The sequence below is a fragment of the Dasypus novemcinctus genome, chromosome 14 (assembly GCF_030445035.2).
Source record: "Dasypus novemcinctus isolate mDasNov1 chromosome 14, mDasNov1.1.hap2, whole genome shotgun sequence".
In the NCBI taxonomy this organism is placed as follows: Eukaryota; Metazoa; Chordata; class Mammalia; order Cingulata; family Dasypodidae; genus Dasypus; species Dasypus novemcinctus.
Window position 1 is genome coordinate 10,947,353 of NC_080686.1, and position 71,910 is coordinate 11,019,262.

A 71,910-nucleotide genomic window follows, 5' to 3' on the forward strand; every position below is an offset into this window, starting at 1 on the left:
TTGCTGCGTCTTGTTTCTTTGTCCGCTTCTGTTGTCGTCAGCGGCATGGGAAGTGTGGGTGGCGCCATTCCTCGGCAGGCTGCTCCCTACTTCGCGCTGGGCGGCTCTCCTTATGGGTGCACTCCTTGCGCGTGGGGCTCCCCTACGCGGGGGACACCCCTGCGTGGCAGGGCACTCCTTGCGTGCATCAGCACTGCGCATGGGCCAGCTCCACGCGGGTCAAGGAGGCCCGGGGCTTGAACCGCGCACCTCCCATGTGGTAGACGGACGTCCTAACCACTGGGCCAAAGTCCGTTTCCCTGGAACAGATCTTATGTGTTTTAAATTCATGGTGTAAAAACATTTTTATACCATGTGCTTTCAAACATAAAGTCTTCCAGCTGCTACACCTACCCTTGTGGAAGGCTCAGCATATCATTCGTTCATTCATTGATATTAATGTTGAACTCTGCTATGGGCCACACACTTTTCTAGGTGCAACTAAGGAAGCAACCCAAGAAATGTTAGGTTTTATTTTCATAGCTGGTCTTGAGATGCTTGCCCCCAGACTTTCTTTGCTCATTACTTCACTTCTGTTGTCTGCTCTGGCTTCTGGACCTTTCTTTAACTCGTATAAACTGTACCTTGCCTACTTGACATCATCGGTGTCCCATCTCCATCTGCTATGACCTCAGCTCACGGAAGCTTTGTCTCTTCATCTTGGGAACACGCTAGGGGTCTTTCATGGGTAAGGCTGCTCTGGACGGGCATTAGAAGTGAAGCAGAGGTGGAGCGCCTCCCCTTGCCCTGCTCGTTGGGCTGGTCCTTCATCTGGGCTCACGGGGAAAGAGTGGGTGTATCTCTTGGTCCAGCTCTTCCGAAAAAGTAAAGTTTATGTGGACATCTATATAATTTAAAAGTAACTAAAATTTTAGGAGGAAAACCCTACTTAAACAACAACTTAAGTCATGAAGACTATATTATCTTTAAATGTCCAGATGAGAATAACAATTTAATGGACAGTATTTTTTTGATGAACAGTGACCCTGAATTGGACTTTCCAAACCATTTTTGACTATTAGAATTTTGATAAATCATATTTTGGTAAATATCACCAAAAATTCTATTTTTTCAGAAGGAACTGGCGATTGAACCCAGGGCCTGTGAAGCAGGCGCTCAACCACTGAGCTATAGCCACTCCCAGAATTCTATTTTCTGAATTGGAGTCATTTATTTTCATAAATACAAAATATCCCTTACTGTCTCTTTAGGAAAAAGATAGAAGCAAATGGATCTTCTCATTGGCTGGACTTTTCATACACAGAGAGAACTAATAAAGGTCAGGGGTGTGTTGGAAAATGCTTATTGATCAGCTCTCTTGAAAAAGTGTGCATATCCCTTTTACACACACACAAACACACATAAGCTTTTTTTCAGACTTATGTAAAGATGTATTGCATGTAAGCATGTAATTTACAATTAATAAAATATATGCTACACTCTACTGTAAATTTCATTTTATTCTCTCAGGATGATTTCATTGATTTTTGCTAAATCTTGTATCCCTGGCCAACCTAATGTTGCAAGTGATGAACAAATGTGATTCTGACATAAATGTTGGTTAATATTTTCATATATGTTGACAAGTAAGATGAGAGCAAAACATCGAGGATGTACGTTGAAACTTCAACTGTTTTTCAGTGACATGAGAGACTTTTTTACTGAATTGAATAATAGGTTTTCAACACTGGAGGCATAGTTTCTCAGTGTGTTGTACTATTTCACAATACACTTTTAAGTTTACACAACATACTTTTAAGTTTAACCTGCAATATTAACATTTTGTTCCTTACTTTCTTAAGTCTAGGCAATCAATGAAACAATGAATCAAGCCCTAATTTATGTTGTTTACTGATTTTTGTGGTGTGCCTATTTCTACCACGGCTGATTTCAAGTACCCAACATGATGTCACTGAGCATGGTGGTAGGAAGAGACTCTCAGGAAATATTGTGTAATATTTCCATCTGAAGATATGAAAACCTCAAGGGCATAGATAATAATAAAGTATAGTAACCTAATTAGGAAGTGATGCATTTTGAGTATTTGTTACTTTTTCATTTAACATTATTCATCAATTTGTAAGTTTCTATAATTTAACATGTTATAATGGCTGAGCTTAACAACCAGCTACCAAAATTACTGAAAATTTAATGTATTTCTCATGAGCCATTATGAGCTTGTACAAGCACACACTGCTCTTGGGAAAACATAATCTCCACAGATTTTGTTAATTATCCAGTTGAGTCTGGTGAATGGCTCAACAATTATAATTAGTTATAAGTGCAGTTTTATAAAACTTTTCAAGAAGTTGGAATATTTTATTTGTAGAAAATATCTTCCAACAAGATCAGCTGTTGGAGTTCTTGGGAATTTGTTTCTAAAGTTCTTACAGATTTTCATTATGATAACGTATGATCCAAATTTAATCCACCCAATGTAGATAAAACCAATCACAATTCTTAAAGGAAAGCATGAGATGAGTAGGAAATGTAGAACTTCAATCAAATGCTTGACGTGTAATGATGACTAGATAAATACCAAAGCATCAATGAACAGTTGTAGACATGAGGAGAATATAGAAAATGTTATACCTAAGCATGACATTTTTGAGTTTATGGGCTACTTTCAAAAATTTCTAAGGGATTCTCTATTCAAGTGAAACTGACGCACAACATCTCTTTCAGTCCCCACCTCTTTTTGCTCTGCTCTCTTATAAACATATTTTGCTATTTATGAATTACAATGACCAAGTAGATCATGTTTGCAAAAGACCCCCATGCATGGCGCTGTGGGTTTGCACACGTGTACAAGACTCTCCTGGAAGATGGACTGATGCTTGTCTTATGAATAAGGAGGGTTTGAAACGGGTGACACCCCACAGCTGTATAAAAGCTGCCAGCTGAAGGAGAGACGAAGGGCACAGCCTTCCTCAGCCCTGGAAGGTCTCCCCACCTCCCAGATTCATCCTGGGGCTGGGGCAGTGTGGCGCATCATCAAGACTCACCAACGCTGCCTGGAAATGGCTCTTCCCAGCCCACGGATCGGAGCCAGGAGTGGGTGGCATCACTACCCACTTGTGCCATCTCTGAGGGTGCCACGTAGAGTAAAATCTGAAAAGAATATTGACTCACTTTCTAAAGAAAAGACAAATAATTTTATCTCCAACTGAAATAATTATTTTTTCCCTAGGTGATCTATTTGTATTTATACAATTTGATTTAACACTTGCCAGTGGGGCAGCTGGCCCATGGGCAGTAAGCTTTGAGCGTGTGTTTCCTCTCACCTGGATCCCAGTGGTCCTGCCCCTGACAGCTCCCTGTGAACATGAATTAAGCCGGAACAACCACTCTGTAATCGAAGTGCTGTCATTTGGACTTTATGATGCTCTGCCTCAAAGACAGATAGACAATACGTACAATAAACACAATTAATGAATGTACTGGGGAGACACGGCCCAACCCTCCTTGGCACAGTTAAACCTGCAGCTTCAGTCTCTGTGAAAAGCTCCACTGCTTAGTTCCCATGCTATAAGCAGAGTTTTCAGATTTACTCCACTGTAAGCGGATACTGTCATTTACTTTAATTGGTCTGTGTGTGTGTGTATTTGTGTACGTGTAATATATATACACACACACACATATATATTCCAGTTATTCCAATAGGGTTTGAAACTTGGAATCTTCCAGTTCTAGAACAAGTGGCTCTTTGAGAATAATCCTTACTGCGTACCTCTTCATATCCCACTCCTCCATCAGCCTGAAACTAAACAGCTCTACCAAAACAGCAAAATCACCACACAACACATATTGGCACCAGGGGACACACGGGGCCATTGCAACCTTGTGGTACCCCTGTCCCTGGGCAATTGCTACCTTCCAAAAGAAATTCCACTCAATGCAGATTTTAAGTGGGGCGGATAAAAGAAAGATTAATTATTCAAGCTTAGATCAAAGCCAAGAAAAAACAGAGCCTACCGACAATGCTGAATTCTACGAGAACCCTGTGATAGTGGAAACCACTGTGGGTTACGAACGACTTCACCCACTGTTGTTGGCAAGGTGGCCTTACTTTCCCCTTAGCTTGGCTAAACTGCACAGCCCTCTCCTTGTCCCAGTCCGCTGACCGTGTCCCTCACAGAATCCAGAATGAACCTGTGCGCTGGCTTCCAGCCACCTCAGGAGATGACTTCATGAGATCTGCACACCCTATTGCTTGACTTCCGCACTCCAGGGCTTTCCCACGAGTTCACCCCAGTCCTTAAAAACTCCCCTGCCCTCCACTCCAAAAGATTTGAGCCCCCTTTCTCTCCCTTATTGCATTAGCCTTCTGGTCTCTCTCTCTTTATCACAACAGCCTTCTGGTCTTTGTGCTCTATTGCATAGCACTTTGGATGAAATCATCCTTGCCTGTTTAACATTGTCTGATGCAATATTCTCTTTGCAACTTCCTATGGAAAACAGGGAACAGAAATTGGTATCAGAGAAAATAGTTTTGAGAAATGCTATACTGCTAATAATATTGATGAAAATAAAATAAAGTATCAGTAGGTACTGTCCTAAGTATTTCATATCCTACTGTAACTGCTCATTTAATCCTCAAGGCAGAGCTAGCAAATCAATACTACCGCTATCCCCATGTAAAAATACAAGTATGAGACCCACTGGTATTGTAAACCCCAAGGAGGAAGAGATGGTGTGGAGCACTCCAGTGTGACACGGTGGAGAGAGACAGGTCTCAGAGGCACTGGGTAAATAACATCATACCTGGGTCCTCTGTTTTCTTATGTTTATAATAGGGTTAATCAGATCCCATTCCGTCACACTAGTGCAGGGAGATGAGGAAGGAAGAAAAGGCATTTCAGACTGGCAGGGCGGCGTGAGTCTGCCAGGCAGCTGGGGAGAGCTCGTGCCCTTCCCTGTGTGTTTGGGAAGGGACAGTAGTCCTCCACGCCAATTGTCTCCAAAGAGCTCAGCCCTTAGTGCGGCCACAAATCCCTCGGAATGTACGGCCTAGCGAAGCATTAGGAGAGGGCGGACATGAAGGGATGTTTAAAAGCCAAGTAACCTTTGCAGAGGGTTTCAAACCCAGGTTTTAGTGAGAGTTTTTACCTGTCTCTAGGACCCCCTGGTCACTGGAGTTCTGAGGACGTAAGCTCTCCAGGGAACTGTCCAGAGCCTGAGGTGAGCACTGACTTCAGCTTTTAGCTAGTTCTGGTTTGACTCAAGGGAGTGTTTCTGATCTCTAAAATTTAGTGGTAGGAGAGGGAGAGCTCAAAATTCTCTGTAGACCTATTTTACCCTGAAGAGATAGATAGATATCATGATTGCGTTTCGCAGATAAATAAAGTGTATAATGCAAACTATCTCTCTGAGCTTATCTGGACTTAGATTTCTTTCATTCGTTGTTCTTTTTCTTTCCTTCGGAAACCTGATTTTCAGAGAGTTGAGAAATTTATTCTCTTGCCCTTGGACCTGTCAAATGGAAGATTATTTCCATATGACAGTTCCAAAAGAAAACAAGCAACATGTCTGATATGTAAACACTGCTATTACAGGCAGAGTTCTTTCTTCCAGCTCTTCTTCCTAAGTAGATGAGGGTCTTCAATCCCCAGTGCTTTGACAAGAACTGGAACAGACTGTACAAATGGGTTGCTTAGGTTTCAAGTCTTTGGGACTCATGGAGGAAGCAGTGAAACCTTCATATTATACTATGCCACGGAGGAGAAGCCACCATCTATGAGAAATCACAGTAAAAGAAAAATGCGGCTCATGCATGCTTTGAAAATCGTACATTAAAAATAGGAGTTTGGAAAGCGGACTTGGCCCAGTGGTTAGGGCATCCGTCTAGCACATGGGAGGTCCACGGTTCAAACCCCAGGCCTCCTTGACCTGTGTGCAGCTGGCCCATGCGCAGTGCTGATGCGCGCAAGGAGTGCCTTGCCACGTAGGGGAGACCCATGTGCAAGGAGTGCGCCCCGTAAGGAGAGTCGCCCAGGGCGAAAGAAAGTGCAGCCTGCCCAGGAATGGCGCCGCACACACGGAGAGCTGACACAACAAGATGACCCAACAAAAAGAAACACAGATTCCCGTGCCGCTGACAACAACAGAAGCGGACAAAGAAGAACATGCAGCAAAATAGACTCACAGAACAGACAACTGGGACAGGGGGTTGGGGGGAAGGGGAGAGAAATGAATAAATAAATCTTAAAAAAAAAAAAAATAGGAGTCTGAGCAGTCTGCAGTGTGTGGGGAACGGCCCAGGGCGGGGCGTAGGGAAGCGAGGTGGGCACGGCCCAGGGCGGGGCGTAGGGAAGCGAGGCGGGCGCCATCCCTGAACACAGGGCAAGCTCGGCATCCCTGCGAGTCTTTCCTGGTTGCCACTAGGCAGGGCTCATGAGGAAGCTGGTCAGGGCCTTGGTCTTCGTTGGAATCAACACTCCCCTATAACTGAGGGCACTGAATACCAAGTAAAAGGGATGTTACTGCTGACTGTATGCAGTAAGACCTCTGCAGGGAAAACACTGTCTGGGTCTCTACTCCCTCCTTGGCTGGGAGCCAATGTGGGCCTTTCCAGCGAGGTCCCCACTTCTCCACATGACCCCCTTCCCCTTATTCCCTTCTCCCTTCTGGGGGGACTTTGGCGGGGGGACGGTGGTAGACGGGGTCTGCCATCCATGGAGCGGCGCGAAGGTCGCGTGGGGTTCGGGGTGCGGGCGGTGGCTGTCTCCTTGGCTCCTGCACAGAGCCGTCTGTCTGGGTCTGTGATTACCGAGGCAACTCGCGGCAGGCCGGGACTCGCCTGCTTACAGAGGTCCCAGGCTATGACAACACACCAGCGCACAGGTGCCCTGAAAGACCTGCCGAGCCCAGGAAGAGCGCGCATGCCTCTCTTCAGCCCACGGCCTACCCCTGCTTTTTCCCCCAGAATTTCTTGGAAACGTCACCCCTGCTGAGCACTGGGGTCCTCTATGTACAAGGGTATGCTCAAGCTTCACTTAGAAGCATTTTAATTAACAGCAAGCATTTGCCATTAAATGACCAAATGAGGATGTGAAACAGTACTCAATGTGAAAGCAGTGTAAACTATAAGATAAGGTATTAATGCCCTATAAGAACAAATCTGCTCAATGCCATCTGTTAAAAAAGTATGGTTCTAAACAAATATCTTTGTACTTCAAAATTTAGCTAGGCTCTTAGCCTGTGCTTTGGCGTTCCAGCACAATGCAAAATCTAAGTCGCTCACGTTAGAGTTCAGGGCCTTGGGTGGCGTGTGAGCCCCAGACTATAAGCCAGAGTTCAAAATTCTGTATGCCAAAATGTAGACCACTTGAGCCCCACGGTGAGTTCTTAACCAAAGGCTCAGGGATAAAATTTCAATATGCTTGCTTTTTAAAAAATCACATTTATTGCATTTTATGTTTTTCTATTTATTGTGAGAAGAAATTTATAAGCTTCGCAGAAGCCAAAAGGGTCCACCCAGTATAAAGAAATACCAGGCCCCCGGTAAACCCTGAAGGCATCCTGACATCTCCAACAGCCCAGGATCCCATAGGGGGGTCCATGCTGCCCATCGCCCAGGACTCTGGGGGGACCACCCCCAGGCCTCGCTGTCCCTGGGAACCCCATCGCAGCACTGCATCAGCCTTGAGGGGGCAAGGGCGTAGGGTCTCTCCCGCCCTTTTTCACAGTGCCCCGTGACACAGCTGAGCCTTGCCATACCTATTCACATGATCTTACTGAAGGTCACGGACACTGACCTTGGCTTGGCTGCTTCATGCTTAGGCTCCACCTCCTGCCCACAGCCAGGCAGTCCTGCCGAGGAGGACATCCCTCCACAGCACCCTCAACCTAGGGCTCATATTCTCATGTCTTGCTCAAAGGTTGGTCACTACCCATGATGATAGAGGAACATGTTCCTTTCTTCAAGGGAAGGAGTTGCCATCCGCAGAAGTGTGGTGGCCATAGGTCCTGATAAGCAATGGGATGATGGACTGATGCGATGTGTGCCTCCTCCAAAAAGAACAAGGTGGGGTGGAAACGCCAAGCCTGGGTGTCAGCTGGTTCATTGTCTTCTCCGGTCTCTTGTCATCAGGATCTGAAAAGCCTGTAAGGAAACCACATTGGTTGTTGTGTTGTGACATGCAGAAGCTGAAGCTGCTGTGTTTTTGCTTCACTATTATCCATGTGGAAAGTAAAGACACAACTCTAGAAAATAAAAAAAAAATGATACACCATTTGTTCAGAAGAAACTCATCAGGAAAACAAAGTATTGATTGCCCTTGAGTGATGGTGTGTTAGATTGAATTGTGTCTCCCACAAAAGACATGCTCAAGTCCTAATCCTTGGTCCAGTGGGTGGGAAACCATTTGTAAGCAGGATCTTCAAATATGTTATTATTAGTAAAGGTAGACTCATGTGTGAAGATCTTTTAAGATCCTATTCAGAAGAGGCCAGATTGAATCAGGGTGGATCTTAAGCCATATGACTGGAGTTCTTGAGAGCAGAGGAAATTTGGACACATTAGGAGAAGCCAGAGGAGAAAGAGAGATGGTCTTGTGATGGGGGCAGAAATGCATCTACAAGCCGGGGAACCCCAAGGACTGCAGGAAGCCAGCACCAGAATGCGACAGACTCTGGGAGAGACGGAAGAGAGCATCGCCTGTTGAGACCTTGATGTTGGACTTCTAGTCTCCAAACTGTGAACCAATAAATCCCTGTTGTTTAAGCCAGCTCTTTATGTGGTATTTGTCCTAGCAGTCCTAGCAAACAAAGACAGAGGCATCAGGAATTTGAACTTGAATTCCACTAAGGAAGTGGGACCATCCCATTCTTAGGGCCCTGCCTTTTGCAGAAGTCCCCTTGGGCTATGTTTTGGGGGTAGCTGGTGACCTGAAAGAGCACCTGGTATGAGAAAGGGGGTAGCTTGCTAGGAGGTATTGACAAAGACAGACCATAGACTCCGATATTTCAATTCACCCATAACCACTTATTCATCTCTACCTGAGGTCCCCATTTTGTGGAACTCCTTTGTGCAGTCATTAAGAGCACTGGTTCTGGAGAAAGCAAGATGGGAGCTAGCATTCTGCCTATTTATGAGCTGATGACATTAGATGGTTTCCTCAACCTTAGTTTCCTCATCTGTTAAACAGGGAACCTCTCCTAGCAGGGTTTTGCAAGGATGACAAGAGGAGATGATTCATACAAAGCTTTGTGTGGGGTCTGGACCAAAGTAAGTGGTCAATAAATGTCAGTCATCCATGGTATGATTGCTGCCATTCTTTGGGTTATCATCCCTTGGAGGATCCCCTCCATTGTCATTTCAACCTTTTTTTTTTTTTAAAGATTTATTTATTTATTCATTTCTCTCCCCTTTCCCCCCACCCTGGTTGTCTGTTCTCTGCGTCTATTTGCTGCATCTGTCGTTGTCAGTGGCATGGGAATCTGTCTTTTTTAGTTGCATCATCTTGCTGCGTCAGTTCTTCACGGGTGCAGTGCCATTCTTAGGCAGGCTGCACTTTCTTTGGCGCTGGGCGGCTCTCCTTGTGGGGCGCACTCCTTGTGTGTGGGGCTCCCCTATGCGGGGGACACCCCTGCGTGGCACGGCACTCCTTGCGCGCCTCAGCACTGCGCGTGGGCCAGCTCCACACGGGTCAAGGAGGCCCGGGGTTTGAACCTCGGACCTCCCATGTGGTAGACGGACTCATTAACCGCTGGGCCAAGTCCGCTTCCCTCAACCTATTTTAACCGCCTAAAAGTCCGCTTCTGTGTGGTCTGGGTGGATGAGGTGAAATCACAGTTTGACTTGTCTGAATCCTCCCACGTACAAACAGTACAATCAGAAAGAGAAAACCAAGCTTTCTATAAACATTGCACTTAGCATGGTGCAAAATGGAATGTATGCTCCACCATTTCACTCATATACTGAAGCACGGGAAGACAAGAGAGAAACATTTCTGAAATTTAAGATTTGTTCTAGGAAAATACTATTATGTTTAGGATAAAGAAGTAGTAAGTACATGGCATGACATTCACCAGGAGTCATTAGCCTGGAATTTAAAGATTGACCACAATCAGAGTAACTGCACTCATTTTTCTGGCTTGTATTCTCATGATCCATTGCCAGTCCTGTGGCCCCCATAGAGTCTGATCATTCTAGACTGCTGCAGGCTCTTATTCACAAGTCCCCTTACTCTAGTTGCTGCTTTCTTTGCACTGGCCACCTAAGACTCAGACTTATCATCCCATGAGGCATATCTTTGCTGGATGCATACTGTCACTCACGACTCTCAGTCTCAAGCATGTCCATTTTCCTTTGGGTATGAGTATTTCCTAGGAGGCTCTTTGGTTTCTTATGCAAATAGACTCTTTTTACTTACCATCCCCTCCCTACCCCACCCCACCCCGCCATTGTTTGAGGTCGCTGTCTGCTCTCTGTATCCATTTGCTGTGTTCTCTGTGTCTGTGCATTTTCTCTTAAGGAGGCACCAGGAACTGAACCAGGGACCTCCCTTGTGGGAGAGAGGTGCTCAATCACCTGAGTCACCTCGGCTCCTTGGTTTGTTGTGCCTCTCATTGTCTTTCCTCTTTGTGGCTCTTCCATTGTGTCATCTTGTTGCACCAGCTCGCCTTCTTCAGGAGGCACCGGGAACTGAACCTGAGATGTCTCAAGTGGTAGGCAGAAGCCCAATCTCTTGAGCCACATCCACTTCCCCAAATATACTCTTGACAGCCTCCCAGCCCCACCAGAAGTGTCCCTTGCACATCTGAGTCTTGGTGGTGACTACTGAGTGTGGTCAACCTGGGGCTCTTCCTACATATTCGGTGTTGCTACAGAAATTGTTAGGTGCAGTGGTACAATCTTCTTGAAATAGTTATTCTTAGTTCTGATATCATAGCTAGATCCACCACCACCCCGCAACATTTGACCATTTTTGCAGACACAATCTCCTACTTCCCTTTCTATTGCTCTGTAACAAATCATCCCCAAGCCTGCTGAGTTATGCATGTTTATTTGTTCACAATCATTTCCGGGGTTCTTTGGGGACGGATCACATTTGTTGTAGGAGGTGTTGCTGAGGTCACCCATGGAAATGTGCTCAACCAGGAGGGAGGCTGGGGTTGGAACATGCCCAGGTGCAGCTGAGCCTCACACATGGCAGCTGGTCCCAAGCCTGCTGATGCCGTCTCTGGGTCATGGCAAGTCACAGCCCAGGTGCAGGGAGTGAGACAGACTTGCCCTCAGGACGGAGTGAGCTGTTGTGTGTGCACAGACAACAGCTCTGGAGCCTCACACCTATACACCAAACCCTGGCATCCACAATTTGCTGTGGAGTACAGACACTGGAGGGGCATGAATAGGACGTTGGCAGTCGCAAGGAGAGGTGAAGACCTGCATCTTCCTTTGAAAGAGCACTAAAATACAGAATTTGGAAGATCAGCCCAGGAAAGCACAATTTCCCCTTGAGTCATGAACTTTTTTTTTTTTAAACCCCCCACCCCCTTGTGGCTTTTTGCATGCTGCCTGCTCTCTGTGTCCACTTGCTGTGCACTCTTCCGTGTTTTTTTGCTTGTCTCCATTTGCGTGCTCTTCTGTGTTTTTGCTTGTCTCCCTTTCTTGTTGCATCACCTTGCTGAGTCGGCTCTCCGTGACACCTGTGGGCTGGGCAGTGCTCTGCTGCCTGCGGACAAGCCTGCCTTCCCAAGGAGGCCCCGGGACGCAAACCCAGGGCCTCCCACATGGCAGACAGGAGCCCAACTGATTGAGCCACAGCCGCTTCCCGATCATGTACCTTTTTTAGGCTCAAGGGCATGCCCAGCTGAAGGGAGTTAGGTTGCCAGGGCTGATACCCAGCCAGTCCATCTGAAAGAACCCCATGCCATGGTGTTGTGGATGCATATCCTGCCGGCTGTTTAGGGCCTTCCTCACCAAGTGCGAAAACTTAGATAACTTTCGGTAAAAATGAATATGCAGCTTAACCCCACAGTTTGACCAAAGGGAAAGAAAGGAGTCAACATTTGGGGAGGCAAAGGATAAAGTCTGAAAATTTCTGAGAGAGTGAGAGAGTCTCACCACTAAGGAGTTAGGGATAAAGTAAGGGAGATTAAGAACACAACCGAAAGCAGAAAGTGACTTGTTAGGTGGGCTTTGCATTAGTAAGCAGAAAAAGATGGACTATTGGAGGGACTTTCAAAGGCTCAAAGAGATAGGAAGTGTCACTCTCCTGCCTTCCATGTCATTTCAATCAAAGCATTTTTCCTAGGCAATTGCCTTTGCCTTTACATTTTATGTCTAATCACACAGTTTGCAATTACATTTGTCTTTTCCTTCTGATCACACCATTCCTTACAAATGCCAACATCCAAAACATTCAGCATATACATAATCCCAAGCTCCTTCACCCCTCATAAAATTTTTGATTTCATAAAGTAAGTCAACAAGAAGACGAGATTCATTTTACAGAAAATCTACTTCAATTCATATCTTCTGTAAAGAGGCAGGCAGGTTTCACTGATGGATGTTGAATGCCCAAGACGTACTACACTAAAACACAAACGAGATTTAAAAAAATAGCAAGCATTACTAAGCTGAAGTTAAAAGTTTAAAACATTTATATACTTCACATTTGAATCATTAAGGGATGGTGTATAAATCTGTGTAAGCATTTCCTTATTTCTATAAAGGCAATGTTTCTTTTTAATAGCTTTGTGAGGACTTAGATATGATATGCAAACAATTCTTAACAGTCCGAGTAGTTACACTTGGAAATGAACTGTGGAAGATGGCCAAAGGTCTCCCTGCAGATTTTTATAGATGGGGATTTGTCAGTTTTTCCAAAGCATGGGGCATGATTCTGAGGGTCTCAGCCTTGCTGTGCCTCAGAATCAGGTGATGGGATTGGGGTTCTTTAAACCCACCTACCAGTGTAGATTCTGAGTCTATTGGTCTGGGCTGAAGCTGGGCATTGATGCATTTCAGAAGTTTCCTGCAGCTGGTTCTTGCCTGCAAGGCTGTGAACCAGAGGTCAACACGCTGGACTAAGGAAAGGAGGGCTCATTGTCCCCTCAGTTCCAGAGCCAATCAGACATGCAGGGGTCTGGGTGCACTTTCCTCTTCCGGGCACTGATGCTGCACACCTGGTGGTCTCCACAGCCTCATCCCCTCCGGACCTAGGATGACACGTGATGATATCATGATGATCTCTTGCAATGGCCTTGGAGGATGGGTTGAACGGATATTTCAGCTTCTTCTTCAGACCTATAGCACTCTTTCTGCTCTGATGAAAACATTCTCAAAGGTTTTCTAGAGTGAAAGTCATCCATTAAAGCTTTTTGTCTGAAAGTTAAAAAATTGTAAACCCAGTAAAAAAAATATATATATATGCTAATTAAATGTTTGTAATACTCAAAACAGGTTGATGTTGGAAAACATAAACTGAATTTACCAAGAGAAGGAAAACTTGAAAATACCTAAGCATCTGTGGTGTGAATAACACTTTTTGATATGAGCAGCTCTTTCAAAACTACCTTTGTTCAGTATCCTGAAAGTCATTGCTACAGCCGATAGAAATGCACCTTTTGTTTTAGAGATTCTAATTAAATTACTACGCATTAACAGTTATATAAAAGTAATCTTACTTATTTTCTATTCTTGACTCATTCAATATGCTTTTCGTAGTTTCACTGTGTTGAAAATATATGTTTGCATCTATATCAGTGCCTTAAAGTATTTTAAAAGTAATCTTTTGCTAAAGGTTAAAGCACTCTTTTTTAAAAGGATGAAATAGGGAAGCGGCTGTGGCTCAATCAGTTGGGCTCCCGTCTACCATATGGGAGGCCCTGGGTTTGCATCCCGGGGCCTCCTTGTGAAGGCAGGCTAGCCCACATACTGTGGAGAGCTGCCTGGCCTGCAAGCATGCACTGCGGAGTGCCACCCAGCCCACAAGCGCCACGGACAGCTGCCTCAGCAAGGCGACCCAACATAAAGGGAGACAAGCAAAAACGCAGAAGACTGTACAGCGAATGGACACAGAGAGCAGACAGCAAGCAAGCTGCAAGGCAGGGGATTAAAAAAAAAAAGGATGAAATACTGTTCATTAAAAGGACTTGCAAAATAATTTACATGTTTGCTATAAAATAGTTATAGCTGGATGCATTTGTCATTTTTACTTGGCAAAATCATTCAGTTTGAGAATCAATTATTTATTAGGTGCCTTCTGTGTATATACATACAATGGTATTTTCATTGAATTCTCAGAAATGTACCAATTTGATATTTTTAATACAATGTCAGTGTTGTGTTTATTTTTGAAACCATCTTTGGTGTCCTGAGTTGAAGGAGTATGAAGACCCCTTTGTAAGGTTTACTGTTTTGTTCTCCCCTTAAGTACAAACCATTGAATTAAAAAATTGCTCATCACACACACACACACATAAAGTGCTGCCCTTGTGCCACTTTAGCCGGTGCAAAGCTAGCCATGCCTGAGTGCTTATGGCTACTTCTCACTTTCAATTTCACGATTGTTCCTTTTTGCATCTCTGTCTGTTTGTTAATTACTGTGTGTGCTTATTGTGTGAGTTTTAAACTGATGCACTTTTAGATCCTTCTTGAGTTAGGGAGTTATTTCTGAAGTTCATGTGCCTCTTCCTGAACTAAGAGGCAAGTTCTTAAAAAAATAAAAAACACAACTTACTGCTGTGGAGAGGGCATCCTGCAGGACCTTCATTTCCTCACCCCTCTTCCCTTTCACTCCTGTGGAAGCCTGGCGGGAGAGCATATCACAGCAGTGTTACAACAAAGCGCCTGTCAGGGGGAGAGTAGCTGGTTTCCCACGTTATTATGGCACAGGCTTTCCCCTCCCTCCATTTTTTTCTTCTTTAAACTGAGAGCTCTTCACACTGCAATTTTTATGGGAAATAATCCTTCTACAGTTGGGTGGAAGTGAGAGAGAGGCCAGAGGGAAATGACTCAAGAAAACGGAGGAAGAAATCTTTGTCAAGAAAAGCATTTCTCAGGAGTACCCTCCTTTCTTCCCAGTTCTCCCCTTTCCAGGCAGGTTGCATCTCAGAGAGACAGGTGTGTGTGTGTATGTGTACACGTGTGTGCCTAGGAAACAAAAAACTAAATCCTCGAGGGCTCCACTTCCAGGAAATCTCATTGCTGTGGTGCGGAGCAGAAAGTAACCCCCTGCTCTCCTCTCAGTATTTTCCAAAAAAGTTTACTTTACAGATGTCTAAATATTCAGCAATTTGGTGATGATAATGATTCAACCACTTTCTTTTTTTTTTTTTTTTTCAAATTCTTTGAACTTTTAAAAGACCTTTGTGTTTTCCTAACTGTTACTCATAGAAGGGCTGGGGAGGAAAAATGCAGACAGGCCAGTGCCTGCTGCTCTCTGCTCAAGTTTGAGCAATAGTTTACCGTACAAATTCGGCTAGTTACTTTTTTATTTTTTTTCTGACGGTGGCGGCGAGAAGTTGGACTGGTTTCTGGGTACATCCCGTTCTTGAGTCAAATGAATGATTTCCTTTCAGCATGTGTGCTTGAAATGAGTTCCCGACACAGTCCCTGCATCCCGATGGAAGCTGCTTCCCTGGGTAAAGTTAGCCTGCCAGACACGGAGGGCAGCAGCCAGCCAGGGGCATCTCTGCCCTAAAAAGGCCACATCTGCCCTCTCGTAACCGAAAGCCGGGCCAAGGGAGGACTGTTACTGCAACTTTCTTGCCTCCAGATGTTTCAGGTCAACTTTGGGCTCGGATGTGTTCTAGCAGATGGAGTGGGATGCTCCTGGCAGGAGCCGCCATTGCTTTTGAAGTGTCCTTGTGGCTGAGCCTGGTGGGAAAGTGGCCAAGAGATGTTATCTTTACAACATCAGCCATCCTCTCCGCTGTGTGGGAAATAATGGCTGCATTTGAATAATTAGGCCTTTGCACCAACACACAACAAAAGCATGCATTGCTCCATTAAACAAACATAATTATTATATCTTCCATGTTAAAAGCCCCTTTCATCCCTTCAGAACTGGCAGCATTTGAAAAGGCTGATAGCTAGAATCTCTTGTTTGGGCTGCACGTGCTCTGGCCCCCGGGGGGATGGAAGCCCTGTCTGGAGATGAGGCCGAGGGTGTAAGGTGGGAGGGCTGGTCCTTCATTTCCCCTGTGCTCCCGTAGCCAGGAGGCCAGACCTCCGCTGGTGGTGTGTGAATCTCGTTTACCCTACAAAACTGGGGGACCTCTGAAGGACAGCGCTCTGTCTTGTTCACATTCGTTTCTCTTAAATTGACTTTTTGAGCTAATGCTTCACCACCTCGGTGCCTCAGTTTATTCATCGATTAATAATAAAACCTGCTCCTGGACCTGACGGGATGGTTGTGAAGACCGAATGAAGCCATGGGTAAAAGTGACTGGCAGAGCATAAAACGCCGTGCAGATAATGAAAATTGTGCAGTTAGCCAGGCGTTGACGCTATTTGACCGCTTTATTCAGTGTGTGCCCTTCAACACATACCTTCTGGAAATGAGCTTTATTTTCATGATGGAGAACCCTAAAGAATAACAGCTCTATTTATTAGAAATTCCAGTTTTCAGTTTCCCAGTTTCCTGGGAGATGTTTCCTTTATTTTGATGTTCTTTTCATCAATTCATTGATGATATTTATGGGACACCTATAACATGAAAGATACAGCGTCAGGCAATGCTGAGATGAAGGTGCATGGGAGCAGGGGTGAACACGAGTCAGCAGTCCCTGTCCTCAAATCCCTTAAAATCTGACAAATAGTTCCTATCTGAAGATAAAAACAAAATGGCATCAGGGATTCAAAAGAGGGAGAAGAGAATCCCCACCCACCTCTCTATTGTTCAATTTTTGTTTTGTTATTGACGAAGTTAGGTTTAGGGCTATGTCACAGCAAAAGGGGAATTTGGTTGACAGAGGAAAGCAGGATAACTCATGTGATAATTCACTGGGAGGATTGATGCGAGTCCCAGTTTTGCCTCTAACTCACCCCAAAACACTCAAGTTCCCATTGCTTTCTTCTGTGACACCTGTGTTCTGCGAAATCTGAGCTGGCAGTCAGTTGTAGGGAAACCCAGGATAAGTCGGATAGAAGGGGGTGTCAATTTGCTGAGGTTTCCACTGCAGGTGGGTGAAAGGGGAAATGGGAGGTTAAAGTCTTACCACAAACAGCTCCTGACCTGAGAAAAATTTTGTTTCTTATTTTGTAGTGTTAAGAGAAGGACCCCAAATGGTTTTCTTGAGATCTTAGCACTATTCCTGGCATGCTCTGACTTTTCAAGAACCTACAACTGTCTCTCCTCCCCAGTCTTCTGTTTTTCCGATGTTGCCTAGGTTGCATTTTAGACTCTTTACCCAAGGTGAGCAGTTTAATAGCCACAGACATAAAACAAACAATAAATGCACTATGGTCTTTTCCTTTGAGAAGTTCATATCTTGTAGGATGGGAAGGCACATCAAAAGGCATCTGTACCATAAAGGGCTGAGTCCCACAACTGAGAAGGGCATGGTATTCAGGGGAACGAGGGAGGGCTTCCTGTGAGAGACCTACCAGAGTAAGTTTGGTGCATGAGCAGAAGTTACCCAGATAAAGAAAAGGAAAAGGAAGAGAGAGCAAGTAAGGTCACCAGAAGTTGATACTTTGGGAGAAAATGTAGAGATTAAGATAGTGCAGGTGTTTATGCCATGGGAGAAGAAGTGGCATAAGACTGGAGCTTGAGAATCAGGGATTTATAAGATTGTGTTCAAAATTTACAATAATCAAAGTCAAGATTTGGGAGGTGCATAAGTTCCAGTGAAGGCAAGGTCCTCAGTGTGTCATGCTTGTTGAGATGGCCAGTTCCCATGAAGCCAGCATATGACCGAGTCTATGGACATTTTCCATTCACAGAGGTAGAAAATCTGAATTCTGGGGATGTTAGGGGAAATTTCAGAGACCCCTAGAATCCATGCGTTTACTCTGATAGTCTGAGAATTCTCTTCATTTATTCATCACTTTAATAGGTAATTATTTTATGTTGGACATTGGGCTAAGCAAAGGGGACTGTGATGACTCAGCATCACTATCCTCGGGTGAAATCAAAGCTGATAAATGGTTGTGATGATGCTACATGAAGCTGTGGGAGAGAACTAGACAATGGGTGCGGGGTGAGGGGCAAAGAACAGGGAGTTGACAGACATCTTGGCAGAGCATGGAAAGATTTCAAGACAGAGGTGAACTTAGATCTGAAGGAAGAGTAGGAGTTTGTCAGACAGAAAAATAAAGAAGCTATTCCTCAAAGAGGACATGGATTGTCATAGAAAAAGTGACTTAGAGGAACTCTGGAAATCCAAGTTGCCTTATAAAATCAAAACTGTACATGCTAGTAACTGGGCAAAATTTGGAAACACCGAATGGCCATAACACTTTCTCCTAACTGGCATAGACACTCTCCATGTCTAAGACTGTAGCAGATACCTGCTAAGGAAAGGAAATATATTTCTCAGTCATTGTAACTTTTGTCATATATTTCCCTGTCCTGTTTATCTGCATGCTCACCTCATTTGAAAGTCATGATTTTATGGCTATTCATTGTGCTAAAATACCATGAGTTTTGAAACATCAGAAATTATCTGGGGGGCTGAAGATCGGTGTCTGAGTGGAAGCCTGAGGGTGCTGAGACCTGCACATAGCTGATGGTTTGATTTTTCAAAAAATTCCTAAATGATTTTAGGTTTTGTACCTTGTCTTAGACTAATCAATGGAACAATTCCTATCTAAATAGAATTAAACTTACCACGTACTTCAATTGCAACCTATATATTTTTATTCTGATTTTCATGCAATAAACTTGCATGTGCAGAGCACAAGTGAAGGCACTGAACCAACATTTACTTTTCTTTAGGCAAAGCGATACCCATCCCAGGGACTTCCCCAGGTACACAGTATCGGTGGTTAATTCCTTTTCGTCTCTGGCTTAGTCTGCCGGAGCTGTTATGGCAAATACCACGCAGTGGGGGGCTTAAGCAACAAGAACTTATTGGCTTATGGTTTTAGAGGCCGGAAGTCCCAAATCACGGTGTCAGCAATGGGAGTAGGTGTAGCTCGGTGGTTGAGCGCCTGCTTCACACGCACAAGGCTCTGGTTCAATTCCTGGAACCTCAAAAAAAAAGCGTCAGCAAGACCATGCTTTCTCCCTGAACTCTGTACATTCTGGTGCTGGCTTCCCACAATGCTTGGGCCTTTGGCTTGTGGTGTCCTTGATCTCCTCTTGTGTTTCTCTGACTTTTTTATAGGGTCCCTAGTCACACCGATTAAGGTTTACCCTGATCCAATAGCGCTGATTCAACTGGGCCACACCCAAGTAGGATCCTAGAAGACCCTACTCGCAAGTGAGTCTGCTCCTTAACTGACGACGCTCCTTCAAGGGCCTTATTTATGAGTGGGTTCAAGTAGGATCCTAGAAGACCCTACTCGCAAGTGAGTCTGCTCCTTAACTGACGACGCACCTTCAAAGGCCTTATTTATGAGTGGGTTTAAGTAGGATCCTAGAAGACCCTACTCGCAAGTGAGTCTGCTCCTTAACTGACGACGCACCTTCAAAGGCCTTATTTATGAGTGGGTTTAAGTAGGATCCTAGAAGACCCTACTCGCAAGTGAGTCTGCTCCTTAACTGACGACGCACCTTCAAAGGCCTTATTTATGAGTGGGTTTAAGTAGGATCCTAGAAGACCCTACTCGCAAGTGAGTCTGCTCCTTAACTGACGACGCACCTTCAAAGGCCTTATTTATGAGTGGGTTTAAGTAGGATCCTAGAAGACCCTACTCGCAAGTGAGTCTGCTCCTTAACTGACGACGCACCTTCAAAGGCCTTATTTATGAGTGGGTTTAAGTAGGATCCTAGAAGACCCTACTCGCAAGTGAGTCTGCTCCTTAACTGACGATGCACCTTCAAAGGCCTTATTTATGCACCCAAGTAGGATCCTAGAAGACCCTACTCGCAAGTGAGTCTGCTCCTTAACTGACGACGCACCTTCAAAGGCCTTATTTATGAGTGGGTTTAAGTAGGATCCTAGAAGACCCTACTCGGAAGTGAGTCTGCTCCTTAACTGACGACGCACCTTCAAAGGCCTTATTTATGAGTGGGTTTAAGTAGGATCCTAGAAGACCCTACTCGCAAGTGAGTCTGCTCCTTAACTGACGATGCACCTTCAAAGGCCTTATTTATGCACCCAAGTAGGATCCTAGAAGACCCTACTCGCAAGTGAGTCTGCTCCTTAACTGACGATGCACCTTCAAAGGCCTTATTTATGAGTGGGTTTAAGTAGGATCCTAGAAGACCCTACTCGCAAGTGAGTCTGCTCCTTAACTGACAACGCACCTTCAAAGGCCTTATTTATGAGTGGGTTTAAGTAGGATCCTAGAAGATCCTACTCGCAAGTGAGTCTGCTCCTTAACTGACGACGCACCTTCAAAGGCCTTATTTATGCACCCAAGTAGGATCCTAGAAGACCCTACTCGCAAGTGAGTCTGCTCCTTAACTGACGACGCTCCTTCAAGGGCCTTATTTATGAGTGGGTTCAAGTAGGATCCTAGAAGACCCTACTCGCAAGTGAGTCTGCTCCTTAACTGACGACGCACCTTCAAAGGCCTTATTTATGAGTGGGTTTAAGTAGGATCCTAGAAGACCCTACTCGCAAGTGAGTCTGCTCCTTAACTGACGATGCACCTTCAAAGGCCTTATTTATGCACCCAAGTAGGATCCTAGAAGACCCTACTCGCAAGTGAGTCTGCTCCTTAACTGACGATGCACCTTCAAAGGCCTTATTTATGAGTGGGTTTAAGTAGGATCCTAGAAGACCCTACTCGCAAGTGAGTCTGCTCCTTAACTGACGACGCACCTTCAAAGGCCTTATTTATGAGTGGGTTTAAGTAGGATCCTAGAAGATCCTACTCGCAAGTGAGTCTGCTCCTTAACTGACGACGCACCTTCAAAGGCCTTATTTATGAGTGGGTTTAAGTAGGATCCTAGAAGACCCTACTCGCAAGTGAGTCTGCTCCTTAACTGACGACGCACCTTCAAAGGCCTTATTTATGAGTGGGTTTAAGTAGGATCCTAGAAGACCCTACTCGGAAGTGAGTCTGCTCCTTAACTGACGACGCACCTTCAAAGGCCTTATTTATGAGTGGGTTTAAGTAGGATCCTAGAAGACCCTACTCGCAAGTGAGTCTGCTCCTTAACTGACGATGCACCTTCAAAGGCCTTATTTATGCACCCAAGTAGGATCCTAGAAGACCCTACTCGCAAGTGAGTCTGCTCCTTAACTGACGATGCACCTTCAAAGGCCTTATTTATGAGTGGGTTTAAGTAGGATCCTAGAAGACCCTACTCGCAAGTGAGTCTGCTCCTTAACTGACGACGCACCTTCAAAGGCCTTATTTATGAGTGGGTTTAAGTAGGATCCTAGAAGATCCTACTCGCAAGTGAGTCTGCTCCTTAACTGACGACGCACCTTCAAAGGCCTTATTTATGAGTGGGTTTAAGTAGGATCCTAGAAGACCCTACTCGCAAGTGAGTCTGCTCCTTAACTGACGACGCTCCTTCAAGGGCCTTATTTATGAGTGGGTTCAAGTAGGATCCTAGAAGACCCTACTCGCAAGTGAGTCTGCTCCTTAACTGACGACGCACCTTCAAAGGCCTTATTTATGAGTGGGTTTAAGTAGGATCCTAGAAGACCCTACTCGCAAGTGAGTCTGCTCCTTAACTGACGATGCACCTTCAAAGGCCTTATTTATGCACCCAAGTAGGATCCTAGAAGACCCTACTCGCAAGTGAGTCTGCTCCTTAACTGACGACGCACCTTCAAAGGCCTTATTTATGCACCTAAGTAGGATCCTAGAAGACCCTACTCGCAAGTGAGTCTGCTCCTTAACTGACGATGCACCTTCAAAGGCCTTATTTATGAGTGGGTTTAAGTAGGATCCTAGAAGACCCTACTCGCAAGTGAGTCTGCTCCTTAACTGACGATGCACCTTCAAAGGCCTTATTTATGAGTGGGTTTATACCCACAGCATGAGGATCAAGATTAAGGACATGTCTTTTATTGGGGTATACGATTCAACGTACCACCATTCCTTAGGGGGCGTTTTCAACGTCCTATGATGACCAAAATGAAGACAGGAAATGCCAGGTAGGATGAAAGTCTCGATTATGTATTAATTTCATGCAATAAGTCATGAACTATTCGGGTAGCATTGGACCTTGGAGTTCTCATTCAGCCCCTCAATTTACATTTGTTGAGGACACAATGGTATGACATCAACTGTCTCATCAAACTGGCCCCTGAGCCCACAGGCTCTCTGTCTTTCCAGTGGTGCCACGCCATGCGAGTCAGCCGCTCGTGTACTGAACAGGTATTTACGGAGTGCCGATTGAGTGGCAGGGCAGCGCATACAGCAGCTGGTAAGACGGACTAGGTGCATGCTTTCAGAGAACTCACATTGCTGGTGGAAGGAGACAGACACAAAACAAAGGCAGTGAAATAAAAAAAACAGAGAGCCACCAACTGTATGCAGAGAAGAGGAGCGAGGCGGTGGCTGGGAAGCCACGGACTGCCCCCCTTGGTGCGCTGGACTGCAAAGCGGACCCATGGTCCAGCCCTTCACTGCCATAGAAGGGGTTTAGTGCAGGAAGCTGCAGCCAGGGGGATGCTGAATTTACACTTCTCTTCTAACGCTCTGGCAGCTTAACGTAGTGCTGTCTTCCATTTACTCACAAAATCAACTGAGAGAAATCTGAACCGATTGGAGTCTTCTGGAGAAAGCCTTGGGCTGGACTGGAATCCACGGGGGGAGTCGGGGTGGTCCACCTGACTTGTCCACGTTGAGCGGACATCAGGACAGGTGAGAACCTCCCGAGGAAGAAGGGGAGGCGGCTGCGGGCGCGGGGGTGCTGGAGGTGCTGACAGGTGTGTCTGCTCCCCCCCTGCTCCTCTCCCGCAGCCTCAGCACCCGCCCAGGCTCAGCCTTCCCCGCCCCCCACCTCCTCCCCGAGCAGACCGCCCCAGCCCCGTCCCAGGGCACCTCCTCCCTGAAGCAGCCCCCGCGTGTGTCATCAAAGCCACGGCAACCCGAGGCTCCCCTAAACCGTCCCTCCCCTCCCACTGCAGACCATAATCTTGCAGCAGACAATAAAGATAGGACAAGCATTCAGAAAAAACGAGTGGCTCTGCGTCTTAGGACATGCCCCGACTCCACCTGCAGGTTTTCTCTTCCCGCGGCACCGGGGCCTGGCCGGGCTGCACCTGCCGCGGGCCAGCGCCCCTGCCTCTCAGTCACATAACTCAGAGCCCGAGCAGGCCCCGGCCTGTTCCACATCCTGCTCTGCCCCTGATTATATCTTCTTTACTCCACTGACTTTTCAACAGCGTCCCCGGAGCAAGCCTGCCACACTCATACCTGCCACTTGATTTTCTAGAGTCACGCGGCCACAAGAAGAGAGAAGCGTCACCCAGACTGTTAACTGCCAATTCCTTTCCCTATTATGGTTTCTTAGGAATCAGACTGATCTCAATCTATGGGAGACCTTGGAAGAGAGGTGGAGCCAATTGTGCCATGAAATAATAATTTGCTAAGATTAGAAGGCTCTTTGGAGGAGTGGCCAGTTGTTATTTTCTATGAGAACTAACATGTAAACTTTCTATAAAATCAAATGCTATTTGCTACCTTGAAAATTTGAATGATTTTTTTCTCAAACTCTAATAGATACCTACAGGGATGGTTTTTTCCAGAAAGACAGGAAGAGATGTATAAAGAAAGAAGCAGGTGTAAGAAACTCGCGAAGGAGCAGGCCACTTCCCTGCTAAACGGTGGGTGGCACACACCCCTTTGAGCTGTTAATTCTCTTTGACTCATTGACAAGGATGGACCCTATGGTTGTCATTAAAATTCCCCGGTGACTTGTTCATCAGTGCTCGAACAATGACATGATTTTGATTTGTATGATCAAGCACATGTTACTCACTTTTCTGACAAAACAGTGATTGAAATAGTCTAGATATTCTCCAAAGGAAGGAGTTTAAAATCCTATTTCCATCCTTCCTGGGATTTTTCATCTCAGCACCTGCATTTCTTTGAAGCTCCATTTTGCGCTGTCACATGCCTGGGAGTTAGCCGTTGGGTGTCTTCATCGATTTCAGTGAATGTTTTTGTGGTGTCAAGAGGTGCACTTCAGGCTAAGGAAGAAGCGCCTACATTTTACCCATTTATTCAAACGTCTTCAGCTTGACAGCCTCCTCCGGGAAGGAGCTCACTGGGAGCGTGACTGGGGCTCGGTAAGAGGGGCCGTGTCGAGCTAAACAGGCAAGAGGGAGGTAAAAATCAACAAGAGGATGTGTCTTAGGGGGAGGACTGCTTTCTTGACGGATTAAATAGAAGGCATGAGGGTACAAAGAAAGCCACAGATTCCTCAGGAGCAGGCATGTCGCTCCAGGCGCTAACGCTGAGACGCACATGGAGATGTGAGGACACACCAGTGGGGTTGCTGGCAAGTCCTTGCCCCTCTCCATGGTGCTCCTAAAGCTCCATGCACAGACCACAGCTATGCTGCACACAGGCAGGCAGCCAAGGGAGGCCGCCGTCCATCTGTTTTAGGAGGTCCCGGGGACTGAACCCAGGACCTCGCCCGTGGGAAGCAGGTGCTCAACCACTTACCTACATCCACTCCCCTAAAATTACTTTTAACTGTTGGATTGACTGAGAGGCCCTTTCCTCCCTGCCTACAAGCAGAGGAACTCCTCCACTATCTGGGTGGGATATTCAAGTATTCAGAGAGCAGAAAGTCACTTTGGATGTCTGTGTGAGTTCACAGAGCTACACACACACACACACACACACCATGGCCTAAATGAAGACCTCGGCGCATAACAAAATGCTCTAAACCAGCATCGCAGGTTATAGTCTGGACATCAGTAATAGGTACTCAGGGGAAAGAGGCCCTCCGCCCTGGTTGTCTGCATGCTTTGGGGACACCACTTCTCCAAGGAGAAAGCTCGGCTGCTCCACCAGGAGGGACGCGGCCTGGCCCAGGGGTCAGCATGCGGTGAGAGCTCCGGGCCATTTCTCTGTTAGCTGAGCACTTCTGCAGGGAAGGGTCTGGGATCCCAGCACGAGGGTTTCTTAATCACCTCCTATGGGCTGCTGGAATGCCTGCCTTGGCTGCCTCCGGGCATGCCCACATGGACACCCATCCCCGGGCGACCTTCCACCCATGCCAAGTTGGGCAAGTGGCCAAGTGCGGCCCTGGCGCTGCGTGAGCGCCGTGCCCGTGTCCAGGAGAGCAAACGACACCACCCCCATTCCGGAGGACTTGACGCTTGAATAGGAAGATGCGATGACCGTGCCCGAAAGGCAGCAAAGCAGGCCACCCTGGGTGTGAGACGCCACCTGCATGTGGCCAAGCTAAGAGCGGGCATTTGCCAAGGGCCGGGCTCCACACTCAGTGTGGGAATTCTGCCTGCTTATTCCACTCCTGGCAAATCCCACACGGCGGGTATTCCTACTGTCCTTTAATGGTGGTGGACACTGAAACCCAGAGGGGCCGGGGCATCTGTCCAGGGGCTCCGGACAGGCAGTGCCAGCCGGCCCCTCCTCTGTGGGCTGTGCAGGAAGGAGCCATGATCTTTGGCTTGGGGTGGACTTCCTGCTCAGCTCCGGCCAGGGTGCGTTTGCGCCGTTTTGGGGTTCCAGGCCCAGGGTGGAGTTCAGGTCTGGGCTGCTCTAGGCCAGGAAGGCAGCGCCAGCTTCTGCTGAGGACAGCTGGGGGATCAGGGCCTGTGTGGCACCTGTCCCCTGTGGGTGGGAAAGCGTTCCAGGAGGCCCCAACCCCATCACTTCATTCTCTCCCCGGAGCCCCTCACTCCTGGTCCTGGGGTCCAGTCTGTAAATTGTGCTGTCTTCCAGGTTGTGAAGGAACCGGACCCCCACCCCGAGGCCCAGCAGGACTGCGCTCCCCCTTTCAGCGTTTCCAGGCACCCTGTAATAATCTGGCATTCCTGGCGGCGGAGCAGGCCCGGGCAGCTCTGCGGTGGACTGGCTGCCGGCGTGCCTCGCGCCTCAGGTGGAAGGCCGTGCGCCAAGAATGAGTGCGAGCGGCCGCGGGCGGGGAGCCACGCTCCCCCGAGGAGGTGGAGCTGCAGGGGCTCGCCCGCACCCTCTCCACCCGGGTGCCGCTCCCCTCCCCTGCAGCCGCGGGCGCAGGGCGGCCCTGGGCGTGCGCGGGGTGTCTGGGACGCAGACCTTCTCCTTGCGTCATAGTGCGTAATGACCTTCTCTGGCAGCGCCCGCAGGGCCTCGCTGACCCCCGGCTCCCCGTGTCAGGCCGAGCCCGGGTGCCCGCCGCTGGGCTGGGGCCTGCCCTGCGCCCAGAGCGCCGCCCTGAGCGGGAGGCGTGCTGTCCCCTTGCCGGCTGCCAGCTCTGATTTTTGCTTCGGAGCATTTTTCATGCTTCAGCACTCGCTTCCCTGGCTCACCTGGTCCTTTTTCCCATTGGGCACCCTATCCTGTCGCCATTGCTCGCCTCTATGCTGCATTTCTCCTTTAGTTTGATCCACCAGCATAGCTTGTAGCAGCTCCAGTAACCAAGGGTTAAACTGTGAAAACCGTGAAATTCCCTCCTACTTCCCACTTCCTGCTCCTCCAGATCTATAACAGGCATTTCTGGATGCACTGGGAGTTCCCCATGACCAAACATAGTTTGCAAAATCTACATGCTTTCCATCTCTTTCTCCCGTTTCTAGCTGACTAGACTAGTTGTTTATCTGCAAACTGCCTCTGAGGGCTGGTCAGGAGAGGCGCTGCGAGGTGATGTAAGCAGGGCGGACCGAGCACTGGCAGTGCGTGCTGGACCTTAAGGTCCCTGGGAAATTTCAGGCAACAGTCGCACGTCCTCGGGGTCTCTGTCTGCGGGATTCTTAGGCAGTCGCCTGGCACCGAGATGGCTACCAGGGAGAGGAAAGAGATGGGCCGGGGGGATGTGCTTTCTTTGGAGGGAGATGAGGGCACTTTTCTATACCTAGTAATCTGCCAAGTGGACACCACATGGGCAGCAAGACAGAGGGGAACTTTCCGATAAGGAATGGACTGCTGCTGCCGCTCAGACAACCCCGGGGGGCAGGGGCTGACAGGTGTGTCCTTATTCCCCCCGCCCCCCGCCTCCTCCCCGAGCAGACCGCCCCAGCCCCGTCCCAGGGCACCTCCTCCCTGAAGCAGCCCCCGCGTGTGTCATCAAAGCCACGGCAACCCGAGGCTCCCCTAAACCGTCCCTCCCCTCCCACTGCAGACCATAATCTTGCAGCAGACAATAAAGATAGGACAAGCATTCAGAAAAAACGAGTGGCTCTGCGTCTTAGGACATGCCCCGACTCCACCTGCAGGTTTTCTCTTCCCGCGGCACCGGGGCCTGGCCGGGCTGCACCTGCCGCGGGCCAGCGCCCCTGCCTCTCAGTCACATAACTCAGAGCCCGAGCAGGCCCCGGCCTGTTCCACATCCTGCTCTGCCCCTGATTATATCTTCTTTACTCCACTGACTTTTCAACAGCGTCCCCGGAGCAAGCCTGCCACACTCATACCTGCCACTTGATTTTCTAGAGTCACGCGGCCACAAGAAGAGAGAAGAACAACGCTTTACTCCCCTGCCCCCCTGTCTCCTGTTTTCTTTAAAAAGAAAATCTATGGTATGAAAACTGCTTCTCTCCTCATTCAGTTAATCTTTCTCAGTTTCCTTCTTCCAGTGATTCCCTCCTCTTCTCTCTTCCTCTTCCTCCTCTCTTTCATTTCCTTCTTCTTTGCTTCCTTTTTCTTCTTTTTCTTTTCTCTCTCCTCCTCCTCCTTGCTCTCCTGCTCTCTCCTCTTCCATATTCAGGCAATTTACCCCAGCCAGTTTAAGACAGCAAGTAGACCGTGGTGTGAAATAGGCTAGATGAATCTCACATAACTTGGATACAAGTTAATGGATGCTCAGTGGGATTTCAAACTTTCAAGATTCTTCTTAAAGAAAAAGTAAACTATATTTCAAATTCAAAAAATAAAATAACAAACAAAAAGCAGCTTAACAAGTTATGGAAGCATCACTCCAAAAAAATTGTCCAGACACATTTATCTCATCTAGTCCCCAAAACAAGCTCAGTTGTTCCTCCAGTGTTCAAAAAGACAAGCAGATGAGCACAGATTGGTTAGATGACATGAAATGATCGTGGTCTTCTTGTTAATGAAGAATGTGAAGAAGAAAAAAATGCTTAATCATATTCATATCTCATAAAACTAAACCCCATATTCCTGTTTACCTTTAACCATTGATATAGTGCCTTCTTTGCTTTTGTTACAAAATATTACATTATTAACTATAGCCTCTAAGTTACATTAGTTGTATTTTCCCATGTATTGCCATATTCTTAACACCTTGTAGTAGAAAAACATTCTTTTATTTATATTATTAACCACAGTCCCCATCTAGCAGCAAAATCACCATGTTATACAGTTCCTGGATTGTCCTCTGTCTTTTGATTGACACTAATCTCCTTAGACTACCCCTTCCAGCCACATTCAGCAGTTTGTTACACTCGTTATGTGTTACCTTCCACTCCAGCCACTACCATATATTTACAACTGACCTTATTAAACATTCTACGTACATTCAGCGTCCTTCTCAACGCATGTTCTGTCTCCTACTAACCTATACGCTATGGTCCAACTTTCTAAGTCTCCTTATCATATTTAGTTCGTATCAGTGAGACCATACAATGTTTGTCCTTTTGTGTCCGGTTTATTTCAAGATTTCATAGAAACCATGCATCCAATTAAGTTCTTTCGGATATTTTAGCACTTTAGGATCTGTTTCCCCCGAACACATTCTCCTATGGAGAAGACAAGCACGCTCCAAGACAGGGCCTCTCTCTCAATCTACAGGTTTATATCTTATTTTACAGTCTACAAACAGTATCATGAACATCGTCTCATTCAATCGTTTCAAAATCCTGTGTGGTTGAGGTAGAGGTAGCAGATGAGTCCTATTTTAAAAGAAAGATAAAAATCTCACATGTGTGGAATGAGTGTGGCGTACATAGGGCGTCTATGCATCCTGGTTTGCACAGGACAAACCCAGATCATGTAGTCCTGATGTAATCAATAGCACCTCCTTATGTTCTCACTGTTATCCCAGTTTGGATAATAAATATGTCCCCATCTGCCAAAACCAGATCCCTTATATCAGACTTTTAGAATTCATGGGATTTGCTCAATGTCATGCGGGATCTTGTGACAGTAAAAGGCAATTGGGGCTAGATTATGGCTAATAGCTTGGGCTGCAGATGAATCCAGTTCAAATCCAAGCTGTGCCAAGTCCAGGTGTGTCCTTGGGCCATTTGCTGGCACATAGTAAATGCCACGTCATAATATCTTGTGTTTGCCATTTGTCCACATGGCCTCTTCTCATTGGAATCCTCTTTCTTCAACACCTCCTAAGAGGACCCAAAGAAATGATCCTTGCCCTTTTACATTTGGAGAGCCCAGCCCTTTTCCTCCCACCCACGTGATTTCTGGCATCCTCTCCTTCTTCTCACAAAACCAGAGATGGTCTTAGTCTCTCTTCCTTCCTTTAATGGGCTGTTGACCTGCATTTCATTTTCCCTACCTCTCTTCACTGATCGTACAGCCTCAGAACTTAACTGCCTTCTACATAACTATGTCTGGACACTTGATAAGGCCAGGTCCCAGTCTAATGTCCTGATTTACATGGGTAGCCACACCTGAAAGGCCAGCCGTTAAACCCAAATTGGAAACTTTGAATAAAGAAAGAGAAGTCCAAGGGGTAGTCAGATTAGAAGAATGCACAAGAACAGAGGTGTCACTGCAGGCACCTACGATACATGTAAATTACGTATTGGCTGTCACTGTGTTAAAGATGTACGGTCTTGAAAATTCACTCGGAAGACTGATCAGGAAGCTGTGGGCACTCAATCGCTCCAAGCCTCAAGGATATGCACAGCAAGGAATACAGATACTCCTTTAGAGAAAGGTCTTTTGAGTTACAACTAAGTTAAAGTTTGCATCTTGGCTTTGCTATTTACCAGTTTGGAACATTGAGGAAGTTTCTTGATTTTCCTAACTCCCACTTTCCTCAATCTTCAGGATGAGTACAGTCAGTAGTATTTGCCCCTCAGAATAGTTGTGAGAAATTGATGAGGTAAGGAATGTCAAGTGCTTGGTGTGACAGTGGGCATGGAAGTGCTCGGCAGATTCCAGCTAAGGCTATTGAGAACATGGGACGGTTCACTCTGCTGCACCTGAGGACTCATTACCAAAGGCGTGGACGGATGGTTCTCTTGAACTTCTTGCTGTGCGATTGGAGATCATGGCACCTGCCTGGAGGTTCAGCGTGCCTGGAACGTTTTCAGCCACAGCAGAGCGCTCCCAGGGAGAGGACTTCTACATTCCTCTGCTTCCTTTAATGTCATTCTCCTTCTTTCTTTCTTTTAAGCATTGACATCTATATATATATACACACACACATTATGATAACATATGTATGACACAAAATTTCCTGTTATAACCACTGCCATGTGTGCAATTCACTGAATGTGTACAAGTCATTGGTATTGAATATATCTCCATCATCCATTACCAAAACTTTTCCATAACCCAAAACAAACTCCGTGAGTCATTAACCACCTGCATCCCCTCCCTCCTTGCCTCCCCTGGTCATCTGTCACCTACTTTCTGACTGAGAGATGTCCTTTACTCAGGTGACTGCGGTTCTGCATTCTCAGTCCACATGACCGCCTTGGAGACGAGGACAGCAGATGGCGAGTGGCATCTCAGGTGAAGGGGGAGATGGCCTGTATTCTCCTTAGTTTATTCAACTATCCTTTACTTGACAAGCCTTTCACTCAGGGAAGTGCTCTGTGCTTCTGGCCGCAGGCCCATAATAAGGGCTAAACAGCGTGAAGGAGGTAAAAATAAACAAGAGAATGTGTGTCTTACGGGGAGGGATATTTTCTTGATGGGTTAGGCAGGCGGCATGGCACAGAGAAAGCCACAAGCTGAGGATGGAACTATAGCAGCTCACTACTGCTTAGGGTAATGCCGTCCTGATAATTTCCGATGCAGAAGCATGCCTAGTTTTACCCAGGACATTTCGCCGCTGTGTTTGCTCTCTCTGCTCCTCCATGGAACTGAGTTATCTGAGATAGGCTTCATGAAGATGGGGACTTCGCTTTGCTGGACAGGTAATTGTTGGCTCCCCCTCAAGGGAATCGAGACTGGAAAACACTTCCAGCTGTGGTCTGCTTCTCGCTCTAGCAGAGAGGGCACTTACTAAATCAGAAAGCACAAGTATGCCAATACCAGCCCCTCCTTACTACTTGCTAAACTGCCATTGATCTATGCATGGGTTAAATTTATGTTTATTATGTGTCCTTTGTAGTCTTTCTATGCATCTAATGCATTCCCAGCCAGCTCTCTGTAACACGTGGTGAGAAGTACCCACTAGCTATTGATGACTGTTCAGAGAGGAAACCAGAGATTTAGACAAAATGTGGGATCAGAAACGGTTGAAAGTATAAAGAGTAGCTCAGAGGAAACTTTTCCAGACACGGTCATCTCTGTAGTTGCAAAGCGTATTTGATTTTAATACTTGTGAACAACCTCCTTTACTTAAAGATGCTGTAATTTGGGGTGTGCAGGGGTTGGGCAGGAATGCTCCCTGAGATGGCCATGGCGCAGCTCTGCGGGGACTAGAGTCAGCTATTTCACACGGGCCAGGGGAGGACAGGGTCCTCCTCGCGAGGTCACGTTAACCCTTCTGACTCTGCAGAAAGTGGGAATGAAGCAAATGTTTTGGATGATTTTAAGATGCAAGCAATTGCAGGCCTGGGTTCTTACAAGTGCAGTCTTGTACCCAGAGATCTTGGCAGGTGAAGAATGCGGGGCTACCAGTTTTCAGGGGCAGTTTTAAAATCCTATAGTTTTGTCTTTTTTTTTTCTTTTTCCTTAAAAGATACTCCTTCACTTACCAGGTGAATCTCCGTGTTCCGTCTGCAGGCTGATGTGAGCCCTCGTTGTGGCCTCGCAGGTGTTGTGCAGGGCAGCCCAGAGCGCAGGCGGGGATTGGGCGGTGATGCCCGCAGAGGCAGGAGCCGATGCTGTCCTCTAGCCCTCAAAAGTGCGGCCGCTTTCCCTAGTCCCAACCAGGCTGCTGAAAGGCAGGCCAAGGCAGGGCTCAGCAGGGGAGAGGGGGCAGCCTCGCCTGAGACCAAGAGCGGCGAGGCCGAAGTGGGCCAAGAGCGCCACTCCGTTTCAAACCCTTTCCAACGACCCCACGGGACAGAGTTGAACTCCGAGTCTGTTTAGCTGGTCCTGCTGAGCTGGGTGGATTTTCAGTGTTAAAATCATTTATGACTCTCTATGTTCATGCAATCAAGCTAATCTAGGAACTGCAGCAGGAGGAAATAATTTGGGCAGATTATGTGAGGAACAGCAAAGGGGGTTTTGTATAGGGGAGCGAAGCTCTTGAGCAGATTTGGTGAGTTCCATTTCAAGTTTCACTAAAATTATTCTGACCAGGTTTTTTTTTTTTCCCACATTTTTATTTTAGGCTTGTATAATGTCATCATAAAACACAGAGGTGAATCACACTACAATAAAAGATTTAGATGCAGATGCATAAGATGAGTTTTTAAAATAAGTTAACTCATGCTGAATGATGGTCCATGACTTTGGGAAAGGTCAAAGATGGGCACTGCAGGAAGAGGAATGGGAGGTCAGATCTACCCATGGGATGGGTACAGAAGTTTAACTGGCAGGGCCTTCCTGGGGAGTGAGGGGGCAAGAGGTACCCACAATCTCAAAAATTTGCATAGACTCTGACCCAACAAGTGTACTTTCACAAACTTCATTTTGTGAAATATTTATAATAGCAAAAACGTGGCGATGTCATAAATTTCACTGGCAGGGAAATCATTTAATGGAGTCTGGATAATTGGAACACTAGTTGACCATCACAATTTAAGTTATATAAAAATATTTAATGGCCTGAGAAGATTTAAAAAGCAGTTCACAAAAGCCTATTTTCAGTGTGGTCTCATCTTTGCAAAAATAGACATACAAAGGTCTTTTTAAAAAGCCTGAAAGAGTCTGCACAAGGATATTAATCAATACTAACCAATATTTTAGCATGTATTTTCAAAATTTCCTAAATTTCTAAAATGTTTAGGGCACATCAATTATTTTTAATCAGAAGAAATAGATTTAAAAATATAAAAGCATTGTGTGATGCATTATTTACACCTATTGCAGATAGACAAATTATGTCAAACCCATCAATATAAGAATCTCAAATTTTAAGAAAATTTGGACTTTAGTTGGACAGTAGTTTTTATTTCATGAAATTATTCCATTTAACAGTCCATTATTTTACATAATTCACACTTTTGCTTAAATTTAATATCGAATATGCAGTAACAAAAGGAAGTTCATATCCCAAGTAGCTGCTAAGTGTTTACACATGGACAAAACAGATGCCTCCTTAATGATTCTCATTCCTGCTTAAGTATGTGCTTACTAAAGAAGCAGTTACTAACTCAAGAACTTAACTGGATCCTGTCTACGGTAGACTGACTTACATACCCCGATTTAGATATATTCTTAATCTTAATTTGCATCCCTGGGGGTATAAATCTACTGTAAATAGGGTCTCTTGAAGATGTTATTTTTAGTTAAGCTGTGCTCCAACCGAATGTGTCTTAATCAGGATTACAGGAGATGTTATAAAGAGAAGAAACTGGAAGCCAGGGTAAGAGAAAATCAGAGAGAAGCTAGGAGTCAGCGGGACCTGGGAGGGAGAGGAGAGGACATCGCCAAGTGACTGTGGGGAGCCAAGGAACCCAGCCATCACCCGCAGCCAGCACCAGAATGTTAGACCGTGGTGGGAAAGCGTATCCTTGCTGACGCCTCGGTTTTGGACTTCTCCTGGCCAGGACACTGAGAGCCAATAAATTCCTGTTGTTTAAGCCAACCCGTTGTATGGTATTTGTCACAGCAGCCTAGCAAACGAGGGCACTGATCTACCACTGCTTTGTCCTATGCACTGCAGCACCTGTTAGAAGGATGTAGGGAAGCAGATGTGGCTCAAGTGACTGGGCTTCCCTCTACCCCATGGGCAGACCCAGTTTCAATCCCCGGGACCTCCTAGTGAAGGCGCGAGCCTGCGTGGCGAGCCAAGGGCCCGCGGGGGGAGCCACACAGCCAAATGATGACGCAACAAAAGAGACCAAGCGGAGAGTCAAGGCGAGAGGCAACAGAAACCAGGAACTGAGGTGGCGCAGGTGACAGGGAACCTCTCTCCACATTGGAGGTCCCTGGGGTCGAATGCCGGTGAATCCTAGAGGAGAAAATGAAAAGACAAAAAGAGAAATAGATACAGAAGATCACACAGTGAATGGACACAGACAGCAAAAAACAGCAGGCGGGAGTGGGGAGGAAAAAGAAAATAAAAAAAAAGAGCTACGGGGAATTCCTGGCAGAGGGAGGAGAACGCAGTCACTCAGACGAACACAAGCAGGGGCACGGGACAGCGGGGGTCAGGCTGGAGACAGCGGGGGGCAGGCCACATGAGAAGCTGCTGGATGGGAGTGGGGTCCCAAGGGGGGTGTCTGGGGTGACCCCAGTATGTCTCTGAATTAGCCATCAATTGCAAGAACCAGAAGGCACATGCTCCTTTTTCTGGACTCACCTGTAGTTTGTGATTCTATTGTGGTACTTGTTACTTTTGAGCTAATCCACAGCATTTCTTGAGGACCGTTATGTACAGAGGTCTGAAGTCACTGCAATTTTCAGTATCATTGTATATGAGGATAAAATCCCTGCCCTCAGAAGCTTACAATCAAGAAAGGCTGTTATGGAAAAATCCCCAAGTAATGATAATATAAGTCAAATTAAAATAACTTCCACCTATCTTTCATCTCTGTCTGCTCCAATGTCTGGTACAAAGGTGTTTAATATATGTTTGCCAAACGTCAGTACACATTGGGTGCCATCTACATTATTTATTGTTCCAAAGGGAATTCAGCTGTTTCACTGATTTTCAAAGGTAACACCCAGCATTGTTCAGACATGAACTGTACTTGTATTAGTAATTCATGATTATACAGTCTCCAACCATTTCATTAGCCCAAATGTTTTACAACAGTTATGTGCTTCCACAGATAGTCTATGTGATAAAATAACTTTAGAAATGTTAACTCATCTTGGCAAACCAAGCAACATCTAATAAGGCATTTCTTATCTTCCATCTTATACCAAAAATTCAATGGTATGTGTAAGTGATCTCTGCCCTCAGCCGGACACACAATTCAATGACACCATGCTCAGTTACCTTGAAAATGTAAACAGTATATGTGTGCCTCTCTCTCTCTCTCTTTTTAATTCTCATGAGACAACACAAGCATTTCGGTATTCAGATATCATAATTGAATTCATGTGGATCTTTGAATACTTGGGCTTCAAATTCCATCTGGCTCTGTAAAATAAAAGCACTCAAGTTAATAGAGACTTCCACGCAAGGGAGAACAAACAAAATGTTGTACTTGTCTCCTCTATGTAAAGAGACAGGTTAGCTGAAGAAGTGTGGGATTCTGATTTCCACACATTTTTCACTCACAGAGCTGGATTCTGGGGACACCAAAAGATGAACAAGACTGCAGAGATCCAGCTCCCCAGGAGTGTCTGGCGTGGTGACAGAGACCAGTCCAAAAGCCGGCCAGAAAGGGCAGTGTGCTGAGCACGCACGGGGCCTCGGGCGTCCCGGGGCACGAGCTGGTCCCAGGCGGCCGGGGCAGTGGGCCAGGGGCTTCCCTGTGTAGGGGAGGCCGGGCTGACAGCCGGGGTGAGGAGGGCTCGTGGCCCCACACCAGGAGAAGCCGAGAGTCTTCATGGGCCTGCTAGTCATGGACAAGAGTGGGCTCAGGATGAGAAGCTGGATGGCAGGGCAGTTCATAAATCTCCACAATTCCTTCAAGAAACTTGGCTGTGAAACAGACAGACTTTGGGCAGGAAGAAGCAGCAGATGTGGAATCAGGGTCTCTCTCCTTCCTTTCCTTTTCCTCCCTCCCTCCCTTGGCTTTCTCGCTTCATTTCTAATATAGGACAGGTTTAGATCTGTTTACATTTTGGAGAGAAGGTGTAAGTCAGAGGGCAAAGGCAGAAGACGTAAGTAAAGGGTGAAGCGGTTGCTGAGGAAACGGAAGGAGATAGATCCAGAACTCTCCATCAGTGTTTGGGATTCATTCACTCACCCATTTGTTCATTCAGTCAACATGTATTAGGCACCTATCTGTACTAGGCATGGAGTTTGGAGGTAACAGGGGGAGAAAGACAAGAGTCTGCCCTCAGGGAGATTACATGCCAGTTGTGGAATCAACAGTGAGTAAGTGAGTAAATATGTCCCTTTGGGTGATAAGTACTATGAAGAAAAATAATGCAGGGCTAGGAGGCAGAAAGGGAAGACAGGGTGATTAGGATGGCCAAGTTGAGACTCTGGGATCAGAGACAGGAATGAAGGCTGGGGAAGAATGTTCTGGAAGGTGGGCGGTGAGCTGGGTGGTTTCAGAACACAGCCATAAGGCCAGCAGAGCTCCAGGGGTACGAGAGCGGGAGGCAGTAGGGGATGAGGCTGGAGAGAGAAAGGGGCCACCGGGAGGACTCTGGAGCCACAGTGGCGGGCTCCAGGCAAGTCAGGGGCATGACAAGGTTTGTGTCTTTAAAATATCCTGGATGTTGTGGAGAAGAGTCAGGAGGGGCAACACCGGCAGCAGAAAGCTAACGGTGGCAGCCAGGCGACAGGCGAAGATGGTTTAATTTAGATGGTGGCCGGTCAGCGTGTGGAGAAGAGGTTCTACTCAGGCTGTGTGTGAAGGAGAAGCTAATACTTCTCCAAGAGTGGAGTCAGGATGGCTTTTGACTGAGCCACTGATGCACAGAGGTGCCGTTTACTAATGCACGGGATTGAGGAAGGACATGTTTTAGGGGGAAAACAAGAGATTGTTGAGGACATTTTGAGTCGGCAGCAGGAGAGACAGTCTAGAGGGTAATATGTACCACATGGCTCCAGCTCCTTAGTATCCCTCAGTGAATCCTTATCCCCTTCAAGCCAAAAGGCAAGCTCTAAGCACCACAGGACGTGGCTTTTCTATGCAGCTCCAATCTCATCCCAAGCCAAACGCTCTTCCACTATAGATTCCTCTGCAGTACCTCCTCTCTTCCACCTTGCTCCCTCCCTCTCTGTCTTTGCGTACATCACTCTGTTCTCTTGACTGTCCTTCCCATTTAAACTAGCTGACCACTGTGTCCTCCAATTACTCAGTTCTCCAGGCGAGTTTTCCTTGTCCCACCAGCCACGTCACAGGTCATCCCACACCACTGGTTTCGAGGTCCCTCTTTTCTGCTTCCACACCACCCTGTGCATATGTCTAGGGACCCTGGAACCAGGGTGTCTGGGCTCGAGTTCTGGCTCCTTCACAATGAGTGAGTGAACTTGGGCAAGTTACCTAAACTCTCTGAGACTCAGTTTCCTCATCTGAAAGAGGAGGACGATAATACTGTCCACTTTGTAGAATTGTTGGGGGGACTAAATGAGGCGATTTGGGGCATAGCACCTATGACAGCACATGGCACATGAGTCACCATGCAAGTCACTATTATTATAACAATAGTTACCACACTGTTGTGTAATTATTTTCACGCTGATTTTTCCTAAGAAATAAAAACCCTAGGGTGCAGCCACTGAGCTTTTCTCATCTTTGTTTCTGGCATGTATTAAACCTCATTAATTGTTTTATATGCGAATACATGGGAAAAAAGTAGGAATGGGCATAATAATATCATGAAAAGAATCAGCAGGTATTTTTCTCAGTGGTCCTCCTCTCTTTAGAAGCCATTCTCTGTGCCTGAACAAATACAAGAAATCCTGGCTTGTTGGGCCTGGATTATATTTCAGTTGTGGTTCTGGGAAAGAACTACTGTTACCTTAGGGTCAGGTAGACAGGGTCCAAAAGCTTCTAACAGAAGGGTCTCCTCTCTGACGGCCTGTTCATAGTCTGCAAAGGACAGCTTCCCATCATGGTCGCAGTCCTGGAGGAGGACAAGGAGCCTGGGAGGCCACAGCCCACAGCACACGTGTCTGCACAGATGTGCTATCTTTCCATTGTAAAGCAAGGAAGGAGAATGCTAAGAGGCTCAGTAGGAAACCTGAAAAGAACTTCCAGCATTGTAATAAAAGAACGCAATTCAAGTGTTTAATTTCACCCAGCAGGAATATGATGACTACCATGATTTTAAATCTCATATCCGGCCAGTGCATTTCAATATAAAACCTTAAATCATCCATATTTACCATTTTCTTAAGTGTTATTTCCACCAAATCTTTGATTCCTTCATCAGGATCTTCTTCAGATGGCTGTTTGAGAAGGCTGTTCTTCAACATGTGAAACATTTCCTCCTTTGAAATGAATCCATCACCATTCAAATCAAACACGTCAAAGCAATCTTTTCAAAAGATAACAAATTATAATTTTGATACAATCACTAAGGTAACACTTGCTCTGATAAAGTTTTCAGAGCCAACCTCCATGCTGCCGGTGCTTTCATCAGCCTCACAGTTAGAGTGCAATCTGACATTCACAGTAAATGCTTAATATATGCAGTTGTTTATATTCACTAATCTTTGGAGGACTGTGCCTTATACTGAGCTATGGAAAAGCATGCTGATGAACAGTAACTTGGATCTTTTCATCTTGAAACTCTAGGGAAACTGATTAAATTAGGACCCTTAAATCAGAGATAACCAGAATCAATAAAGAACTAATTAAGGGTTACTCAATCAGTTGATTAATAATCAGGACAGTTGAATCAAGATTCTCTAGTTTTACTGTGACAGTATAGGTAATGAAATGTGTAAAACACTTAATATTTAAACCCGTGTGCATAATTAGCATGGAATCTTGCTAGGCATGAATTAATCCTCAGAATCTCTTAATTTTTCTTTTCAATATATATTTTGTATTCATTTCATATCATTAACTTGAATAAAGAGGCTAATGGAGATTAAAATGAACAAATAAACCCACTTCACTGGGTTGAAGAACATTGGTTTAAATACTTTAAATGTTAATCATAATGTACAATCAAAATAATTTAAAATGGGAAAATCTGAAATCTTACATTTCATTTTTTCTTCCAAAGTTCCTCGAAGAAACAATGACAGTCCATTAATCCACTCTGATATATTTACACAGCCGTCATTATCTTTATCAAACCCTCGGAATACTAATGGGAGAGAAGAGCAATGTCACACTTGTGGCGCCTTGTCATTCTCAGGAATATACTTTTTTCTAGAGAAAATTTTAGGATCAGATAGTCTAATATTCTCATTTGAAAAAGGAGGAAATCAAGGCATTATAAACATTGGAAAACTTTCACATTTTCTCTTTCTATTTTGTGGAAACAAAAAAAAATAACAACTCCTTAATGTCTAATAAATAAACAAAGAAGAAAATTTAATATAGTAATATTAAATATGTAAGTTTCCATTGTGATACCCAGGAAAAATAATGCTACTATGTAACTGGCTATATTTTAATGTTTATTGGAATACTTTCTATGGTGAAAATACATTTAAATATCTTTTAAAAACAATTTAGTTTCTATTACATTACTAAGTAGAAATATAATTGTTTTGTGCTTTCTGACATAAAGGGAATCCTAGATATTTAACCTGTCTTTGCCCTCTTGTTAAATGCACAAAAATGAGCTGATTTTATTTCCTTTCCTATGATCTATGCAAAACTAAATTTTTATTTTCAAGTGAAATTGGAAATGTAGAACATTACATTTCCTAACAAGAATATGTCCAAATTCCAAAAATTTTAATCAGGTAAGGCTGGATTTGGCTTTCTTGAATCTCATGTGTTTACTTACCTCTGTCCATAATCATGTCATCTGTCATTCCAAAAGTCATGTGCAAGATGTTTCGAAATGCATTACGATCCAGTCCAATGACTGTACTTTGCCGTTCTGTTATCTCTCCCACCAAGTTATAAAAGAGATTTACAAGACAGCTCACTTCATGTTTATTAACTGTAAAAGAATAAAATTAAGATAACAAAAATGTATTCTTATTGCTAAATATTAACTTAAATTCTGCATTAAGGATTATCGACATTAAATACATTAAATACATACTAGTCACCAGAAAATATTCCTGTTTTGAGATTCATGACCCGAAGCTAACAGAGCATGGTCAGTGCTCCACTATCCACTGAAATACAAGTAGCATCACCTCTAGATAAGAGCTGAATATTAGACAGATGCAGTTTTGTTAGCCAAGCCGGTAGAGGTCTGGTTAAGAATAATAAATGCCCTTTTAAGAGTAGGAATGTTCCTTTCAGCATTATGATCATAGGTATTCATGAGGTTGGTAACTTCACTTTCCATGCTCAAATTCTTCTCCCTGGAAACAGACCCCAGGTTCCTAAAAAACAGGCCATAATTTTCATTTCCACTTAGTTTTAGTAAATTCATAAGAAAAAATTTGTAAATCAGAATCACCTATTTTCTAATAAAGAGCTTTTAAAGATGTGTGTATGTATAAATGTATGATATGTCTTTAGCTATGTTACTACAGTGATATGTTGAAAATAAACATACCTGGTGGAAAGGGTCAAAGAGAAGAAACCAAGCAGTCTTTGTAGTGCTTTAAGGCAAAACGTGTGGAAATAAACAAAAAGGAACCCAATTTGGTACCCACTGTGGACCATGTGAAATTAACATGTAACTATTCAGTATTCCTTTGGAGGAAGGAACATTTTACATAAAACATAGATACTTGCCAATACACATAATTGCTTAAAGGGTGGTGTTTATAAAGACCTAGCTAATTATTTGTGTTCCAATACCCATTTGAAGTTTGTAGATGGAAGGGTTATTACCTGGCAGTAAGAACATAAAAGTGAGTCTAAGTATGAAGTAAGGGTGGAAGATTTTATTTTAAAACAAGATAAAATTACAGTTGAACAAGAAAAACAACTAGGATGAAACTTGTGTACACAAAAAAGCAACAGCACACAGGAATCGGGAATCACACTTCATCACCAGGCACTAAGGGCCCCAGGCTTGCATGTTATTTCTGGTTTGGGGCACTGCAATTTAAGAAGAAAATTGAAAACTTCAGAAAATAATTTGAAATTTAGTGAGTAAATTGATTAAATAACAGGAAAAATACATGAAAGATTATGATTTTAAAAAAGAGCTGTTAGTGGTTGAGGAAGAAAAGCCTGCATGAATATTGATCTACTAACTGTCTTAATGTGTGTGAAATGCTAGTAGAGGGGATGTTGGTTAGCTATTTTTCCATCTTGGCTGAAATATAAATGAAATAAAATCTGTTTAACTATGACTATGAAGATTAACCTTAAGAAAATATTATTTCTTGCTGAAATGTTTCTCAACTTTTAGAATATAATATTAAATGAAATTAGGGAAATTCAAGAGTAGATTTTCATATTTTGGGAATAGTCTAAAGGTATCCTGAAGATCATATCAGGCATAGTGGATTTAGTAGTCATTCACTTAAGAGCCATTCTCTGATTCTACAAATTTTATTCATTTCATCCTTGTGGTTTTATCATCTGGCAATGATAATAAAATGTGATCTTAGGGGAAAGGTCTGCTATTTAAAACAATTTAAAATTATTTTAATGTTTATGATATGCAATTATATATATAGAATTTAACTAGGAATCATCAAAGATTCTGTTTCACTTTAAACATTTTATGCAAGGACAGAAATCAGAAGTTGACAGTTTTTTCACCAATCTTTTCACTTAACTTTTAAGATGTACACCCACCTTTCGACTGTTCACAGGATATCTGTTTGCAATATATTGCACTTACTGAATGGGCTAAATAAGATCCGGTGTTTTGTACAGCAGTTATTACATTATTTATGAGTACTTATTCACAATATTTGCTATCAAGATCTGTACTTTTCCAAGAAATGAAAGCATCCAAACCACATTCATGGCTTCTAAGTCCATGGACTATTCTGTTTTTCCAGCCTCAGCACAACCTTAAAGTTTCCTATGAAATTCGAATACTACATTTCAAAACGTGTGGATAGGGGAGATATCTCATTTTGTCACTACAAGTCTCCTTTGCCTTTAAACCCTATCAGCAACTGGAAAGTGGAAGATGAGTTGGGAAGAGATTCATTATCATCTGTTTAGTTTTGTCCAGTACTTTGGTATGCAAATAAATCTTCTTGCTAAAAGATCGTTTTCCATGTCACTTCAACTCACCTTTCCTAGCAATGTTCAGACACTGATAACCATGGTCCCCTATGGATCTCTTGCTAAGATTCCACCTTTTGGATCTCGCCAGGTTATTTGCTCTAAAAAGAGGTAGAAGGCAGGGTAAAGTTCATGGCGTAGGTTGGTTATGCCACTTTTCTTGAGTCTAGTGGTTTTAGTACTTATTTTACTCCTCGGTCTGAGGTTAAAATCACGTGTCTTGAAGGCATATAAATCATTTGTCTATAATGTAAAAATAAGTTAGGAAGAGGGTTTGAGAAGCAAGAAAGTGCATGCGTGGGAGTGAAGTGATAAACGCCTGGAGGCCGGTCCTTAAAGATCCTGGGCGTGGGTGCCTTCCCGGAGCTCTCTAGCTTCCAAAGAGAAGCCAGACTTCTCTTGGGAAGGTGGGGGTGGAGAGAGACGCATCAGCCGGGATGGGGTTGCGCAGTTAAACGGGCTCCGGAGTGGGCATCAGCCCTGGTTTGCATGTCCAACACTTAACTCTTACTTACAGTGTTTGCAATTTTTAGCTAAGTTGTCCGTCAACTTCTGCAGTTTCTTGCGATTCATGCTGGGCGCCCAGTGAATGGGGTGGGGTCTGCGGCGGGTGTCTCCGGGTGCTCCGTTACCGGGGTCCTCTCGAGCTCTGGGGCTGGGCAACCGGGCCCCGGCGCGTGGTGGGCGTGAGCGCTGTCCTAACACACAACGTGGCCATGGCAACGGCGCGGCCTGCAGCCCATTGGCTCCCCGGCTGTGCGCTCAGGGCGCGTGCTCTGCCCAAGGCACACCAAGGCCATGGCAACGGGGAGACCGGCCGCCGATTGGCTCCCAGGCCAGTGGGCGCCGGGCGCGTGCGCTGTCTTAACTCGCCCCGTGGCCATGACAACGGCTCAGCCAGGCGCCGATTGGCTCCCGGGCCGGTGCGCTCGGTGCGCGTGCGCTCTCCTAACACACAACGTGGCCATGGCAACGGCAGAGCCGGTTGCGGATTGGCCCCGCGCGTGGTCCCACTTGGAGTTTCAACCCCGCACGCTGCGGAGAGTATTCTGATAGCTGACATTGGATTGCTCATGTTCGGGGGTTACTCTCTTTTGAGTTCACGGCATTTTTGTTCGACTCTAAATTATCAAGGTCTAAAAAATGCTATGCGCGCCGTGCGAGGAATGTCCTGCATAGTGAGAGTTACACCCAAGCTGAGCTTGGGTCTCCAGGGAGCTCCGGGGGAACTGGAGGAGCTTCAAGAAATAGCAGGTGTTTCTCTAGATGGCCGTTCCACGGAGCCGTGCAGGAAGCTGAGGAGTTGGTTTGTGGCCTGAACCGCCCTTGGGATGTCAGAATGTGCTGTGACGCCAGGACGGAGCCTGAACAGGACATCTTTAGGTTTACGGTGGTGTTCCTGGGAGCAAGAGGACTTTGGAGTGTATTTTCCCCAACTTCTCCTTGAGGGGCGGAGGTTGTCAGTGGAATCTGGGGGAAATCACTGGCAATTTTCAAGCTAGTGAAAGAGGCAGCCTCTCACAGAGAGCCAGGCTGACAACTGCAGCTCGGCTCCGGGGTGCAGCCCAACCTTGCTTTTCTGGAATATATCCCAGGGGAATTTATTCTTCAGTTGCTTAAAAAGCAGATTCTTTAACTGAAAACAAAACACAGTCCTTACATCTTTAGTGTGGGAAGGCTTTCTGCTCTTCTTAACTATGGATGGAACACCCTCTTTGAATTAAGATAGCAATATACAGCCTAGCTCAGCCAGAAGCACAGAAACTACGGTGCTCTCCAGAGTGTTCATTTGTTTGCCTTCATATGGGCCATGGCCTTTGGGATACAAAGTATTTTACGTATACATATGCCGTCTTGAGACTGAAAACAGAAGAGTTCTGCCGACCACGTGCAGCAATCCAAAACGAAATGGTTCCAGTTATGAGGTCCCTGGTTTTCCTTCCCTGTTTCCTTTGTTTGTCGGGGTAAAAAAAGGATTGGGATGCTGTTTGAAACCTGAGCAGATGATGCTTGTTGAAGGCACGGAGTGTGTTATCCTAAAACATGTTCCCCAAGAACAATTAATCATATGAAATGGTTAGCAATTATGAGTATGAGCTTGCAACAGTACTCTGATAAACAGCTCTCCTGTATGCCACCTTGTCTAACAGCTGTGAAATTTCTAATGAGTTTGTGGAGAAGAGATGGAAAGGACTAGACATATTCTAATTACATTCACCTGTGAAACCCTGGTACCTTTTAAAAGATTATATGGAGTGATAGCAAATATTTAAGTCATGGACATTTTTGCAGAGTCATTTCTAAAGGGAGGAAGGTGAAAGAGTTAGTGCTGAGCTTTGTACTCGCTGGCACGTAGGGAGCCGGGCTCCACTGGAGGCCAGCACACTGGTGGATGCGCCCTGTTGTCTGAATGGACTCAGGGAGGTAGCTGGGGAGTACCTGTGGGTTTGCTCGTCAGTTCTTATTTCATAAGGTTCAGGCCTGGGACCAATCAACCACGTTCCTTTAAAGTGGAAAAAATGATGTAAGGGGAATTTCAAAGACTTTTTAGATTAAAATTTTCAAATCTGTTTATCAGGAAAAAATGCCTTCACATGTTGAAAGACCTTTGTGAGGCATCCCCATATTATTCCTATACATGTAAAAAAGATTTTTCTTCCATGGTATTTTATCAAAAAAATTCCAACTGCACTATTGTGTGAAACATCCTTTAAGAGAGTGGACTGTAGAGCTGATTGTACTATAGGGCCTTGCAAATCTTTCCAGAGAAAGCCTGGTGTTCTCCGGTGGCATGTTTTGGCAATATCTCTTTAAAGTTCAGAACTTTATTATATTCTTGTGAAGTTTTTTAATTCGATATTTTTAAACTTTAGAAATAAGTGTGTTCCTGAGAAAAACAGCCAGATGGTGACATTACAAGGAAAATTGGAATTTCTATTTGTAGCATTTAGTTGATAATACTGAGTCAAACAATTGTTTTTTACAATTGTTTTCCCCTTAAGTGATTTCTCAGAAAAGGCAATTAAACTTGAAGCTTATATCAAATTAATCAATAATGGAATAATAAAACATTGTGTTTAATTTGTGTTGTTACACAACTTATATAGTGCAGTAAATGATTACAGAGTTTTCCAAATTTCAGGCAACTTCGAGATAATACTTTTGAATATAAAATATTTGTAAGACACATTAAAGTGACTATTAATGCTATGAATGTTTTCTTCAATTTTGTTTGCCAAACAGTTTTCCCTTTGACTTACAATTATTTGGAATTTTGCCATGATAAATGTATTGGGCCAAGATTTGCTGAAAGTGTTTTGTTTAATGTGGACCTTTTATGAGGAAGGCTTTTGGAAGCTGTTTAGGAAATGACATCATGGAACTGATGTCCAAGTATATTACAAATCTATTATAAAATTGTTTTAATAAAAGGAAAATAGAAGGGTTAATTATCTGTATAATTTAAATTCAATTTTACTAATTTCATTTTGTGGAGATAGTGATGAAAATTTTTGAGATGATTTTAACCAATAGTTTGGTGGTTGAATCTCCATTCCTATCTTTTGCCCCTTTCCTCTTTTCTATTTACTGTAGTCACCTGGACTTATTTTCAGTACCTCAAACCTACCAGATGCTCTCTCACCTCGGAACTTTTACATATTCTGCACACACACACATACACACACAGTAGACAAGTCTTAAAGAGCATGGTTTTGACTACCCTATGTAGAGCAAATTCCTCCCTGTCCCATCAAGATTGTTTCCTTCCTAGCACTCACCCCAATTAGCAAGAACTTTCTTTATTTTTCAATGTGCCCACTATCTTGTAAATTATATGTCTCTCTCTTTCTATATTCATGTCTAATTTTATGTCTGTATTTATCTATGTATCTGAAGTTTAAAAATACAATCTGTGTTCTGTTATTGTCATTAATGAATGGAGGTGAGGAAATTTGCTAGAGGACTAAACCGCTGAGATCCCCCTCAGCCTCCCCACTGTCCAGAACCAGTCCAGGAGGCCCTTCCGCGGTCCTGGGGGTTGGCCTCGACCAAGGATGTGGGACCCACAGCCGGGGCTTGAGAAGCACGTGAAGTGGATGTGGAGGGGACCCTGGCCCTCCTAGTGTACCCTCTCCTGGATCTGGGGCCAGAGGTCAGAGGTAAGGGCGTGCAATTGAGGGAGTAAGTGTGAGTATGTGTGTGAGTGGTAGGAGTATATGTGCAAGAGGGTGAGAATGTTTATGAGTGTGTGTGGGCGAATGTGTGTGAATGTGGAAGTGTGCAAGTGTATGTGCTGTGTATGTGTGTTCTGACATGTAGGAGACGCTCAGGAGATAGTGATGAATGCTAAAGCTTATTTACCTTGCAGACAGATATAAAGATATGTCTTTCTAAATTCAACATTTTTCTGTTGAAGATGCAATGTCCTGTTATATGCATTAAAGGGGTCTGGTCAGTAAAGAAAAGTTTTCTTAAGCCTTTCCCTAAAATACATACTCAATATTCACTATGTTAACACATTTTACATCCTTTTTTTCCCATAATTAAGTGACCAGTGGGGAATACTGGGTAAGGGAAATGCCTAAAGTATATCAAGTGTAGGGATCCTAGGTCTTACATGTAATTTACAAAATTGTAGATTAGGATATGGCATGTAATGAGTGATTATTGTAACGGCAAAAATGTCATTAATTTTAGGTAAGGAAGCTGCCCTCTGGCCTCATGGCACCATCGGGATGAGCTGGGCTGCTTCTCAGCTGAATGTGAGACCCTATTTAGGGTCCTCTGGGCCTCATTCTCTTCCATTTAATTATCTGTTTGGCTAAGCAGACTCTTCTGCTGAATCCTCAGGGTTCCTGGAGGAGGCACATGGGCTTCACATGGCTTCACGTACCTTCTGCTCAGTAGTGGTCAAGAGATGCCACACCTGCTCCGAGTCAATGGGGAGGTTAGCAGGGTGTCCTTAGCCCGGATGGCACACAAGGACTGACAAATATAGTGCCTTGGACTGCTTTATTCTAGCACACAGATGTTTTCAAGGCTGGAAAGGCCCTCTCTCAGCTGTACAGCTCTGATTTAAGACAGCTGGGAGGAGAGATGACCAAGAGCCTGCTGTGTGCCGCGCACCAAGGAAGGGCCTGGATGCCTGAAGCTGAGAGGGTTTTGAGACCCTCTGAAATGGACTGTGCTTTGAGCCTAAAGCCACAACTACGACACAGTTAAGGGGTGTGATGTGCACACTTTCAATTGTGAGTTCTTTGAACCCATGTTTCATTTGGGCTGTGAGGACTATTGGCTGGCATTTGTCTTGCTTTTCATAAATCTGAAACCAAACCGGATACCAAAGCAAGAGACGCACAGTAAAAACTGTCTACACTTTGGGAAATGTTCAGAAGAAAGGAAGACATCGTTCTTGCCTCATATGCGAAAGGAAACAATTAGGCATCAAGTACGTTGAGCCAACTGTTTCAGAGGTAAAGAGGAGACCTTGGCTTTTTGCCTCCTACCGCAGGTAATTTGCTGATACTGTGTTGGATTGCATTTTATTTAAAACGTAAGAAAATGGCTGCTTTGAGATTTGTATTAGTTTTCTAGAAAATAATATTTTTGTCAAGTTGTTTTTAACTATAAGACATCTCTACCTTCATCACTATAACCTCCTTACTTAGGCTTAAATATTTGGAAACTAATTTTAAGAGCCATAAACCATATTTTCCACCTCAAATGTCCATTCTTTATCTTTGCTCCTTCTACAACAAAATGAGTTCCAGAGCTTTGTATCTACATCTCTGTGTGAGCACAGGACACCAGTGCCCAAATTCAAGGTCCAGGCAGGTGCTTTCTCTGCACAAACACCCTCTGTGCAGAGTGGTCCCACACAGGAATCCACACAGCATGCTGGTCCAGACAGTGCTCTCCTCATATCTCTTCTAGAGTGTTGTGGTTAGAAAAGGATAGGCTCTCCGGAGAAGTGAGAAGAAAAGCAGAGAGTGCCATGTCCTAGCGATCATTTCCAGAGGATGACCTGGATTCGGCAATCAGCCCAATGAGGAGCGAGTTCGTATGTGCTTGCCTCTGATAGCCTTATCCTCTTGTTCTCTCTCAGCCTTCTCAAGGCAGGGGGCGATGGTTTGCCTTTGAAGAGGATAACAGAAGAGGGGTATACCTATATGCTATTCGTTCATTCATTCAGACAGCAACCATCTATGGAGCGATACCATGACGTGGAAGTACAATAAGAGCAAAACAAATGTGGTTCCTGCACCCTCAGGGCACGTGCCAGCCAGTGACAACCAGATGCAAGTTAAATAATCGAAAGATAGAGATAAGCACAAACTGCGCACAGTACTGTGAAGGAAAACTGCAGCCAGCTCTGAACAAGGGACTGGTCAGAGGCCATAGCTACCTTTTATTAACACATGCTATGGACTAACAAGAATAGCGTAGGCCCCAAATGTAACCAGCTCCAGTTTAGCACTTCGCCATTGGAGCAATCTGGAGCTGGAAGTCTGCCTGCCACTTGCTAGCTGGGCTACCCTGGCCACGTGCACAACCTCTTGGGTCCTTGTCGTCTACGTTGGACAAACCACCAGAGAAACAATACCCAGCTCCTGCGGTGGCCGGAAGATTAAATGGGCTCCAGAGCACCAGCTGCTGCGTCGGACGCACAGCACCGCGGACCCAGCGCCTGCCAGCTGGTCTCATCGGTGGTAACGGGTGTACAGTAATGTCTGTGGTGTGGACGCGGCACCACGGTCCCCAAGAACTTTCTTGCCCAGTTCCTTGGGACTGTGAATATGTTCCCTTATGTGGCAAATGGAGAGACTTCACGCATGTCGTTAAGGCTCCTAAGCAGCTGACCCTAAAAAAGGAGAGAATCCTGGGATGCCCAGCCTGGCCGAGTAGCAGCCCTTCGGCCGGAGCCCTTGGAAGCAGACGACGAAGGCGGAAAGGAAGTCAGAGAGATCCGAGGCCGAGGAGGATGCCTTGTGCTTTGCTGGCTTGGGAAGGGGTGTGGGGGGGGCGGCGGGGAGTGAGGCGGGATAGGTTTTTGTGTCAGAGAAACGGGAAGTTCCTCCTGCCAACAACGTGAACCGGCCTGGACGTGTTTCTTCCCCAGGGCCTCCAGACAGGAGTCCAGCTGGCTGACACCTTGGTTTTGGCCTGGTGAGACCTTGAGCGCAATCCCCAGTAGAGCTTGGACTTCTGATGCACACAACTGTGAGAAAATAAATGGGTCTTGTTTTAAGCTGCTCCATTTGTAATGCAACAAATACACCACCTACTTAGAACTTTTAACTTCAGTGTGCATTGTAATAATAATTTTTTTAAAAAAAGCATCCAAATCCCAAAGAACCATTAAAAAACAGTTTAACTGGGAAGTGGACGTGGCTCAAGCAGATGGGTGCCCTCCTACCACGTAGGAGGTCCCGGGTTCAGTTCCTGGTGCTTCCTAAAAAAAAAAAGACAAGCAGACACAGGGAGCACACGAGGAGCAGACAGTGAGTGCAAACAATGGTGGTGGTGGGGGAATAAATAAAAAAAAATAAATCTTTAAATAAAAACAGTTTTATTGAGATAATTTACGTAAAATAAATCACCAATTTTAAGGGTAGAGTTCTGTGAGTTTTGAAAATGGATACATTTGTGTAACCATCTGCAACAGTAATGATAGAGAATATTTCCATTATTCTCTAAAGTTCTCTCCCTACCACCGGCCTGACAGACTTGTATGTTTTGTCCCTTTGGTTTCTCCTCATACAATGCGCGGTCTTTTGTAGCTGGATTCTTTTGCTTAGCATAACCCTTTTGACATTCATCCATGTTGTCGCATGTATTAGTTAATTTGTTGCTGCGCAGTATTCCATCGTATGGATGAGGCTGTACTGCCATTCGTTTTACATTCGTTAGTTGGATGTTTGCACTGTTCAGCTTTTGACTATTACTGATAAAGCTGCTATGAAAATTCAAGCACCAGTTTTTATGAGACAATATAAACTGGGAAAATACTTAGGGAGTGATAATGTTGGATCGTATCGTAAGTAGAGGTTTGCCTATATAAGGAACTGCTGAAAAGTTTTCCAAAGTGGCCATACCCTTTTGGATGGAAATCAGCAACTACTGATAATTTTATCTACTCCCCATCCTCACTAGTGCTTAGCATTGGTAGTCATTTTAATTTTCGTCTTTCTAGTGGGTGTACTGTGTTACCTCACTGTGGTTTTAATTTACATTTCCCTAATGACTAATGGGTAGTATATCTTCTTAATATTGGATTTTAAGTATTTTTATATATATTATAGCTAGAATTATTTTATCATGTACCAGCCCGTAACTTACTTTTTCTTCTCTTGTGTTTTTTGAATTTGGATGAAGTCTAATGCATCAGATTTTAATTCTATGGCTCACGGTTTTTGGTTCTATCTAAACTATGTTTGCCCAATTCAAGCAACGGAAAATTTTTTCGTACATGGTGTTTAATTTTATCTCTATTTAGATCTCTCGTCCATTCAGGTAATTTTTGAACATGTGTGAAGTAGGCATTGATGCTCATTTTTTCACATGGATATCCAATTTATATAAAAGTCTGACTTTTCTCTATTGAAATACTTCGGCATTTTTGTTAACTATATAAATGTGAGTTAAATTCTGGCCACTCTATTCTGTTCCTTTGGTCACTATGTCTATCCTTATGCTAATATCGCAGTGTGCTGGTTTTTGTAGTTGTAAAGTGGGTCTTAAAATCAGATAAAGTATTTTTTTAAACATCATTTTTAAAAAAATGTTCTGGCTAATCTACTTTCTTTTTTATTTTTCTTCCCATTCATATATGAATTTTAAATGAGCTTATCCATGTCTATAAAAATCCTGCTGAGATTTAATTGTAATTGTATCATACCTACATAATCAATTTGGGAAGAACTGACATCTTAACTATTGATTTTTCTGATCCTTGAACATGGCATATCTTTCTATATTTAGATCTTTGTTAGTTTTTCCCAGCATTATTGTGAGATATTTTTACTTGTACAGGTCTCCACATTTTTTTGTTACATATATTCATAAGTATTTTTGATGATGCTAATATAAATTCAATTTTAAATATAATTTTATTATATTTGATGGTATATAGAAATATAATTGCTATTTGTATATAGTTCTCATATCCTGTGTGTGTATTAGGCTCAGATATTTATATTAGAATTTTTTGTAAATTACTCAAGATTTCCTTCATTGACGATCATGTTGTCTACAAACAGAGACAGTTTTACTTCTTCCTTTCCAAATCTGCATGTCTTTTTTCTTTATCTTCCTTGATTTCCCTGGCTAGAACCTCCAGGTTAGTGCAGAATAGGAGTGGTGAGAACAGTCATCCTTGTCTTGCTCCTCATCTTCAGAGGAAGGAGAGCATTTCCTCTATGGTCATTAAGTATAATGCTAGCTATAGGTTTTTCTTAGATGGTCTTTATTAGGATGAGGAAGATCCTATCTACTTGTATTTGGTGAAACAATTTATCATGAATGAATATTGAATTTTGTCCAGAGCTTTTTCTATGCCTATTAAGATGATCAGAGTATTTGTCTTGTTTTTCTTAGGGATTTTTGCATTTGTGTTCATGAGAAATATTGGCGTGTAGTTTCCTTTCCTTAAAATGTAATTGGTTTTGCCTTATCATTACCGATAAGTTCATAAATAAATCTGGAAGTATTTCCTCCTCTTCTATTTTCTGTACAAGCTTGTGTCACATTGATATAATTTCTTCCTCAAATAGCTGGTAAAATTCATCAGTAAAGCTCTCTGATCCTATTATTTACTTTTTGAGAATGTTTTTCAGTACAAATTCAATTTGTTTTCAAATAGATGTAGGACAGTTCATTTTAATTGAGCTTTGGTAGTTTGCATCTTTTAAGCACTTAGTAGAATTTCCTGGAATGAGGTTGTTGTCTTTTAGTGAATTTAGAACCTGTAATGATGTCTCCTCTTTAATTTTAATTGGTAACCTGTGTCTTATTTCTTTTCTCCTGATCAGTCTGGATAGAGATTTATCAATTTTATTATTTTTTCAGAGAACTGGCCCTTGATTTCCTATATATTTTTCTATTTTTCATTGATATCTGCTCTCATATTGTTTCCTTCCTTCGATTAATTGGTGTTTATTAATCTGTCTAAAGGCTGCCAATGCAAAGTACCAGAAATCTGTTGGCTTTTATAAAGGATATTTATTTGGGTTAAAACCTTATGGTTACAAGGCCATAAAAAGTCCTACTCGAGGTTGCTTTTTCACCAAAGTCCTGTTGAAGCAAGATGGTTGCTGATCTCCAGCTGTTCTCTCCTGGCATTTCTTTCTGGGCCTTCAATATCAGTCTCAGCTGTAAGCTCTCTTGTCAAGGTCAGCTGCAAATTATCAGACAAATGGCTTATCTTTCCCCAGGCGCCTCCAGCCTTCTCCTTTCTCTTACAGGGCATGATCAAAAAAGACAGGGGTCTTTCTTCTGTGTATCTTACTGAGCAAGCGTCCCTTACACCAGACCCAGCAAGGGGGTGGGGTCTCAACCTGAGTTACCCTTTATTGTCTTAGATGAAATGAAAAAGCGCTAATCTAACAGCTAATCTGTCAAGGTCCCCTCAGCTGAATTTAATATAATCAAAGTGTATCACATCCTGAGGAATAGGTTAGTTTACAAACATAATCTTTCCCTTTTTTGGGATTCATAAAATAATCTCAAACTACACACTTGTATTTTACAAACTTACTAAGTAACTTTCACTTATTAGTTCTAGTAGCTGCTTTTTTGATTCCTTAGGATATTTAAGGTGTCAATCTTATTGTTCTTGAATGGCAACAATTTTACTTCTTCCATACTGATTTTTATGTCTCTTCTTTTTATGGCTTTATTGAGCTGGTTAGGATATGCAGTGTAGTGTTGCATAAAAGTGGTAAAAGAGGAAATCCTTGTCTTGTTTCCTCTGTTAGAGGGAATGTGTATAATATTTCACCATTTAATACGGTATTAGCTATAGATTTTTCATAGATGTCTTATGTCAGACTGAGGAAGATGTCTTCTATTCCATGTTTTCCGAGAGTTTTTAACATCAATCAGTGTTGAATTTTTTTATTTCTATTCCACCTTTGGTGGGAGGGGCAATCGTGTCAGCTAGGTGAAATCACTTTTCACAGGAAGTGCCACCATGTCTGGATTGCTTGTCTTCTAAAAGAAATAATTCACAAGTCATTCTTAAATTAGATAAAGATTTTGCCATGCTTGATCAGCAAACATCTATGTAGCACAAAAGATGCCTGTACTCCCCGTCTCATTACAGATTATAGTAAAGGTTTCACATAATTTTATGGCTCTTATTTTTACAAAATTCCATGGCAGCATTGATTCTGTTCACTTTGAATCCACTTCACTACCAATGCACTTTGCTTACACATCATGCAGTAGATTCATTTTGCTTGTGGTGCTCTCTCTGTAGCCTTAATCTGTACCCTTTTCTTTTCATCCTGGTTAAAGCATCACCTTTTTTTTTCTTCATAAAATGGTTTTATCTACCATCCTTTCATGTTAAATTATACTTTCTTTGGGATATGCCTTCAGAGGCTCACAAAATTTCAGTTTTGAAACAGAATTGATCAAATTCCATAAGCTAACCCACAACTTTTCTAATGAAGAAAAAAAAAATACCACAGGCTTAGAGGTGTTAGAAATATATTGTAGCAGAGACAAACCATCTCATTCTCCTTCTAGGCACCTGGGAAGACTACGTTTCTCAGCCCTGTCTGAATTGAGAATATATACTGAACCTTGGTTCTGGTCAACGGATTATGGGCAGAAGTGTTAGAAGCTTCTCCCAGGCCTGGCCGTCAAATGCCATCTTGACCTGTGTGGCCCTCCATCCGTGCGGCTGGAAGTAAAGGCCTCTTTGTGGGGAGGCACAGGATGCTTTAGTAGCCTGGACCCTATACTTGGGCTGAGAGGACAGTCTCTCTGTAGGTCTTCCTGATCAGAAGCCCTTGGCACACAGTGAATGAGGAAGAACCAAATCTTTCTGGTTTTATGACATTGAGATTTGAAGTTGTGTGTTACAATAGCCTAACTTGACTAATATATACGTGTGTGTGTGTGTGTGTGTGTGTATGGCAAAATGGTGTGACAAATACCCCAACTGAGTAACAAAATTCACTTCCTCTCTTATGGCTTCAAATAAACGTGACTATTTTATATGCATCTTTTACAGACAAACGAACGGTAGATTGTTCCCATGTTTGTTTCCATGTACTATTTCAACAATTTTTACAGTATTAGGAAGAAAAAATGTTTTCCCTTAAGTTATTTGGCTTGTTTTTTTCTTTTACTATTAAGCAGGAGATATCAAGACTTCTAAATATTTCTCATGAAGTTGACTAAAAACTTATAAAGTATAACATTGAGTATTCAAGGCTTTAAAGTTCCTTTAAAATGAAAAAGCTTTTTGTACATATTCTAAGTACTTATTTTTTAATTACTTATCATGCTATCTTTAGCTTTTAAATCACAGTGCACACTGTACAGGATTCCTCTTTAATGATCATCTGTAACACCATACATGGAATAATCTGTCTGATAAATCTGTATTTTCTTTTTGGTTGGCTTCGTGCAGATCTGATTAGATCACTGTTGATTTTACTTCTTCTATGGTTAGCAGTGAGCTTGTCCTAAGAGAGGGAGAAGGGCTAGCTCACTGTTCTATATGCTGCCTTGTGCCTTTCGACTTAGTTTTCGTGAAAGGTTTGGCCTTTTCCTAAGGGTTAGTTTAGTTGAACTTTAAACCACAAATCCACTTGCCCAGATACACATTGACTGCAATACCTTCAATATTCTGAAAGCAAGTAAATCAGACACTGCCATCATTTCCACTTTCTTAGCATGCTTGTCCTAGGCAAGTGACATGGTTATTCTAGATACATAAAAGTGCATAATTTTGAGACCCTCCCTTAGAATATATTCCATAACTTTTTTCATAAATCAATTTTATTGATACATATGAATAAAGCATAAATCCATCCAACGTGTACAATCAATGGCATTCAATATAATCACAGTTGTGCATTCATCACTTCAATCCCATTTTTACAGCAGCTTCATTATTCCAATACAACAAACAAAAACCTCATCACCTCTCAATCTCTATGCTTCCCTTGCCATATATAGATGCTATCTGTTTCTATCTCTCTACTTGATGTGTATTCATATTTGTATAAGCCATCATATATTCAATATCATCCATACTTGTATTTTACATAAGGTTTCACTATGTCACACAGTCCCATGTTACATTTTTAGCTTTCCTTCTAATAATATACATGACCTTAGACTTAGCCCATTCAATCACTGTCATACCATATATAATAGCTCTGGTATTTACAAACACTATGATGTGCTTTCACCATTTCTATGCATTTCCAAAGATTTACAAAAGAATACATATTTTTTTAACCAATTCTGCACAGATTAACCCTCAGCTTAGAAGGATAGAATTCTCTAACCTCCTTCTGTTTTCTGGTGAGCCGTATTCTAATTATTAACTCCATGAGTTCACTGATATATTTAGTTCATAATAACAATCATATAGTATTTGTGCTTTTGTGTCTGGCTCAACATAATGTCCTCCAGGTTCATCCATGTTGTCATATGTTTCACGACTTCTTTTACTGCTGCATAATATTTCATCTTATGTATACACCACAATTTGTTTATCCATTCATCAGTTGATGGACACCTGGATTGTTTCCAACTTTTACTCCATAACTTTTTAACAGAACTCATTCTTTTATAACTTCATGACTCATGATAGGGAAACTAGTCATATGTGGGATCTATTGCTGCATTATTTTTGATTCTCATCATACTCTACAGGTGTCACCCTCTTAAAACATAGCTTTGCTTCCTAATTCTGTCAGAAAATAAGAAAATCTTATCCAAAGCTTTCAAATTGTCACCTCCTTTCCACTTACCCTGAGCAATCACATCTGCCCCTTGCTTCCTGTCTTAGGGGAAGAAGTGCCCTTTCTCTGGCAAGAAGAATCATCTTAATCTTTCCAAAAAAAAACACATCAACTAATTTTTCAGTTTATATTCAAGTGTACTCTTCAATCATGTCTCTGAAACTTTAGAAATCATTTTTCTTTTTTTTTCCCATTTCTATTGTTCTGAGGATATGCCTACCTTGAACTGTATTGTATCCTGTTAGGTGATGTCATGTCCTGTACTAAAGAGATATCATGTCAAACAATAAAATGTTTCAACAGGAATTTCAGTTGTAATTATATCACTCGACATGTCAAAGTTTGGTTTGAATTTGTAGATAATTACTTTCCTACAATTTTCTGGCTGTTCACCTTCCTGCTCACTAAGCCTCTCTGATAATTCAGCCCAGGAGCAGGTAGACGTTGCTTTCCCTCCTTGACACTCACATCGAATTTTGCAATAAGCAGACATAGCGCTACTGGTCCTGTATTTTCTTTCAGCCATACACACAGGTTAGCTACACTTGAAGACTTGGAGCCAAAAGATTCTTTCCTTTGGCAAGATACTGATTTTACAAGGGCCACACGAACGTCTTTAGTTTGTTTAATGAGAGTTTTGGAGGAATCAAAGTACGTTTTTCTTCTTCTTCATTCATCCCTGGTGAAATCGAGTTCTGATCGCGGTAAAGTTTTCACTTTGGCAAACCTAAGCATCTCATTAAATCTCTGATTGCATGCGCGTGATTGTTCAAGAGTCATCGTAGGCAAGGGCTCAAGGTAAAAAGCCCCCCCCAAGAATCCAACATGGGCAAGGTATTTATCAGCTGACTCTGTCAGTGAAACTTAACAATTGGTGGGTCTTGGTAGGAGTCCCCTGAAGCCGTCCTGCGCAGTTCATACCTGTGGATCAATTCAGACCCATGGATCTATGAAACACAGGGTGACTAATAGGGATGCTAGAGGATATGGTTAAGATGACTGCTATTGGTGATTTAGGGGAGGAATTTTAAATCCTTGATTAAGGAGCTTTGTCTTATAACCCCAATGGCATTCATGACTGATTTTCTCAGATGAGGATGCATTTCAGAAGCTGGCTGCTGTGATGGGGGAAATGCAGGCATTGATAGGCTAAGGACACATTAGGAGACTAGAGGGCACCTTGGAAAATTTAACGAAACCAGTACATCTCAGTAGAAAGAGGGTGATTCAATTGACGATCTGATAGGAAGCAATCAATGGCTGATCATTAAAGAGGTTCTCACTGATTGGATTCTCCTGCAGTAAACTAAATGGGGAATCATGCAATTTCAAATTCAACCAAAGAACTAAAGGTCGGTCCCTTTTTAGTGATCAGAGAGCTATACATTTAAACCAAAACTGAGCCAGTTTTGTTTTTTAGGCTGCTTGAATCCTAAGCTGCTGCTTCTTGTTCTGGATTTCAAGTTTTTCACTGTCTTTGTTTCAAAATATTTGAATTTTGGATACCCATTATACACTTATTACAATGTATTTTATTATCATGTGTGCATATATTAATATAACTAGGTAATAAGTCATTTCTAAGTTTTTTTAATGACTCATGTCAACATTTTATTTTTACTAGCAAAGTTCTGGATTCTGGACAAATGCAGCACAATGGATAACTGACTTATAAAAACCCTTTATAATGCCAGGAAAAACAGTACACAGCTAAAATACTTCCATACCCAACTTTGGGCTCTGTATCGGATATTTTTTAAGGCTTTGCTTTAAAAAATGCTGCCAGCTCTAGCAGTAGAATTGTGCGTTTCGTATAAACAAATGCATTTTGAAGCACTTTTGAGGTTATTTGCTTAACAGTTACTAAAAGTCTGTCATTTAATGAGACCCCCCAAGGGGAGCCTAAGTCGCAGTGTCTCCACGGGGTAGTCTCCGTTCCAGCTGGATCTGGCGAGGCTGTCACTGCTCGCCCTCTAACAAGGGGACTGTGGTGTTTATTGCAACGTAGACAACCCCCTGGAAATGCTGTTCGCTCTTCCTTCTTACACCCTTCTGATTTGGTGGGCCATCTTTTGGACAAAACTGTATGGTCGATGCTTGCTGTTCCTTTTTCCTTCGAAGCTCACAGATTTCTAGTTGTGTCGGACCTATATGAGTGGGTCAAATACATTCAGGGCATTTACATTTACAGCAGAACCAAGAAGCAAATTAACTGTAAAAAAAGATCTGAATGTTACCTTAAGCTGGCCAATAAATACCTGACTTAAATTTTCTTCTTGCCATCAGTACTAAGAGATACAACTACAATATCAGAAGAGAATTTGCTCATTTAGAGGAGCACGTTTTTCCCAAAGACCAACTATTGCCCTGATTGCTGGAAGCTTGGTGCCTTCCCAAGTCTAGTCCAGATCACATCCAACGTTCATACCGCCATTTGGGCTCCAGGCTGCTTTCACACTCATTACTTTCTCCTTCAGCAGTAACTTCTGAAGGTATTTCCTGAGGTTATGGAAGCTGATGGCCAGAAAGGTGAGTTGCATGGTCCACAAACCAGCAGAGCTGGGGCCTGAACCAGGCAGGGGGCCCCACATCCTCCCACGTGCTTCACAGATCCGACTCATCTCGGTCACCCCATTTTGCTGCCTGCTTGCCTACTGTGAGGTTTGATGTCTGCTTTTCTCTGTGCTGGCTTCTGGCTAGACGTTCTTCACGGGTGTGTGCGGCTGAGCCTGAGGAGCCCCAGGAGAAAGGATGGATATATAGCATTTACCTTACCCTTGTTGTATATGCCAATGCTCCTTAATTTGGGATAAGTTCCATAAGAACAAATTCTGGGAAAGCTGCTCATTTCTGAGGGAACAGTGGCCAAGTCTCTTGCTGATGGTCCAGATCTCTTCTTCTCTCTATAGTAATGGAAATATAGCTGGACACCTGGCTGCCCAGCCAGGCCCCCCCTTAGCCTCTGTGTGGGCAGGTGGGCCTCGTGAGCGGAGCAATTTATACACAACTGGATCTGTGACTGAGGAGACCCAAACGTGTTTGCTTTCCCTTCCTTGTGAGCTGAAACTGGGAGGTTTCCTGCCACCCAGACTCAGGCCTGCAGGGGATGGTGGAGAACTGATGGAGGGGACCCAAGTCATTAAACAGTCTAGTGGAACAGCCTGGAAATCTCATCTGGGATCTGAGAGAGGTATCTTATTATCTGTTTTAAGCCACTGGGTTATTGTTAATTTTTTTATTGTTGTTGTTACAGCAGCTAAGCCTCCGCACACAAACACAGCTTACTGAGTTAGGTAGTTGTTCGAGGATCAAACCAATGAAAACTGACCCCTTTAAGGGCATTCTCTACTGTGGGAGTCAGAGAATAGCCCCAAAAGGTCTAATATACTCTTTTTTTAAAAAGATTTATTTTATTTATTTCTCTCCCCTTCCCCCCCCCCCCCCCCCCCCCGTTGTCTGCTCTCTCTGTCCATTTGCTGTGTGTTCTTCTATGTCTACTTGCATTCTTGGCGGCACCGGGAAACTGTGTCTCTTTGTTGCATCATCTTGCTGCATCAACTCTCCATGTGTGCGGTGCCACTCCTGGGCAGGCTGCGCTTCTTTCACATGGGGTGGCTCTCCTTACGGGGAGCATTCCTTGTGTGTGGGGCTCCCTATGTGGGAACACCCCTGCGTGGCAGGGCACTCCTTGCACGCGGCAGGACTGTATGTGCGCCAGCTCCACACGGGTCAGGAGGCCCTGGGTTTGAACCCTGGACCTCCTATATGGTAGGTGGATGCTCCATCAGTTGAGCCACATCCGCTTCCCCTAATATACTCTAGGTCAGCTAGGAATGCATACCATGGGAGAGGGGGTGGGAAGGGAAATAAGCACCCGGGGTAGAGGTTGCAATTTTAGCTAGGAGGTCAGGGAAGGCCTCCCTGAGAAAGTGACTTTTTATTTTTAAAAAAACTTTTAAAAAACACTCACCAGGGAAAAATGCCTTCTTCCCCCAACCCCTGGTCACCTCTAACGTACATTCTGCTTCTGTGAATTTGCTATTTCTAGACATCTCATGTGAGTGATATACAATATGTGTCCTGGACCTTCTTATGTTACTCAGCTTGATGTGCTCAAGGATCATCAGTGTTGTAGAATGAATGAGAGCATCATTCCTTTTTATAGCCATATACTCTTCCACTGTGTGTCTCTCCCACAGCTTTTTCATTCACCTGTTGAGGGACCCCTGGGTTGTTTCCCCTCTGGCAATTTGAGTAATGCCGCTATGAGCCATGGTATACAAGTATATGCTTGAGACTGAGCAAGTAACTTTTGAGTAAAGACCTAAATAAGCTGAGAGAGGGAGCCTTGCGAAGCTGTTTGGAAGGAAAGCACTTCAACGAGAAAGAGCTGAACGTGCAGAGGGCCCGAGGGACGGCCCAAGCCTAGCACGCTGGAGAAATTGCCAGGAAGCCCTCGAGGTTGGAGCCGAGTTGTACCTGTTATCTGGTTCTGTGTAACAAATTGCCCCAAAACATGGTGGTTCAAAACCACAATTAATCTTTTTTTTTCCACTTTAAAAAAATTTTTAAAAGATACTTCGATTACATAAATGTCACAGAGAATGTATGGGGGATTCCCATATGGCCCGCGCCCCACACCTCCCACCTTTCCGCACGTTAGCAACACCCTTCGTGAGCGTGGCAGTCATTGCGAGTGGTGACACATTTCGGAGCACTGCCGCTACCCGTGGAGTACAGCTCGCACTGGGCTCTGCGGGTGGGCGTTCGGGCTGCGCTCAGCCGAGCGGCCCCTCTGCCCCTCTGCTGGTCTCCTGGGAGCACGCAGCTCCACCCCGGGACCGAGCTGGCCATCGGCCGGGGGCTCTGCAGAGCTGGCCTCTCCGTCTCCAGTTGGCGAGCTCGGGCTGCTCTCCACGGGCCTCGCAGTCAGCGCGCCCGAGCGGACGCTGCCAGCCCCGAGGCCGAGCTCCGAAGCCCCGCGCTCCGCCAGGCAAAGTCGGTCCCGAGGCCAGGCCCGGCTCCAGGGGGAAGCGCGCTGCACTTGCTGGAGGATGGAGCGGCAGAGTCACCCTGCAGAGGAGTGGGAGTGGCCTTCTGCTACCGGAACAAAGGCCGATGAGGCCAAAGGAAGAACGCGGGCCGTCGCGGGGGGCTCCGGCACGCGGGCCAGGTCACGGGGGTCTCCAGCACGCGGGCCGTCGCCGGGGTCTCCGGCACGCGGGCCAGGTCACGGGGGGCTCCAGCACGCGGGCCGTCGCCGGGGTCTCCGGCACGCGGGCCAGGTCACGGGGGGCTCCAGCACGCGGGCCGTCACGGGGTCTCCGGCACGCGGGCCAGGTCACGGGGGGCTCCAGCACGCGGGCCGTCGCCGGGGTCTCCGGCACGCGGGCCAGGTCACGGGGGGCTCCAGCACGCGGGCCGTCACGGGGTCTCCGGCACGTGGGCCGTCACGGGGGTCTCCAGGGGTCTCAGGCAGACTCTGGCACGATGCTCTTTTTCAGATTCCTTTCACTCTATCAAGAATGGCTCCAAACATCCCTGGAGAGAGACTCCCTGAGAGAATATTATATACTAGAGAACTAATTGGTGGCCGAGCAGAATAATAACGTCCACAGTGATGAAATCCATAACCCACATTTGGGGTTTCCCCTGCGGACACCGGCGGAGGCCTTTCGTGCACCCCCTCGGGTTGGAGCAGCCCGGGTGGAGCGCGGCGGGCACCAGAGGGGGCGAGCCCACCCCGTCCCCCGCCCTCGCGCGCAGACCCTGGCAAGGCCCAGAGCCACCAGAAGCCGTGAAGCCGCGGGGTCGCCCTGGGGATACTCTCCGTTTCCTCACTGCTCACGGTTTGGTCAGGGAGAAAGGAACTACTAAAAATAACCGAGGAGAGAGAGTCTGAGAGGAAGAGCCAGGGAGGCAGCATCCCAGCGTTTTTACTAATATGGACTTTCTTGGTCCCGAGGAAGTACTTTGTTTCAAAAATAGCTGGTGCTTTTCCAAGTGGAAACTTGGAACTGTGCGCGATTCACCTCATGTTCCAGATGGTATTTGCTCCTGGAGGGTGGCGGGTGGGGGGGCGGGACCCCTCATCCCAGCGCCCGCGGGAGACGACTTGGCCCCGCCGGCCCCGGAACCGCCTGGACGGGGCTTCCTCCGTCCCGCTGGTGCCCAGGTATTTGCGCCTGGGGACGAAGAGGGGCAGGAGACGGGCAGGAAGGGGAGGCTGCCGCCTTCCTTCCCTTAGGTTGGAACTGTGCGTGTTGAGCAAGAAACCAGAACCCTAGCTGAGGCAACTGGACAAGTTGGTTAAGCGTAAAGATTTTGTCCAAGAATAAACTGGGAGCTTGCCTAATGAGAGACAGGGAACTTACCAGCGTTATTCATCAGGCACACTTTTTTAACAGGTAACAGGTTGGAGGTAGAGGGTGGATGCCAGGAAAGTGGCAAAGAACACTCTGCGTTTGGTTTTCAAAAATTAACATCTATGAAGCACTTACTATGTGTCTGGTATTGTTACATTTTACAGGTATTAAAGGACTTGATTCTCATGAGAACACTATGAAATTATACTTTCTATTTCATAGTTGAGGAAACCCAGCTATCTTAGAGAAGATGGCTTGCTAAGCTGGCACAGGGGGTTGCTCAGCTTCAGAGGGGCCTCTGCCCCCTTCCAAAGGGGCCGATGGTTGTTTCTCTGCCACTGTGTGTACGTGCATGTGCACACGTGCATGCACACGGTGCAGGTGTGTGTGTGAGAACATCTGTACACACAAGTGTGCCTCTGTGCATGCCAGCATGTGTACATGTGCATGGGTACCTGTGTGCCTGTGTATATGTGTGCACACATGCAGATCTGTGCATGCCCATGCATGTGCTCACACGTGCATGTGCACAAGTCTCCATACGTGCGCACCTGCATATGTGAGATGTGTTTGACAGCCCCGCATTTCCCTACTTAAGTCTTGTGACTGGGTCAAATTTAACGGAGCTGCTCCATCCTCAGGGGGCCATTTGTCCTTTGAGGTCAGTGCTGAGGAAGAGTGTGCTTCATTTATCACTTGTCATTTCTTATCAGGCTGCAGTCCCTGGAAAGCTCTTGCCTCAGGAGACGGATGTGGACAGAACTCTTTGGGCAAAGAGAAAGCTCTGTTTCCACATGTCCAACTGCTGTGTGTCTCAACAGACATGGATATGCTGTAATTTGAGTCCCATTTGTAGATGGCTTGTATTTCTTGGCTTAGGTGTAGATTTAGTTTAGTGGTTTATAAAGCACTCTTCTCTGTGAGAAGAGAAGTTAAAGGTCAAGAGGAGAATTGCAGTATCCAAAAAACCCCACAATTTATATTTGTACACATGAGGGTATATGAGCATGATTGCTTACTTGGTGAACCTTCTCTCATTTCACATTATGTTCTTCACTTGGTCTCACTTAGTGGCAAAGAATCATCTTTTTAAAAATAGATTAAAACGTCGTTTGTGTTTCTAACAAAACCACATCAAGTCAAACTTCACTGTGCTGTGTAGCTTAGTTCGGCTGCAATTTAAAATTGAAATATACATGTAGAATTATTTGCTTAGAATTAATAATACCATCAGGATTTGGGGCTTTCATCAGGCACATTACCAGCACCATTTCTATGACTTCAGCTCATGCTGCTTTAGTTTGTTAAAGGCTGCCAGTGCAAAAATATCAGAAATGAGTTGGCTTTTATAGTAGGAATTTATCAGGGTAAATGCTTACTGTTCTTGGCTGCAAAAATGTCCAAATCGAGGCATTATCAGAGATGCTACCTTACCAAAAGTTGGCTGCTGGGCATTCTGGACTCCTGCCACATGTCAAGGCAAAAAGGTAGCTGGGCTCTGCCTCCTCCTCCAGGCTTACTTTATCCCCAGACTCAGCTGTGGGCAATCAGGCATACATCTTGTTTCTTCCTGGGACTTGCCTCTTCAGGCTACTTCATTGATTCCAGCCTCTGGCCTCTCTCTCAGCCTTTTGGGGTCTCTGCCTCTTTCTGTGGCTGTAGGTGGTCCTGGAGTCCTCTCTCACATGGCAGGGTAAAAATGGCAGCTCTCTTTCTTGTTGTTCCAATTACATTAGACTCCAGTAAAAGGATCAGGACCCTCATTCTAATTAATGGAAGCCATAGAACCAAAAGTGGTCTAATCAAAAGGTCCCTTGACTGATTCTAACCCAAAGGTCCCACCTTCACTATGATTACAAAGGCACAGGAATGGGTGAGCTTAAGAAGATACTTTTCTGGGGTCCACAAAAGTCTCAAACCAGGGTATATGCAAAACCATGTTGTTATTTACAGCATGGAATTAGCTGTTCATTAACGTCTGGTCAACATTTTAACAGTTCAAATTACTAGATATGCAAGCACTGGACAGCACCAAGCTGGTTGATATTTATGATAATCCAAAATGTTTGCTCCCTCCGATCTTGTCTCTTCCTCCTTTGTGTTCCCAGTTGTACCACTGACATACTTATGTTGGGACACTTACCAGACCCTACTTGAATTATTTTGTTCTTTATTTGCCTTCTCAACAGACACTTGCATTACCTTCTGGTATGAGATAGTATATGTCGATAGGAGGCTCAGGGGGCCTGTGATGTCCCCATCCCCGGCATTTTCTGGGAGGTTGCTGTTCCCCCTGCCTGGCAATCCCGGGGTGCCCTGGAGGAGAAAACTTGGGTGTGGAGGGCCCATTGGTATTCCTATGCCCCCCAACTTAGGCAAGGAAACATACCACATAAACTTGGATTCTTTTTTTTTTTCCCAGCTCCAGCAATGGGAGTTTATTCATTCACAGTTTTGAGACTGGGAAAATGTCCAAATCAAGACATCATCAAGGTGCTAGCTTGACCCCGAAGACGGTGGTGTTCTGGGGCTGGCTGCCCATGACTCTGTCACATGGCAATGCACATGGCGGCATCTCTTGTCTCGTCCTTCCCTTCCAGGTTCCATTTCAGCTTCTTGCTCCCTGTGGCTTACTCTCTCTCATCTGATTTCATTCTTCTTAAAAAAGACACCAGTAATGGAATTAAGACCCACCCTGACTGGGCTGGGCCACACGCACCACAACTGGGGTAACCTGCAAAGGACCTACCTGCCCATGGGCGTGCTTCTGATGCCCCTGTATTTCTGTGGGGAGTTCCAGGATGATGGCGGAGAAAGGGGCACTTGCCCTGGAGAGCAAAGGCCGTGAGGAAGGGGTCCAGGAGGTGACGGCAGGATACACAAAACACAGAGAGGCATTATGCTGAGGGCGAAGAAAGGGACATGATTGTTTTCTTTAAATACTGCCTTCCCTGGGCCTTTATTTTCTCTGCCGTGTAGCTACCTCTGCTTGCTCACTACATGAAAGTCTACAATACCTGGGAAAGAGATTCAAGGACCTCCCCATGGGCCTTGAGTCCCACCAAGAAATGCAGAGATTATGAATAGATGAAGAAGCAAAACTGACAAGACGTAGGGTTTGCCATCTTATGGATGCACTGGTACACTGCTGGTGGAGGTCTAAACTGCCATGCACTTTTAGAAGACAAGGTGTTTATCTATACGGCTTTTAATACGTGCTACTTACTAACACAGAAATTCCACTTCTAGAATTCACGATGGGAATAGTAAAGGAAGAAGGGAGCAATCCCTGAGGGCACATGCTCCATGCTTATCATTGGCATGGATTAAAATGGGCTTTATGATTTCTTAAAAAATGAGAAACAAGCTAAATATTCAATTCTAGGAGCTGGCCAAATACATTTATGACTCTTCCATACAATTGGCTACTAAGTATCATGTGGTTAAAAAAATATTTGTGTGCATGGAAAGATATTCCTAATATACTATGTAGGGAAAAATGGTTATAAAAATTATATATGATATGCTTTTTAGTGTATACATATAGTTACCATGTTATATATGTAATGATCTGGCAAGGGGTGTGCACCAAGGTAGAAGAATGGGTATTTAAATTTTTTTAAGTCATGTTTGTATTTTCTAATTTTCAGATAATGGAAATGTATTTTCAAAATCAGAAAATAAGTTATTTTTAATAAAAAGTAATCGTTAGCTGGGACCAACAGTGGCCTAGCATGAATAAGTTTTAGAATAACATGTGGGATAGATGTAAAGCTTCATTCATGTCGACAAAGGTGACCTTTTCTGAAGTCAGTAGCTCTAATTACAAGAAAATTATGCTTTGCATGGAGGGAAGCCCAGACTCTTTCCAAGGCAACAGTCCACTGATGTGCAGATTTGGAGGCTGTTCTGGGGAAGCCAAAGTGTCTTGATACATTTCCAGGAATAGAATGGAGAGCTGAACACCAGGAGGAAGTGTCGAGGGTTACGGAGCAGGGGCGCCTTGTGGCCATGGCCACCCACCCAAGATATAACGGTCATGAAGGCCACCGTGAATGATTGTGAATAATAACAGCAGTCTTATTTTCTGAAAACTGTTATACTCTTGATATGTTGGTTTGAATTTTCCTGGTTATGTGAGAAGTAATATGATTATAAAATCAATGAAAGTATCACAAAATTGGACTCCAAAGGAGCTAAGAAGGTAGGTAAAAGAGAGAGATGGTCCAGGGGAGAGCAATAGGGATTAGTGGGGACTGAGACAAACTGCAAGGTAAAACTTCATTTAAAACTTTTTCCCATTAGGGAGCTCAGCTGATTTACTCAGAGTTGTAATGTGGGCCCAGTACTGCCACATCTTTCTTCAAGAAAAGTTAAAAACACAACAACTAATTAGAAAATAATTATTTCAGCACTCATTGACTAATATGTTCTCATTAGACTGAAGTAGTCATTTTTTTTTTTTCAGGCCAAATGGAGCCTAAGGTTGACTGCTTGCTTCCTCAGATCTAAGAAGTCTTTCTTCTAGCTCCACAAAGATTCTTCCAGGCAGAAACATGGGTTCTTTAGGAGCTTTACATGATACTAAAACAGTTTGTCAGGAGGTTGGCAGTGCTATGGTAGTCACTGCTGGATATTTGACAGAGACTGCTAATTGTCTTCTAAGAGACCTTCTCCACTGCAAAGACTTGGCTGCCCAGCTGTCTTAGTTTACCAGAGCTGCAGTAACAATGTAGCACAGATGAGTTGGCTTAAACAATAGGAATTTATTGTCCCATGGTTTTGGAGGCTAGAAGGCCAAACTCAAGATGTCAGCAAGGCTGTGGTTTCTCTGAAGTCTGCAGTTCTCTAGTGGTGATTTGCAGGTTTCTATGGCCCAGTCTCTAAGTCCGTCACAGGGCCACCTGTGAGTACTTTCAGTAGGGTGATGGACATGGAAGCCAGCTTATAATGGATTAAAGAATAAGTGGAAGGGAAAGAGACACTTAGTGTACATGTCCCCCAAGTAGTCATTGAAGAGGAGAAGAAAAATTGGGAAATTCTGAGGGCTAAAGTGAGGGTTTTATTAAGATGGGAGAGACTGGTTAAATGCTGATTGGAATAAAGTCACCCTGATTCAGGTTGGCCTCACCGTAACGAATAATCGTCAAAGATTCTTTGTACAAATGGGATCATAGCCACAGGACTTGAACATCTTTGTGTAATCCACAACACAAAGCACAGGCTGGCTTCTAGCGCTTCCCGGCAGATCGTCTTCCGTGTTCACGGCCCCCAGCAAACCACGCCTCTTTGTGTCCACTCCCCCACGTATTCCCCTCTCTGTGAATCTGGGCAGAATTTGTCACTCACTTTAACCAACAAGATGTGCCAGTTCCATCTCTAAGCCTTAAGAATGCCCGGTGTTTCTACTTGTGAGCCTTGCACTGCCGTGTGAGTGGTCCAGCTACCCTTCGGGAGAGACCGCAGGAGAAGCAAGAAGCCCTGGGTGTAGGTGAGAAGAGAAGGGCCCAGGGTGTGCTGGCTGTGTCTAGCTGAGCCCAGCCTGGCCTGCAGAAGAGCGTCAAAGCACGGTGGTGGCTACTTTAAGCAGCTGAGTTTGGGAACGGTTTTTATAAGTGGCCAAGTGTTATGAGTTATGGCCAAAAAAGGTGGTGTGGGCATGCTGAGCCTTTCCATTGTCTTCCTGTCTTTCTTTCCTCACTGGTGGGACCATCTGAGATTAAGAGTTTGAAGGCAACACTGTAAGAATGTTAGTGCCACTGATAGAGTGGCCTGGGTCCCTGGTAGCTTGGGAGGAGACAGCTGCCATATCAGAGCTGACATTTTTACATGGAGATAAGTAAAACTCAGTTTTGTTCAAGCCACTATTACTTTGAGAATCTTTATTACAACATCTGTATTTATAATTTAATTATTAGCTTTAAATTATGTTATATTATTGTAATATTTAATAGAGATGTAGATGCAATTATTATGAAGGTAAGTCCACTTCTCACTATGTGACAACTGTGACAATGAAAAGAGGACCTTCACAAATAATTTGCCCATAATATTTCAATCATTGGGAGCAGCACTGGAAGGTCAGACACAGTAGGCTTTCTTTGGCATATGAAAGAGTCAATGATCAGATTATGAAGGGACTGAACTATCTCACGAAGGAGTCTGTGTTTATGCTGTAGATGATTAGCCACGAAACAGCATAGTAGATGGTTACAGTAAAAAGTTCCAACGAATCATACCTCTCTGTGTCTCTACCGTGTGTAGTCCTGTTCTCCTGACTCTGGATTTGCCTATGTGACTTGTTTCAGTCATCCGTGAATGTGGCACAGGCAGAGACTTGAAGGGCGCTTTGGAATTGGGGCTGGCTCCCTTGGGATGCTGCCCCATATGGAGAAATTGGGCTGGTCTGCTGGACAACAGCCACCACCTCCACCACACACATGACAAGGACATCTGAGGTCCTCCAGCCCCAGGATGGATGCCATGTGTCTGTGGTCTCGTAAGTGAACCAAATGAGACCAGCAGAACCTTCCAGTTGAGCTCAGTCTAGGTTTAAGGCACTAGGGGTAGTTATTATGCAACAATAGATGACTCATATAAATGGTTTAAAGTTGAGGAGTGATGTGATCAGATCAACTCAACTGCAACCCAGACAATGGAAACAATAACTAACTAATGGTTATTGAATATTTACACTGGGTACTTAAGTCCATCACGCAGTTAAATCTTCTAATGTACTTTGGGAGTGGTTGATTATTTGAAAAGTTGGTTAACTAATGGTACAGACGTATAGTTAACATTTTATTTTGAGGTTCCACATAAACATACCTGAGCATTTGCTGATCTCTTGCTATGTAGCCTAAGTCTTTCCTTTGAATATGTTGATTGTCACTGGAAATATGCATCTTTCTTGCACATCCATAACCAAAAAAATGATTGTGGATCGTGAAGCAATTTTAGTATAGACTCCTGTATTTCTTTTTGTTTGCCATTTAAATTTTTAAATTGAACTTTTAATTGTGAGATGAGATAATTTTAGTTTCACATTCAATTGTAAGCAATAATAGAGATTCTCTGTATCCTTGACCCAATTTCCCCCAATGACAACAACTTGCAAAACAATAGTATAAAATCACATTCAAGATATCAACATTAATGCAGCCAAGATACAGAACATTCTATCATCACAAGGGTCTCCCTCCTGTTGTCATTTTAACTGTACCCAAATATGCTTTTTTTCTTTGCTAATTTTGTGAAGGATTCCTGTGTCTAAATTTGAGGGGGATGTTGGTTGGCAGTTTTCTTTTGTAACACTTTCTTTGCCTGGTTTTGGTATCAGGGTAAAATGATTTGGGAAGGGCTCTCTCCCCTTCTATTTTCTGGAATAGAGTGTTGATTCTTCTTTATAGGCTTGGTAGCATTCTCTAGGGAAACCATCTGAACCTGGAGGTGACTACTTTTTTTTTTTAGGATGTGCTTAATTACAAATTGAATTTCCTAAATAGTTATAAGGTCATTCAAGTTGCACATTTCATAAAGAGTGACTTGTGGTACCTTGTGATTTTTGAGGAATTTGTCCATTTCATCTAAATTGTCATGTTTATGTGTGTAAAGCCATTCATTTAATCTTATTATCATTTTGATGTTTACAGAGTCTGTAGTAATATCCCCTATTGTATTCCTGATATTGGTAATTTGTGTCTTTTTCTCTTTGTCTCCCTCTCTTTTATTTTTTTATTTTTGGCTTGATCTTTTCAAAGAAAAAGTTCTGTGTTTCATTTATTAGCTCTATTTTTTTAAATTTCTTTGACTTCTGCTCTTTTCAATTATATTCCTTTCTTCTGCTTGCTTTGTTTAATTTTAGGTTCTTGAGCTAGATTCTTAGATTACTGACTTGAAACTTGCCATTTTTTAATAATATAAGCACTTAGTGCTTTAAAGTTCCCTGTCAGCTCTGCTTTAACTGTGTCCACAAAATGATATATTGTATTTTCATTTTTATTTAGTTCAAAGTATTTTTATTTCTCCTGAGACTTCCTCTTTGACCCATGTATTATTTGAAAGTATTTTGGTTACTTTCCAAGTGTTTGGAGATATCTTTCTGTTATCGACTTCTAGTTTGATTCCAATGTGGGCAAAGTACATACTCTGTATGATTTCATTCTTTTAATGTAGCTGTCAGAGCAAAGAAAATTGTCAGTGATACAGAGGAATATTACATAATGATAAAAGAGTTGATCCACCAAGAAGACATAACAATTATATATGGTTATGCCCTAAACTACAGACACAAAACACGTGAAGCAAAACCTGATAGAAATGAAAGGAGAAATAGCAAACCTACAGTTATAGTTGGACACTTCAATACCCCTTTCTCAACAAATGTTATAACAAGCGGACAGAAATCACCTAGGATATAAAAAAGCTCTGACATCTATGTCATTTGATGTTAATTTAGCTGTTCCCTCTTTCTTTTCAATTAATATTTACATTACGTATCTATTTACAACCCCTTACTTTCTCTTTATCTCTGTCATCAAATCTGGAGTGAATTTGTTGTAGAAAGTACATAGTTGGGTAATGATTTTTTTAATTCACTCTGCCAAATTCTTTTAAGTGGTATATTTAGAGCATTTAAATTTAATGCAAGTATTGAATTGCTTAAACCTGTAATTTTTTTTACTTTCTTGTTTACTTTCTCTTTTTTTCCTGTCTTCTTTTTCCTTTCTTACTTAACTTAGAATTCCATTTTGATTTAATCTCTAGTGTTTGTGAGTATCTTTTTAAATAGCTTTTTAGCACTTGCTATAGGTGCTATATGTGCATAACTTATCACACTCCTCTGTTGTCTACATTTTCACTAAAGTTTAGAGACCTTACTTCTCTTTATATCTTTGTCTACCACATTTAAAATATAATTGTCTTTAAAAATTCCTCAAAATACATCTAGAGTCACTTCAGAAAGTGCTTTTTTTGTTTAAATCATCAAATGTTATTTTGAAAACTTAATATTACAAGAAAAATGTATTATCTTTATATATTTTTTCACTCTTCCTGTTGTTCTTTCTTCCTCACTGATGTTCCAGGTTTCCTTCTTTTAGCCTTTTATTTCTCTTTAGAGAACTTCCTTTAGCCAC

General features: G+C 44.0%; 1 protein-coding gene and 1 long non-coding RNA gene across 3 annotated transcripts; one reads left to right on the top strand and one right to left on the bottom strand.

Annotated features, from left to right (window-relative positions):
* Positions 1–33,432: 33,432 nt before the first annotated feature.
* On the bottom strand, positions 33,433–43,106 carry CLXN (calaxin). 2 transcript variants are annotated; one of them, XR_011645615.1, is made up of 8 exons: positions 42,936–43,106; positions 40,052–40,210; positions 39,296–39,400; positions 38,469–38,620; positions 38,102–38,206; positions 35,454–35,597; positions 34,812–34,902; positions 33,433–34,460 (listed from the first exon to the last, which is right to left on the bottom strand). XR_011645615.1 is itself a non-coding variant. In XM_004466371.4 (6 exons), the coding sequence occupies exons 1-6, from the start codon at positions 42,991–42,993 to the stop codon at positions 35,535–35,537; spliced, it is 642 nt and encodes a 213-aa protein (XP_004466428.1). In that variant the 5' UTR covers positions 42,994–43,106; the 3' UTR covers positions 33,433–35,534. The 2 variants fall into 2 exon arrangements, 1 of the variants encoding a protein (XP_004466428.1); XM_004466371.4 differs by having other exon boundaries at positions 33,433–35,597.
* Positions 43,107–43,457: 351 nt separating this feature from the next.
* LOC131273242 (uncharacterized) lies at positions 43,458–49,971 on the top strand. Its single transcript, XR_009180386.2, has 2 exons — positions 43,458–46,580; positions 47,119–49,971. It is a non-coding gene; the product is annotated as an uncharacterized lncRNA (long non-coding RNA).
* The last annotated feature ends 21,939 nt before the right edge of the window (positions 49,972–71,910 follow it).

Excerpts from the sequence above, each read along its gene's own strand:
- CLXN (XM_004466371.4), bottom strand. The coding sequence starts at position 42,993 with ATGAATCGCAAGAAACTGCAGAAGTTGACGGACAACTTAGCTAAAAAT. Across the intron at positions 40,211-42,935 it reads AGCTAAAAATTGCAAACACT|TTAATAAACATGAAGTGAGC; the intron begins GTAAGTAAGAGT and ends ATTCTTTTACAG. Across the intron at positions 35,598-38,101 it reads CCTGTCTACCTGACCCTAAG|AGCCAGATGGAATTTGAAGC; the intron begins GTAACAGTAGTT and ends TTTATTTTACAG.